At 47.1% G+C, this 71,926-nt stretch overlaps 1 protein-coding gene and 1 pseudogene across 1 annotated transcript; one reads left to right on the forward strand and one right to left on the reverse strand.

Annotated features, from left to right (window-relative positions):
* The first annotated feature begins 7,404 nt into the window (after window positions 1-7,404).
* On the forward strand, window positions 7,405-50,861 carry LOC137625722 (gastrula zinc finger protein XlCGF57.1-like; annotated as a pseudogene).
* A 5,517-nt stretch (window positions 50,862-56,378) lies between these two features.
* On the reverse strand, window positions 56,379-57,518 carry LOC137625522 (uncharacterized). The gene has a single exon (XM_068356432.1). It carries the CDS (start codon window positions 57,516-57,518, stop codon window positions 56,379-56,381), a length of 1,140 nt encoding a protein of 379 aa, XP_068212533.1.
* Window positions 57,519-71,926: the final 14,408 nt, after the last annotated feature.

Genomic DNA, 71,926 nt, shown 5'->3' on the forward strand with positions numbered 1-71,926 from the left:
AGTAGGGGAAGGAAGAGAAGTCGATGGATTGATGAACTAAGAAAATTTGCGGGTGTGAATTGGCACAGAAAGACTATAGACAGATCCAAGTGGAAGTACATGTCTGAGGCCTTTGTTCTACAGTAGACTAGTAACGGTTGATGATATATATATATATATATATATATATATATATATATATATATATATATATATATATATATATATATATATATATATATATATATATATATAATATTATTTCGAGTTACTTCCCCCACCCCCGTGTCTCTTAATCAGGACTACAATGGTTGAGTGATTTCACACTAATATAAAGTTTATGGGTGGGGGAATTTTTAAGACAAAAATATTTGGAATCCTAAAGTTTTCATTTATAATTTTTTTTATTTTTTATAAATTTTGGTATATCCAAATATTATCGTCTTAAGATTGGAGCCTCTATGTCTACCGGCTGAGTCATCAGCAGCCATTGCTTGGCCCTTACTAGGCCTAGTTTGAGTGGAGAGGGGTTTTGGGCGCTGGTCATAAGTTAATTCTAATAACCAGGCAGTTAATTCTAATAGCCAGGCCTTCTCCATCATAAGACTCAATACTACGCAGTACTCTAGAAGTTTTATTCCAGCTGTTACCAAGTTGTGGAATGATCTTCCTAATCGGGTAGTTGAATCAGTAGAACTTCAAAAGTTCAAAGTTGGAGCAAATGCTTTTTTGTTGACCAGGCGGACACGAGTCTTTTTATAGTTTATATATGACATATTTGTTTTTGACGTTGTTAATAGTTTATATATGAACATATCTCTTTTGACATTACTTTTTTTAGAATGATTTATTGTTAATTTGTTCTCTTCAGTTATTTACTTCCTTATTTCCTTTCTTCACTGGGCTATTTTTCCCTATGGGTGCCCCTGGGCTTATAGCATCTTGCTTTTCCAATTAGGGTTGTAGCTTGGATAGTAATGATAATAATAATAATAATATTGGGGCTTGGCCCGTGAGTTATTCCAGCCTGATTACTATGCAGTTAGTCTTAGTCTCAAAAAGAAAAAAATGTAAGTTCTACTTATCCGTCTATACCGCTCATGAATGGCAGAGGCAAGGGACAGTGACACTGCCTTAGACTTAGAGGGACCCTATCAAATAATAGTTTAATTATATTTAATTTACTGCAACTGGTTATAAGTTATGGTAAGCAGCTCTTCTTTGGGAAAAACATTCTAAAATCAAACCATGGTTTTCTAGTCTTGGGTAGTGCCATAGCCTCCGTACAATGCCCTTCCACTGTCTTGGATTAGATTTCTCTTACTGGAGGGTACATTCAGGCACACTATGATATGTTCCCTTATTTCTTTTCCTTACTGGGCTAGTTTCCCTGTTGGAGCCCTTGGCCTTATAGCATCCTGCATTTCCAACTAGGGTTGTGGCTGAGCTAATAACAACAACAACAACAACAAGAGACTTTAGCTATGGTAAACAGCTCTTCTTGGAGAAGGACACTAAAATCAAACCATTGTTCTCTAATCTCGGGTAGTGCCATAGCCTCTGTACCATGGTCTTCCAATGTCTTGGGTTAGAGTTCTCTTACTGGAGGGTACATTCATGCACACTATGATATCTGGAATTCCTGCAATATTTTGAAAGGATCAAGTAAGGAAACTAGAATATTAGCAGTTCAATTATTGTTACCAGTGAATTTCTTATTATTATTATTATTATTGTTGTTGTTGTTGTTGTTGTTGTTGTTGTTGTTACTAGGTAAGATACAACCCTAGTTGGAAAAGAAGGAAAGTTATGTCATGGGATGTCTTAACTACCAGGGATTCAAGAATTCAAGTCTTCTGCTGTCTTGGGGTAGACTTCTCTTGCTTGAGGGTACACCCAGCCACACTATTCTATCTTATTTTTTTTCCTCTTGTCTTTGTGGAGTTTTTATAATTCATTTATAAAAGATCTATTTCAGTGTTGTTACTGCTCTTAAAATACTTAATCTTAATTGTTCATTACCTATGTAGTTTATTTACTTCCTTATTTCATTTCCGTTACTATTTACAAACCTCAGTTTTGGTCATTACTGCTTTCCATTCTTCCATATTTCTTTTAATTTCATCTGCTACTTTAATTTTATTTCGTTCTCGAGTTCTTGTTGTTTATACTTTTTTTACTCCAATTTTTGTCATAGTTTTTGTATATTTCTATAAGATTTTTTTTCCAGCATTCCCCATACGGTTCCCTTATTTGGTCTTCCACTGTCTCCTTAACTAATCGTTTTATCATCTGATATGATATTATGAGAAAGCATCACCTTTTAATACTCTATTTTCAACTCGCCATATTCCTGTTTTCAGCTATTAGCTCCTAATAAGGTGTGGTAGCAACCTGTTCAAACATCCCTTTCTTAATCTCGTACTGTACATTGTATACCCTCTGGCTCTTTCATTTCTTTTTCTTTTTATGTTATTATACCCCATTTCTCGATATTTGTGAAAATCATAGGTACCACCACTGTTTCATAATTCTTTATTTTCGCAAGCAATGCCAAATCTCCAACTCTGTTAATGTCTCCTACTCTCTGACTTCTTGTACCATGTATTCTATTTTTGCTTTCCTTTTACTAATGCTAAGACTATGGTTTCCCTTTTCTGAGTACCATTATCCTAAGTATTTATATTCCTTAACTGTTTCTATCCTTCCATTTCTAACTACTACATTAACCTTTCTAACTTCTTTTGTTTTATCTTATTATTAACAACGCTGACTTCTGTGGATTGGTGCTAAAAGTAAATTTCTTCAGTTATTCTAACTCTGACAGTTATTATTATTATTATTATTATTATTATTATTATTATTATTATTATTATTATTTGCTAAGCTACAACCCGAGTTGGAAAAGCAGGATGCTATAATCCCAAAGGCTCCAACAGGGAAAATAGCAAATTGAGGAAAGGAAACAAGGAAAAGTAGAATATTTTTAGAACAGTAACAACATTAAAATAAATATCTCTTATATAAACTATAAACACTTTAAGAAAACAAAAGGAAGAGAAATGAGATAGAATACTGTGCCCAAGTGTACCCTCAAGCAAGAGAACTCTAACCCAAGTCAGTGGAAGACCATGGTACAGAGGCTATGGCACTACCCAAGACTAGAGAACAGTGGTTTGATTTAGGAGTGTCCTTCTCATAGAAGAGTGCTAGAGAGTCTCTTCTACCATTGCCAAGAGGAAAGTAGCCATTGAACAATTACAGTGCAGTAGTTAACCCCTTGAGCGAGGAAGAATTGTTTGGTAATGTCAGAGTTGTCAGGTGAATGAGGACAGAGGAGAATATATAAAGAAGTGGCTAGACTATTCGGTATATACGTAGGCAAAGGGAAAATGAGCCGTAACCAAAGAGAAGGATCCAATGTAGTACTGTCTGGCCAGTCAAAGGACTCAATAACTCTCTAGCGGTAGTATCTCAACCGGTGGCTGGTGCCCTGGGTAATCTACTGCCTACAAGCAATCCGGGACACACTTAAATCTCTCAATTCTCAGCCTATAATCCATACATCTATTTTTAAATTTATACATATATAATATATACACAATTGAAGATCAGCATATAAAAATGTAAAGACGTATCGAAAAACATCAAGTATTTTAATGGGATATGAAGGGAAAAAAAATAGAAAAATTAATATTTAATGCAAATTATAATATAGAAACTAAAGCAAACGAGACTAACTTCGAAAAAGAGTAATCAATATTTATGAAACAAATCAGCATTTTCATATGCAAATCATGAAGATATGTGACAATAGGAAATTCATAAGCACAGAAATAAAACATGAACTTTTAATTGTATTTCTCAGCTAACTTAGCCTTTTGCAGAAGGTCCTTATTTCCTATTATCTATGTAAAATTCTTTGCAATGACAATTTATATTCCATTTACACTGCAAAATATCTTCTATAGTTGACACATCCAACGTATTCCTCTCGTCTGTCCATTGAGCAGTCATCATAGATAAGACACACTCCACATTTGCATTATGAGCAGGAATACTAAATACATATTCACACAAAATTAATATCTCAGAATACTATGGTAAGCAGCTCTTCTAGGAGAAGGACAATCCAAAATCAAACCATTGTTCTCTAGTTTTGGGTAGTGCCATAGCCTCTAAACCATGGTCTTCCACTGTCTTGGTTAGAGTTCTCTTGCTTGAGGGTACAGTTGGGCACACTATTCTATCTCATTTATCTTTCCCTTGTTTTTTAAGTTTTTATAGTTTATATATGAAATATTTACTTTAATGTTGTTACTGTTCTTAATTTTCTTTCCTTGTTTCCTTTCCTCACTTGGCTAGTTTTCCTGTTGGGGCCTCTGGGCTTGGAGCATCCTGCTATTCCAACTAAGGTAATAGCTCAGCAAGTAATAATAATAATAATAATAATAATAATAATAATAATAATAATAATAATAATAATAATAATAATAATAATACTGTTCTTTGAAGTCTAACTGCTGAAGGATAGAAAACCATCTTTCATGATGCATCTTGGTCATCCAATCACCCCGTTTGTTCTGCATTTATTGATAAAAGAGGTTTCTAATAGTTGACCACTGGCAGAAAAGCACGTTATCGTCAATTCATACGCCTTTGTCTTTTAACACTAGACAAGAAGATTGTAGCTGTTTCCATACTGGAAGTACATCTAATAACATCCATGAAAAGACATCAAAACTTTCTAAATCAAACCATTGTTCTCTAGTCTTGGGTAGTGTCATAGCCTCGATGCACCATGGTTTTCCACTTTCTTGGGTTAGAGATCTCTTGCTTTAGGGTACACTCGGGCACACTATTCTATCTTGTTTCTCTTCCTCTTTTTTTGTTAGTTTTTGTCCTCTGGTTATTTTTAATTTTTTATAGTTTATACATGAAAGACTTATTTCAATGTTGTTATTGTTCTTAAACTTCTTATAGTTTTTCTTTATTTTCTTTCCTGATTGGGCTATTTTCCTTGTTGGAGTTCTTGGGCTTATAGCATCTTGTTTTTCCAACTAGGATTGTAGCTTAGCAAGTAATAATAATAATAATAATAATAATAATAATAATAATAATAATAATAATAATAATATCAATAATAATAATAATAATAATAATAATAATAATGAAACGCATTTCTCAAGATAGTCATGGCAAGTGACAGTAATTATCCAAGCACTTCAATAATACTCTTTTCTCTTTTTTCCATCTTCATAATCCTACTGCTAAAAGCAGAGAGAGAGAGAGAGAGAGAGAGAGAGAGAGAGAGAGAGAGAGAGAGAGAGAGAGAGAGAGAGAGAGAGAGAGAGAGAGAGAGAGAGAGAGAGAGCTGATGCTTATTGAAGACCAACATATTCGCAGGATTCTTTCAACGTCTCATTTCGGACCGTGTAAATACTAACGTATGAAAACAGTTTAACAACGATTACTTCAACATCTATAGATAGGACACTAGCATACCCAGAATTAGGACAGTTAATGGAACAAGACATAAGATTAGGGTACGTTGCAATATCCTAGCAGAGCTCTGGTAGCATTTACAAGCAGGGCAACGCACATGAAAGAAGAATTTAAAAAGTCCAAACTGACCACCATAGGTTGCCAAAACTGATGATAGCAAGGTGTTATCCTAACTGATTTCAAGGTAAAATGGAATAAAAGTAAAGATTGAGAATTTCATTATTTATTTGGGTATGGTACAGGTAAAATAAGCTTAATTATAATAATTGGAATAAGCTAAGAAGCTTTGCACCAATCTATAAGGCGATAAAGTGCCCGCAAACTATTTTGCGGAGTAAGCAATTATGAACCAAGAACCAGCTGCAGCATGAGCATCGTTGTGCAGAATATAGGCTGGGTATCCTACACCCTCAATCGATTCATTCATGCTTTCTTTGAATGTTGATACGACGTTATTTGTACTTTTACGCAAACGCCCACCAAAATCAGTATTAGTGTTATCTCCACCAAAAAGCTACACATTTCTTCATATCCAGTCACTCTCTGTGCTGTTTCCGAGGTCTCATTTGGAAGGAATTTTACTCGCAATAATTTTATCAACAAACCATTCTTCCGTGAACAAATATTGCACAATCAACGGAAACATTTCTCAACATAGTGGTTACATTCATCTGCTATGCCATAAAAAGAAGAATTATTTATATTGTAAGGACAGTGAGACAAGCGTCACCAAGATCAACTGATACTTTATTCAAATGTGCATAGGAGTATATTACAAGGTGCGGACGGAAAGGTAGGATGGCGCTGGCGCCAAATCAAAATGAATTGCCCGCCAAAATATATGTGTTTTCTTACACTTACAAATATACGAATTATGAGTTAACAGAAACATGTAATGAAATGATACATATGTCAAAATGTAGCTCTGATAGAACGGAATACATATACATGGGAAACCACGGTGTGGCGAAAGGAGAATTCAAATAAATGAGCAGTTTGTTGATTTTCTAGACGACGAAGGGAGCGGTGTCCTTACAATATCTTTAACAACTTCGGCAATGGTATGTGAAGCCACAACGTTTTTAATTATTGCAGAAAATTTTCTCATAGCAACTGAAAATTTGCTTGTAATCATAGAATAAGGGCATACTATTGGTAGTAGTACATTTGTACAACCGTTTAAACAGAATGACTGATGATGGCAAAATGTATGAAAGGCCATGGCCACTTCTGCTTTTGTTACCTCCTTTTCATCTGTTTTTCTTGATCATGAAGTTTGAAGAGGAGGATTTTTTCTTTTTGAGATTTTCTGAATCAATGTGTCACGTGATATCATTCATCCCACCATGTTCAATAACTGAAATTGCAATAGCATAAACCACAGGCTGCTTCAAAGCAATTAATTCCTTGTTTGATAAAAATGCACTCGCTGGAATATTCACCACGAAATATACATTTTCGTTTTGACATCTTAGGCTGGATGCAATTAGTTTTAAAGATGAAAAAATAAGCCGTAGTAAACAGTATTTGCACTCTGGTATTGGAGGGTTACAAAGGCGTTACCAACTCAAGGGTCAGCACTAACCTGGCGCCAACTAATTTAAAAAGTTGCAAACGCCATTGGCTGCTTTATGTAAACATAGTAAACTTTTAATAACATGTTTTTGTTATTCAATTTATATTTTTATCATCGTATTTTCAACAAAGAATCGCGATTTTACATTATATCATGAGATAAGAATTTTAATCAATTTTATTTTCTATTTATTTTCATATTTTCTATGATGAACTAAATGCGGATTATGCGGGCGGCGGGCCCACAACTTCCACAAGAGAAAGAGTCCCGTGGGTGTCTTGTCCAGAACACGGGTCAATTTGGACAAAAGGATAAAATTCGGGACATGTCCCGCAAAACCCGGACGTCTGGCAACCCTATTCATGACTCATGATTATTTACCTCCTATGACTCATGAATGTCTCATGAAAATGAACTTTCAGAATATTGTACCGCTTTGCAAGAAGAAGAACGCCATGTTGGTAAACAAACACAACTATTCAAGGTGAACACCTTAAGAAGGTAGTAAGAACATTTTTATTCAGTGCATAAAATATAGAAATGATGAAAGTAATTTTATACCAGGTGTGGAGAGAAATAGAAAAACACAAAGCCAAAATATAGAATTAAACAGCAGCGGCACCCTTGCAAAGGCTAGTAGTGAATGAATGAAGTTTGTACAACTGTACGTCAGTCGCCTTTGCTAGTAAGTATTTGCTATTAGACAATGAAAGACCACAATGGCTTTCACATATTCTGAAGGCTATTTAGCCGGAAAGTTTTGTTTGGTTTCATCGTAGTGTATTACAGGGCAATGTAACCTAGGAAAACAACTACTTTTACTTATAGAAAAAATTACGCTCTCTTCGAAAATGACACTCGTTCCCGTCGCAAATTAATAGTTTCAGAAATATATATACATCTATATCCTCCAATAATGGGGGACCCCCAGTGGGAACTCGGGGTTTTGGGTGGGGAAAACATACTAGGGAATCGATATATAAACGTAAAACAAGCCTTTTCTTCTCTATACATTACCTTCTTGAAATTATAATAACCGGAGGAAAATACAAAACAATATATCTGGATAAACTTTGGAGGCTTCACTACAAAGATTGTGTCATGAAAAAATACAGTAACCAGTGCTGCCAACGTCCGATGTAGATCAAATGTTATTTTGTGACCTGTCATACTACTAGGCTAGGTTAGGTGGGTTTGTTAGATTCTGTGCCCTTTTTGTACTTTTTATATATTGAGTAAAACTTATATGGAGAAATTATTTAAAATACATATGGAAATATCTATCATTACTATCTTTAGTAATGTCAGCGTGCCGTTGATAACTCTGTGTACCATACGTCAACGTTGGTAACACTGTGTATTATTGGTAACGTTGCTAATGTTATCGTTCGTTCGTAAGAGAAGTGACACCGTGCAACTTAAAGTTATCCGAATTGGTTGATCTGTTTGTTTCCGATTGAAATGAACATCAAATTCGGTTAATTCACGTTATTTACTATAAGAAAACAATAATATATCGTTTCCCCAGTATGTTTTCCCCACCCAAAACCCCGAGTTCCCACTGGGGGTCCCCCATTATCGTAGGATATAGATGTATATATATTTCTGAAACTATTCATTTGCGACGGAAACGAGTGTCATTTTTGAAGAGAGCGTAATTTTTTCTATAAGAAACAGTAGTTTTTTTCCTAGGTTACATTGCCCTGTAATTCACTACAAAAATACCGTTTGTTTTAGGGTAGTATAGCTTATGACAGGACATGGCTAAGGATAGACCAGGTTAGTATAGCTGAGGGTAAGCCAGGGTATTGTAGCCTAAGATAGGCCACAGTATTGTAACCTAGGATAGGCCAGAGTAGTGTACCCCAGGATAGACCACCGTATTTTATCCTAGGATAGGCCAGAATAGGGTAGTCTAGGATAAGCCAGAATAGTGTATCCTAGGATAGGTCAGAGTAGTTTATCCTAGGATAGGTCAGAGTAGTGTACCCTAGGATAGGTCAGTGAAGTATAAGCTAGGGTAGTATAATCTGGGATAGTCCAGGGAGGTATTATTATTATTAACCTATGTTAGGAAAGAAGGTAAGATAAAAGAATAGTACAATAATTGTTATGTAGAAAATTGTACTGGTAAATGTTGTATTCTATGGTGTCTTGACCGTTTTCTGTGACGATAACTGGGTAAATAAATCCATAGTTCATGAGTTATGGTGGGTTGACTAATATAACTCGAAAACTGGTGTCTGCCAGTTATTGTTATAAAAAATATTTGTTCCGTAACTGGAATACAAACCACGCTATTTAAAGTGGGTAATTAATTTCGCGTAGCTGAAAGGACGAGCCATAAAATTTTAACGAGGGATTATTACCCCACCGCTAGTTAAGGGGGGTTAGGGAGGGTAGCTAGCTACCCTCCCCCCTCACACACCTGTGTTGTAGCTCCACTTTTACTTTGGCTCGGGTGGTGATCGGACGTGTCCGCCTTCACCCTCGCCTCTTTGACAGCCATTAATCATTGCTTTTCCTTTCTTTTTCTCAGAGTGTTGTGAAGTTGGCCTCTACAATGCGGAAGTGCCCTGGGGTACCTGACCGCCCTTGTGGGACATTCATGTCTTCCATCGAGACAGATCCTCACACCTTATGCCCTTATTGTAGGGGTCAGCGGTGTGAAAGTGATAATGTTTGTATGGAATGTAGGGAGTGGCCTACCTTCCTGTGGGAGAGGTTTTCTCGGCGCCGGAAGAAAAAGTCCAGACGGGATATTTCTCCTTCAAAGGTTTCTTTGAAGAAGGTAAATCCTAAGGACTCTTCTTCCGTAGCCCAAACCTCCTCCAAAGCTCCCACTCGGTCGGCCTCTCGTGTTGTTGACCGATCTCGGGGTTTGGGAGAGGGAGTTGCCTCCCATAGCGAGGCAGCTCCTCCTCCTCCCCCAGGGGAGGATTTAATTATTTCTCCTGTTAATGATGATCTTTTGCAGCTTTGGGCTTCCTTGGGGCTTCAGGGTTCGCCCTCCAAGGAAGCCCTGTTTGACATGATCAGGTTGGGAGCAGCTGTCAAACAGTCACCGGCAGTAGCAAAGGTTGACCCTCTGTCTATTGTCAAGGCTGTTGTGGCAGACGCTTCCAAGGAGAGTGTTCAAACCCCTGCTCCTGTAGTAGCTGAAGGCTTAGCTCCCCCCTCCGAACATCCTTCGAGGGAGGATCTAAGTCCAACGGTCTCTCCTGCGGGTGATTCTTCCCCCTGGGGGAGTTCACTGACTGAGACTCCTCTTCGGAGGACTGCCGATGGTTTGCCTGCTGCTCCCAGAGGACGCATCCGACATAAGGCTCACCTTCCTCTTCGTCGCCGAGGTCTTCCTACTCCTCACAAGGGTGTTAGGAGGCGCCTCTTCGGATCTTCATCATCGCAGTCCCCTGCAGAGGAACCTCGTCCTTCAGCTACCGTTCCTGCTACTTCCTTGGACCTGGACCTCTCTGCAGATCATTCGCGATCTCCTACGCCTGCCAGACCAGCTGACCTGCCTTCACCTTTCCTGGCTGCTGACTCGCTGTGGGCCCCCCCACATCCCGTTTTCAAACGGGCACCGGTCCCTTCAGGGCAAAAGGGGCTTTCACACATTGTGTGTAAGTCCCTTAAGCGCCAGGTTTCCCCTGTGCGCCAACGTTCGCCTGCGCGCAAGCGCTCACCGGTTGCTGTCTCATCTCGCCAGCGTCCTCCTGCACGCCCACGATCTCCTGTTCGCCCTGCAGTTCCAGAGACTACGCGCCCGCGATCTCCTGCTCGCCAACGGACCTCTGCGCGCCCTCGGCCTGATACACGCCATGGACGCCCTCAGTCTCCTGCTCGTCAGCGATCTCCTGCGCACCAGCGCTCTCCTGCTCGCCAGCGCTCTCCTGCTCGTCAGCGCTCTCCTGCTCGTTAACGCTTGCCTGCTCGTCATCGCTCGCCTGCTCGCCCTCGATCTTCCGATCAGGGCTCCAAGGAGAAACCTTCTTCCTCTCCTGCTCGCCAGCGCTCTCCTCCACGATCGCCGACTCGCCACCAGACCTCGCCTGCTCGCCATCCCTTGCCTACGCGCCATCGCTCGCAGTCTCCATTGCCCGCCCACTGCCAGAACTTCGGTTCCTGACGAACGCCCTTATGCGCGCCCACGCGCTAAGTATATTCCACCTGCACGTACGCGCCCTATGGCTTCGCCCTTACGGGCCCTTCATCATCCTGTGGCTGCACTCCATCCGAGGTCTCCGGAACGCGTACCAACGCGCCCCGTCACCTATGCGCCCACGTGCCCTGACACCTACGCGCCCACGCGCCCTGACACCTATGCGCCCTGTCGCCTACGCGCCCACGAGCTCCTTCTCCTGCGCGCCATCATTCGCCCACGCGCCTGCGCGCCATCGCTCGCCTGCGCGCTATCGCTCGCCTGCGCGCCATCGCTCGCCTGCGCGCCATCGCTCGCCTGCGCGCCATCGCTCGCCTGCGCGCCATCGCTCGCGTGCGCGCCATCGCTCGCCTGCGCGCCATCGCTCGCCTGCGCGCCATCGCTCGCCTGCGCGCCATCGCTCCCCCGCGCGCCATCGCTCCCCCGCGCGCCATCGCTCCCCCGCGCACCCACGATTTCCCTCGTCCACGCGCGCGAGTAATCGCCCCCCGAGCTAGGCAATGGCCTATCTACCCAGTGCAATGCCCATCACGTGCCCACACAGGATCCGGCAGTACGCGTCGGGTCATCTTCATCGCGTCCGTCTCCCCCCCCCCCCCCCCCCCCGTAAGCGCATGATAGCGCGCCCAACAGAGGGAGGGAAATCTTCGGACAGGTTCAGGATCTCTTCTACAGCTTCTTCTTTTCAGGCAGACCCAGTTGTAGTTTCTACTCCTAGGGATCTAACGATCCCCTTCCCTCCAGAGGGTGTCTCTGACAGCGCTGCTGTCAGTCGGCTGCCCTGGTTTGGGCCCTTGATCAGAGCGGTTGCGCAGGCTTTCAAGCCCGCCTTCTCTGAACTAGGCCTCAAATCAGCGGCTATCTCGGCCCCCCTGAAGAGGAGGAGAGGAGTGGACGACGTGGTTACTTCTCCAAGGGCGAAACTGGTTCCTCGGTAGCCGTCGAAGAAGGCTCCTTCCCCTCCCTAAACTTTCTCTCCATCCCCCGTGGACGAGGGTTTTCCGTCCTCAGGGGATTCTCGTGAGGTGAGGCGTTCTCCCATCGCACCAATTGGAGAAACCCCACCTCGCGCAGAGAAGTCTCCTCGGGTGGAGGCAGAGAAGAGCCCCCCACCATCTTTGTTGGAATCCTGCATCCCTCCCAGGAGGGAGTCGAAGGACTCCAAGACTGTCCCAAAATCTTCGTCGAGGATCAGACCAGAACCAGCTAAGCCCGCGGAGAACGTCCACGAGTCCCCTCAAGAAGAGCCTTTGGGGACTGGAGACCTTGCTGCTAGTCCATCAGGAGGAGAGCCGCAGGAGTCGGAGCATGCCTTTTGGCAAGTTTTGGCTCTGATGAGGAACCTTAACAGATTTTCGGATCCGCAGATTCCTCCTCGAGAGGGCAAGGACATGGTTCTGGACTGAGTCTTTGGTACTCAAAAGCCCCCTAAAACCAGCGCGGCTTTGCCCTGGTCCCAGGGGGTCAAGAGTGCCAGAGATAAGGTCGAGAGCCAGCTCTCCGAGCTAGCCTCCTCCAGCTGTTCCAGCGCCGGAAACAAACTCCTCCCACCTCCTCGTGTCCATCAAAGGAGGTACTTTGAAATCATCGAGGAGTCCTGTTTAGCTATTCCCTCCACCACTCGGTGGAAGAGCTCTCCAGGGGAGTCCCTCTCGAGAGACTCTCCAACCGGCCAGTGTCGTTCTCGGCCTCGGAGACTCTCTGCCAGGAGAAGGTAGCGAAGTGTGCCATGCAGGCCACTTCGTGGCTGGATATCTGGCTAGGATCTCTTGGCATCCTGATACGATCCTAAGACTTGTCTAAGGAGAGTACCAGGAAGGCCTTGGAGACCTTCCTTCGTTCAGGCACTCGTACCATCGTGTTTTTGGCCTACCAAGTCTCGAACTTGCAGGCTAACACTATCCTGAAACGCCGTGATACGGTGTCTGAAAGATTCAACTCGAAGGTCCCCAACACCGAGGTCAGTAAGCTCAGACATTCCTCCCTTTTGGGGAGTAGCCTGTTTGAGCCGAAAGATGTAGAGCAGGTGGCTGAGAGGTGGAGGAAGTCCAGCCAGGACTCCCTCCTACAGAGGGCTTTAACATCAAAGCCCTATAAGCCTCCAGCACCCCAACAACCTCGCCCTGCAAAGACGACAAAACCGGCAATAGCAGCAAAGGCAGCGGTGTCCAAACAGCCCTTTCCCGTCAAGGACAGGAGAGGCAAGAAGTCTTCCAGGGGAGGCAAGAATCCTAGGGGGAGTGGCCGAGGCCGCAAACGCTAGGATTGGCAGTCCCCCCGCACGTCCACCAGTGGGGGGATGCCTTCAAAGTTGCGCGTACAGGTGGCAGCAACTCGGGGCCGATTCCTGGACGATCTCCGTGATCAGCCAAGGATATCGCGTCCCGTTCATTACATTTCTTCCTGCCCTGACAGCGAATCCAGTGTCGTTCAGCTCTCTTGCCATGGGATCGGCAAGAGGACAAGCCCTTTGGGCAGAAGTCAAGACCATGTTGAAGAAGGACGCTCTCCAAGAGGTCGTCGACGGGTCCCCAGGCTTCTACAGTCGACTCTTTCTTGTAAAGAAGGCGTCTGGAGGCTGGAGACCAGTCATCGACCTCTCAGCTCTGAACAGGTTTGTCAAGCAGACCCCGTTCAGCATGGAGACGGCAGACACGGTCAGACTCGCAGTGAGACCGCGAGACTCCATGTGCACACTGAATCTGAAGGACGCGTACTTCCAGATCCCAATCCATCCGTCTTCAAGGAAGTACTTAAGATTCAGCCTAGACAACAAGATCTACCAGTTCAAGGTGCTGTGCTTCGGTCTCTCCAGAGCACCTCAGGTTTTCACCTGAGTGTTCACCATCATCTCTTCTTGGGCACACAAGATCGGCATCCGTCTCCTCCGTTATCTGGACGACTGGCTGATCTTAGCAGATTCGGAGTCAACCCTTCTTCGACACCGAGACAAACTTCTGGGAATTTGCCAAGATCTAGGGATCATGGTAAATCTCGAGAAGTCTTCTCTGCTTCCTTCCCAAAGACTGGTATATCTAGGCATGATATTGGACACCAATCTCCACAGAGCGTTCCCATCAGACGACAGGATAGCAAGGCTGAGGAAGGTCGCAAGTCCTTTCCTCAGACGAGACGAACTCCCAGCCCAATTGTGGTTACGTCTCCTCGGCCATCTCTCATCCTTGGTCTGTCTAGTTCCCAACGGTCGCCTCAGAATGAGATCTCTGCAATGGCGACTCAAGTCCCGGTGGAGTCAAGGACACGATTCCCCGGACGTCTTGATCCCTATGGGTCTCACGGAACAGTCGGACCTTCAGTGGTGGGTGGCAGACGAGAACCTACGAAAGGGAGTGGATCTTCTCGTCCTCCCCCCGGATTTGATGCTGTTTTCGGACGCCTCAAAGAAAGGGGGGGTGGCCCACGTTCTGAACCACAGGACCTCAGGCCTGTGGTCAGAATCAGAAAAGTGCCTCCATATAAATCTGCTAGAAATGAAGGCCGTTTTTCTGGCCCTTCAAAAGTTCCAACAGCACCTGGCGGGTCACTCTGTGGTGGTGATGAGCGACAACACCACAGTAGTGGCTTACATCAACAAGCAGGGAGGTACCTTTTCAGAACAGCTATCCCATCTTGCAGTATAGATACTGAGTTGGACCGAAGTCCACTCGATTCCACTTTTGGCTTGCTTCATTCCGGGCAAAAGGAATGTGCTCGCCGACAGTCTGAGCAGAGCGTCTCAGATAGTGAGTACCGAGTGGTCTTTGGATCGTCAAGTAGCCAACAAAGTCCTGACTTTGTGGGGTTCCCCGATTGTGGATCTGTTCGCGACAGCGTTGAATTTCAAACTGCCGCTGTACTGTTCCCCAGTCCCGGACCCCAAGGCTCTCTGGCAAGATGCTTTCCAACAACGGTTGGACAACATCGATGTATACGCCTTTCCCCGTTCTGTCTGATGAGGAGTGTACTCAACAAGACCAGACTATCGGTCAACCTCTCAATGACTCTCATAGCTCTGCTGTGGCATCACGCGGAATGGTTCCCGGACCTTCTGCAACTCCTTACGGAGCCTCCGAGAGAACTCCCTCCACGACACGAGCTACTCAAACAACCACACGCCAACATCTTTCACAAAGTCGTAGCTTCACTGTGGCTTCACGCCTGGAGACTATCCAGCATCTCCTCGCAGAGAGAGGATTTTCGCAACAAGTTGCGGAAAGGATGTCTGGACAATTGCGAAAGTCATCCGCAGGAATCTACCAGGCGAAGTGGAGAGTTTTCTGTGGTTGGTGTCGTGGAAGGGGTATCTCTCCACTCGATGTCACTATTCCAGCAATAGCGGAGTTCTTCGTGTATTTGCGGGAAGAAATGCGCCTTTCAGTCTCGGCAGTGAAAGGCTATCGCTCAGCCTTAAGTCTAGCCTTCAGGCTCAAAGGAGTGGACATTTCTTCTTCACTAGAACTTTCCTTACTCATACGTAGTTATGAACTTACCTGCCTTCAGTCGGAAGTGAGACCACCTCCATGGAACGTGGTTCGAGTCCTCAGGTCTCTTAAGAGACCTCCCTACGCACCATTATGCCAGGCTTCAGATCGCCACCTGACTTGGAAGACGGTGTTCCTACTAGCTTTGGCGTCAGCCAAGCGAGTTAGCGAACTTCATGGTCTCTCGTATGATATCGCCCATTCAAGGGGATGAGGGGAGGTAACGTTCAGCTTCGTCCCCGAGTTTATTGCTAAGACTCAGAATCCCGGAGTGCCGGACCCTCGGTTCAACTTCTTCCGGATTTTGAGTCTTCGCTCCGTAACAGATGACCCAGACCATCTCCTTCTGTGCCCAGTAAGGAGTCTGAGGCTATACCTGAAGAGAACAGCTGCAGTTCGTCCCCAAGTGCGGGCTTTGTTTGTCAGCACTGGGAGAACGAAGAGGAGGGTTACCAAGAACACCATCTCAGCATGGATTCGCAAGGCCATCCATCTGTCCCTGAATCCTGACCCTCCTCCGTCACGTCGCCATAGAGCTCATGATGTCAGGGGAGTAGCTACCTCCCTGGCCTTCAAGAAAAACTTCTCAGTGACGCAGGTTCTGCAAGCAGGGGTGTGGAAGCGTCGAAACGACGTGACCCACAGGAGGCTCGATACGTTCTCTATCGGCCCTGTGGTAGCTGCACAACAGCTGGTTTAAACCTCAGGCTCCTTAATGGACAAGTAGCAGAGGGTTGAGGGCATTGTTACCCGGTTTTAGTCTGCATGAATGAAAAGGTATGCCTGGCCCTTATTATTTTCTTCATCCTCCCCTCTCTTGGGGAAAGCAGCATCCTGGGTTCTCTGCACAGCTGACCTCAAACCTCTGCAGGTAAACCATGTTCCCTTGTGTTCCTAGTATTAAGTTAATACTGCCGCGTCCCCATACCCTGACGAGGTGGTATTGGGAGAGTCCTAGCCTTGAGTTTCCATCTAAAGAACTTCAGATCAACTTCCTAGGACGAGTCACACATATTCCTTCACACACATCTTACGTAGGCCGCAGCCCTTGCATAGCAAGGTGCGAGCGAGGTGCAGGGACTCTTTATTGTTGAGTGCTGACACACTCAGATAATGAGTCCCCGGGCAAAGCTAAAAGCCAGTATGGCTGGGACTTGTTCCACCCTTCCTAAGGGTTAAGTCACCCACTTTAAGTAGCGTGGTTTGTATTCCAGTTACGGAACAAATGACAAATTCGTAGATAATTTGTATTTTTCCTAACTATACAAACCTTAGCTATTTAATCAAACTTGCCCGCCAGCCCTGTCCCCCTTGAAGTCCTACTCTAAGCAAAAGTGGAGCTACAACACAGGTGTGTGAGGGGGAAGGGTAGCTAGCTACCCTCCCTACCCCCCGCTAATTAGCGGTGGGGTAATAATACCTCGTTAAAATTTTATGGCTCGTCCTTTCAGCTACGCGAAAGTAATTACCCACTTTAAATAGCTAAGGTTTGTATAGTTAGGAAAAATACAAATTATCTACGAATTTGTCATTTAAAACACCCTAAATTACACTATGTACGAGTATTATTTTCTGCTTTACAATAAATGTAATATTCTATATCGGTAATGTCAAAATGACAAGAAAAAATAAGAAGAGTTACCCAATTATTTTAATATAGTTGCCAAACCGCAATAATTTTTTTGAAACAACAATCGTGTGCTTCATTTAAACAGGTTGAAATTTGACGCCACTGAATTTCAGCAATAAATATAGACCTTACATTGATTTCAGCATCTGAATACTAATATACTGAATGAATTATTCTTCATAATGAACAAATATTTTTCCTTCTTGTAGGTTTTGAAAAATGTTTTTTCGTACGCGAGCATACAAACCATCGTCTTTTAGTTAGGGAGTTTACTTCAGCGCAAGCTGGAATCGGTCATTGAAAATGGATAACGAGCACTTATCTAACTCTGCCCCCCCCCCCCTCAAAGTTGGTTCTCTATTAAATTTTGCTTTGACTACACTGATATTCACATGCTTATTGATTGTTTTTTTTTAGCATGGTTGTTGATGTGGGAATAGAAATAGGAAATTTGTGTCAGCAGGAGGAAGGGCGGGCGATGCAACCGTTTCATGGCAAAGACGGACGTAGATCCGTATTCCCTGAGCTTCGTGTCGGGGCATATCTATATGCAGGCATCGCTTGTGCTGAGTATCGATGTGGCCTCCAGTGCAGTGGTAGGTGTATGCTCTGAAGGGAAAGAAGAACACTAGGCCTTGGCCTGGGTTTGACTGGGCAGCGCCCAAGAAGACAACGACGAAGGTTGCTGCCGCTGCTTCCTCCGAAGGGAGTGTGTCATCTGCTATCGCCCATGTAATGGTCCCTGACGAGTATGTCGCAGGGGTCAGGGGAGCGTGGATAGACATCGGCATCTTTTTCAATTTTTGCTGGTGTGCTGGGGACTGTCAGTGTTTGTTGCTCACCTTTGACTTAAGGAAGGACTTAGCCTGGACTTCCTTAGGTCTTTCAGATTGACCCTCTATGACTGGTATGAGGGAGTTGGTTGCCAAGGCTTCCTCTCCCTCAGTATATCCTGTGAAGGTTGTTGTTCCTGTGGTGCCAGGGGTGGAAGAGGTGGTGGTGCCATCAGTGTCAGGGAACCTGGGTACTCTGGCTTGATTACCTTCAGGTCATTGAACAAAGTACCAGGGTTAGCGGAGATAAAGAAAGGCAAAGATAAGAGTAAGTCTAGAATTACGTCAAAAGGTGTGATGCCAATCCCTGACCCAATCCTCCTTACCCCTCCCCTTGTGTCCTCCCTCATTGTCAGAGAGTGTGCCTTCCCCTTCCCCAGTGTTGTGGCTCCTGCCATAGCAAACGGTGTGGTTCTTCCCTTGGGGGAGCATCACCATCGACGGTTGCTCCAATCTCGACCGCTCTGCTTGCAGAGCCAGGAGTGAGGGTTAGGAAGAGAAAGAAATGCGCACACTATTCCTCTTCCTCCATCTCAAATTCTGACTCATTCTCTCACCAGAGGAAGAGTTGGAAGGGGTCAAAGAATCTCAGAAAGGCCAGTTGTAGTCGTGGGGATTAGGGGTACCCAGTGATACCACCACCTCTTTTGGGAAAGGTCGACGGTACCTGGGTACCCATTATAGAGTAGCGCCAGCTACTCTGGTAGCTAGACCTGGCCAGGTAACCTTGGCTAATCCATCTACTCTGGTGATCAGTCAGAACAGATAGGTGTGTGGCTCTGTTTCTGGGATGATGGAGCTGTTGCAGCCTCCATTACCTTTCCTTGCTGGTCGTTAGATGGCAGCTCCCCCTCTTGCATTGAATTGCTCATGATAGAGAGGGTGGCACCATTCGATGCCGTACTAGAGGGCTTGCGCTCCCTAGTAGGCAGAGAATGTGGGGCGAAGGGCTCTTTATCTTGTGTCCATGATCATGAGACCTTTCCCCCGTTCTATCATTCGGCTGGTAATTAACATGGTGTTAATTATGTCTGGAAATCAGGATGACCCTGGTGGCTCCCAGATGGCCACACACCAAGTAGTATCCCGATCTGCTTGCTCTTCTGGTCTAGGTCCTGAGAGAATTAGCTCCCTAGCCCACTCTTCTTAGTCATTCTGTGAGGCAGAGGTACCACCAGTCCATGGAGCCGTTTTCCCTTCACGGATGGTGAAGCGTAAGACTTTTCCTGAGGCACTGCACATGGAATGTCTGGATACCTCTGGAAGTCCTCAACAGGTGTCTGCCAGGCTAAGTAGGGCATCTACAATTGGTGTTGTAGAAGGGGTATTTCTCCAATCATAGTAGAGCATCTCTAGCACAGATCGTAGATTTCCTAGTCTTCCTTCGCCAGGAGAAGCACCTCTTAGTTGCGGCCGTCAAAAGATACCCCTCAGCCATGAGTATGGTCTTTCGGCTGAAGGGCTAGACCTCACTGCCTCCTGGGATCTCTTATTTTTATGAGGAGCTTCAAACAGTCTTGCCCATTTCAGGACCTCAGGCCCCCAGAATGGGATGTGATCTTAGTTTTCAGGGCTCTTACATGCATCTTGTTCAGTCCTTTAGACAGATCGTCAGACAAGAATTTGACACTCAAGACTGTGCTCTTTCTAGCCTTAGCAAGGTCTCTCTTATTTAGTCACCCATTCATGGATGGAAGGATGTCTCTTTTAGTTTTGTGCTGTAGTTTGTGGCCAAGACATAAAATCAGGCAATGCTTAACCCCAGGTTCGAGTCCTTCTTCATCCCCTCCCACTTGGAGAAGTCGGGTAGTGATGAAGACAAGATGCTCTTGTGTTGTGTTAGGTTGCTGCAGTGCTAGCTAAAGAGGACCCAACATCGTGTGTCTGAGTGTAGGATACTTTCCATTAGCACTGGTAGATCCAAGGAAGAGGTGTCAAGGAACACAATCTCTTTTTGGCTTTGTGAGATGATCAGAAGGGTCGAAGACTTGGATGATGAGGGTACCGAAGATCTAGCCAGAATTAGAGCTCTCAAAGTCGTGTATTGCCCTTTCTCTCGTATTCAAGAAGAACCTGTTAGTGGGCCAAGTTTTGCCCTTCCCCACACCTTTTGTTTAACTGCTCGTTAAAGTATTCAACAGCTATCTAGCTTTCGCACTGAAACATATTCCCTACATAAAGGTCTCGGGTTTGTATAGCTAGGAAAAATACAAATCACTTCGAAAAATATTGATTGTTACTAACCAAAACATTCTATTTACATTTATTTTCAGTTAAAGTGTGGTATAAGATGTTTTATTATGAATAGCATCATTAGACATTAATGCTATACAGCATTCTAATGCTTGCTTATTTACTGAACGTTGGCAGTCAGTCGCCTCCACCTCTCCTTGTTTATAGCCATTTGTATCACTTGATTTGGAATAATATTATCCTCCAAGCCCACCACAATATTTTTCATGTACTGTACTTTGTCCTCTGTCCTCCCAATGAGATATAGGTGCTCTATTTTCTCTCTTCTAATGATGTGCCCAACAAAACTCAATTGTCTTTTTCTTATTTCCTTTACCATTGCTCTGTGCACTCCAAGTCTTGCCATTACCTCCTTATTTGTTACTCTGTCCCTCCAAGATATTCTGAGCATCCTCCTGTAGAACCACCACATCTCTGCTGCATTCAGCTTGTTCCTAAGCTATCTTGTTATTGTCCAGCTCTCTGATCCATACATAAGGGTAGACCTTACATATGTTCCTAAAGCTCTAACTCTTGTTTGCACACCAATTTTATTGTTTATTTTTTTCACGTTTTTAAAGGCCTTTTTGGCTATCAGGATTCTCCTCTATTTCTCGTTTTGCTTTACCATATTGTGTCGCTATACTACTCAGGTAAACAAAATTGTTTGATTGCTTTATTCTTTCATTGTTTATTGTTATATAGCATATTGGGGGTTCAGAGTTCTTTGGTGCCACTACCACTTCAGTTTTTCTTATATTTATTATTAGTCACTCTCTCTGTTCACTGTATCCAGAAGTCGTCGTAATTTTTCAACAGTGTCAGCAATGATCACTGTGACGTCTGCATAACAAATGTTATTTATATTGACTCCTCCGATGTTAATTCTTTCCACACCTATTATGTTTCTCAAGTTAATTTCCCCATATATCTCAAATAGATCTGGGGACAAAACACATCATTGGCACACTCCTCACTCTATTTCTATCCACAATGTCAAATTATTATCAATGTTGACTGTTGCCAGTTGACTCCAGTAGAAGCTGGTAATGAGTCTGATGATCATGCCATCTAGGTTTAAACTTTGTTTGTTCCGTAACCGAAATACAAACCACGCTATTTACATTGGGTTTACTGTACCTTTTAGCGCAGCTGAAATGACGAGCCAATAGTTTTAACGAGGGTTAATTACCCCCGCACTAGTTAGCGGGGGGTAGGGGAAGGGTAGCTTGCTACCCCTCCCCCCCCCCACACACCGGTGACTTGCTTCTCTTCACTTTTGGCTCGGCGATGAAAAGACGTGTCTGTCCATCGTCCTCGTTGACAGCCTTTAATCTTTTTTCTGCTTTTTCTTTACTACAGCTTGTGTGTTTGTTTGAAGTTGACTACCGATTATTATTATCTTTACTATGCGTACGTGCCCTGGTGTTGCCGGCCGCCCTTGTGGGACCTTTGTGTCGGCCTTGGATACGGATCCTCACACCCTTTGCCCTCAGTGTCGGGGCCGACGGTGTGACCAGGAAAACGTGTAGTGAGTGTAGGGAGTGGTCTGCCTCCCAGTGGGAGAGGTTTGGCCGCCGGCGTAAGAAGAAGTCCAAGAGAGACCGTTCTCCTTCGGGGGTTGCCTTGAAGGAGGAAGGTTCTCGGGACTCTTCTTTCGCCGCCCAAACCTCCTCCGAAGCTCCCCCTCGTCCGGCTCCTAAGGAGAGTCGGCCGAGTGGTAGCGCAGGCCCTAGTTCTAGTTTCCGACCTTGAGTGGGGGGAGAGGGCGTCGCCTCCCATAACGGGGCGGTTCCCCCTCCTCCTCTGGGGGAGGTTATTGATAATTCATTGTCTAATGATGATCTCTTACAGATTTGGGCTTCCCTGGGGCTTAAGGGCTTGCCCTCCAGGGTCGCCTTGATTGACCTTGTCTCGTTGGGGGCCGCCGTTAAGCAGTCGCCGGCGGTAGCAGAGGTGGACCCTCTGTCTATCGTCGACGTCGTGGTGGCAGAGGCCTCCGACGGGGCGGGGCAATCCTCTGCAGGTGCAGTTGAGGATGATGGTGCTGAGGGCTCTCCTCCCCCTTCCGTACATCCTTCGAAGGGGGAAGTGAGTCCTACGGGCTCTTCTGCTGTTCAGCTTCCCTCTAAGGGAAGTGCCTTGACTGAGACTCCCCTTCGGAGGACTGATGGTCCTGATGATCTTCCCCGTGGCCGCCTTCGCCGTAAGGCTCACCGTCCGCTGCGTCGCAAGGGCCTCCCTTCCCTTTATAAGGGGGTTAAGAGGCGCCTTTTTGGATCTTCTTCCTCCGAAGGGGACTCTCCTCGTCGTACTCAGCCTACAGCTCCTGCTCCTTTGGACCTCTCTGCAGACCGTTCTCCAACTCCTGCTAGAACTTCACCTTCTGGGGAACTCGTCACAAGACGAGCAACGGTCCCTTCGGGGCAAAGGGATTCTTCCCTTTCACGTGCAGTGTTAGCGCCCAGGCGCTCTCCTGCTCGTCAGCGCTCTCCTACTCGTCAGCGCTCTCCTGATCGTCAGCGCTCTCCTGCTCGTCAGTGCTCTCCTGCTCGTCAGCGCTCACCTGTTTGCCGGCGCTCTCCTGATGTTCGCCCTCCTCGTCAGCGCTCTCCTGAGGACATCCTACATCCTGTGGTTCCTGAAGAGCGCTTAGCGCGCCAGCATTCTTCTGCTCGCCCTTCTGCAGTGTTAGCGCACAGGCGCTCTCCTGCTCGTCAGCGCTCTTCTGAGCGTCAGCGCTCTTTTGAGGATCATCGCCCTCCTGCTCGCCAGCGCTCTCCTGTGGTCTCTGACCATCCTGCAGTCCCTGTTGGACACCTTGCGCGCCATCAGTCTCCTGAGCTCTCTCGCGATCCTCATCCTGTGTCTACGCAACATCGTCCGCGTTCTCCAGCGCATGTTTCAAAAGCACATGTTCGCCCACGCGCCTACGATCTTCCTGTTCCTGTTCGCGAACACGCCGCGCCACCTATTCCTTCACAGGATCTCACGCGTCGCCCCCCTGCTCGCCAGCGTTCACAGATGATTCTAGTATCGCCTGTTCGTCAGCGTTCTCCTACGCGTCAACGACCACCTGTTTATTGGCGATCTCCGGACCGCCCGCGTGATTTACAACCTGCGCGCACGCGTTCTCCAATGCTTCGTCGACCAAAGGTTCTGGAAGGACATGGTTCGCCTTCTACTAGCTCGCCATCGCGCGATCATTCACCTGCGCGTCATGCGCGCTATCGCTCGCCAACGCGTCGCCATGTGACAACGCGCCATCGCTCACCTGCGCGTCAGCGTTCGCCAGCTCACCACCGATCGCCTGCTGATCTACGCCGCCAGCGACCTTCCTCGCCCACGCGGCAACGCGTTCCCTCGCCAACGCTTTCGTTCGCCGACTCGGACACACACTCGTTCACCTGTACACCCTCGCGCCCACTCACCTGCGCGCCCGCGCGATCATCCGCCTGCGCACCCGCGCGACCGTTCGCCCTCGCGCGACCATAGTTCGCGGCGAATTTCGCAGCCAGTGGTAGCAGCAGGAACGCATGTTCCTAGACAGCGCTCGGGATCGCCTCCATCCAAACGCAGGACTGTAGTGCAGGACAAGGAAGACACTACGGAGAGGTTAGTGCATCATTCTTCCCCCCCTTCTTTTCAGGCAGGTACTGTGGTGTCCACTCCAAAGGATCGCCCGATCCCTTTCCCTCCAGCGAGGATTTCGGACTCTGTGTCCGTGGAGCAACAGACTTGGTTTGGTCCTCTGATGCGGGCGTTAGTGAGGGTTATGAAACCAGCACTCGCCGATCAGGGCAACAAACCAATGGCTGCCTCTCCTACGCTGAAGAGAAAGAGAGGAGTGGACTTCGTGGTGACTTCCCCCAGGGCGAAGTTGGTTCCCAAGAGGTCTGTCGCGAAGCCCCCTTCTCCTGCTCGAGTGCTTTCTCCTTCTCCTGTGGACGAGGCTTTTCCTTCCTCGGGTGAGTCAAGTGAAGCGGTAGTCTTTCCCTCGGCACCAAGGGGGGAGACTTCGCTTCATGGAGGAGAGTCGTCTCATGAGGAAGGGGCTCCTCGAACCTCTTTGTTGGGATCCTGTATCCCTCCCAGGAGGGAATCCAAGGACTCCAAGACCGTCCCAAAATCATCTTCGAGGATTCACCAGGAACCCGCGGCTCCCCGGGGGAACGTCCACGCTTCACCCCAGGAAGAGATTCCCGGGACAGGAGACTTAGCTGCCAGCCCGCAAGGAGGAGATCAGTAGGAATCCGAACATGCCTTCTGGCAGGTCCTGAGCCTGATAAGGCAACTTAACGGGCTTATGGACCCCGTGATCGCCCCCCGTGAAGGCAAAGACACTATCTTAGATGAAGTGTTTGACGTTCGGAAGGCCCCTAAGTCCAGTGCGGCTCTGCCCTGGTCTCGGGGTCTGAAGAGTGCCAGAGCTAGGGCCAACGCTCAGCTCGCGATTCTTGCCTCCTCCAGTCGTTCCTCTGCCAGGAACAAGCTCATCCCTCCTCCTCGTCTTCAGTAGAGGAGGTATTTCGAGATCTTGGGTAAGTCCAGCCTTGCTCTTCCTCTCCATCACTCCGTGGAGGAGCTGGCGAAGGGAGTTCCCCTTGAGAAGCTCTCTGCCCGGCAGGTGTCGTTCTCGGCGGCAGAGATCCTTAGCCATGAAAAGGTCGCTAAGTGTGCCATGCAGGCCACTTCGTGGCTGGACTTTTGGCTAGGAACTCTGGGCATCCTATTGCGCTCGGAGGATTTGTCCAAGGAGACCAATAGGAAGGCCCTGGAGACCTTCTTACTCTCGGGCACCCGCTCCATCGAGTTTTTGGCGCACCAGGTTACCACCCTGTGGGCCAACTCGGTGTTGAAGCGGCGCGATGCTGTGGCCGAGAGATTCCATCCGTGGATGTGTGTAGGCTCCGACATGCTTCCCTTCTGGGGGAGAACCTGTTTGAGCCTCAGGACATGGAGCGAACGGCTGAGAGGTGGAGGAAATCCAGCACGGACTCCCTCCTTCATAGGGCCCTTACAGCTCGGCCCTATAAGCCTCCAGCTCTGCCGCAACAGCAGCAGCAGCCTCGTAAGGCTCTGAAGCAGGCACCGGCAGTTAAGAAGGTGGTGTCTAAGCCCCAGCCCTTTCCAGCCAAGGTCAAGAGGGGCGGTAAGTCCTCCAGGGGAGGCAAGACTCCTAGGGGTGGCAGTCCCCCTGTGTGTCCACCTGTGGGGGGATGCCTTCAGCGTTGCGTCCGCAGGTGGCAGCAACACGGGGCCGATGCTTGGACGGTCTCAGTGATCGGCCAAGGCTATCGCGTCCCGTTCACAATATCTCAACCTCCCCTGACAGCGAATCCAGTGTCGTTGAGCTCCTATGCCACGGGATCGGCAAAGGGGCTGGCCCTTCGAGCCGAAGTCGAGACCATGCTCGAGAAGGGTGCTCTCCAGGAGGTTGTCGACGGCTCCCCAGGCTTCTTCAGTCGACTCTTTCTTGTAAAGAAGGCGTCTGGAGGCTGGAGACCTGTCATCGACCTCTCAGCTCTGAACGGGTTTGTCAAGCAAACCCGGTTCAGCATGGAGACAGCAGACACGGTCAGACTTGCGGTGAGACCACAAGACTTCATGTGCACACTGGATCTAAAGGACGCGTACTTCCAGATCCCAATCCATCCGTCTTCCAGGAAGTACCTGAGATTCTGCCTAGACGACAAGATCTACCAGTTCAAGGTGCTGTGTTTCGGTCTCTCCACAGCTCCTCAGGTGTTCACCAGAGTGTTCACCCTGATTTCATCTTGGGCGCACAGGAAAGGCATTCGTCTCCTTCGTTATCTGGACGATTGGCTGATCCTAGCAGACTCGGAGTCGACCCATCTTCGGCACCGAGACAGGCTTCTGGATCTTTGCCAGGATCTGGGGATAGTGGTAAACCTTGAGAAGTCCTCTCTGCAGCCGTCCCAACGACTGGTTTATCTAGGCATGCTAATAGACACCAATCTCCACAAAGCCTTTCCATCAGACGACCGGATAGCAAGGCTGAGGAGGGTGGCGGAACCCTTCCTCAGGCGAGAAGAGCTCCCCGCCCAGTCGTGGTTGCGTCTCTTAGGTCACCTATCCTCCCTGACTCGTCTGGTTCCAAACAGCCGCCTCAGGATGAGATCCCTTCAATGGCGGCTCAAGTCCCGTTGGAATCAAGGAAGGGAGTGAGTCTTCTCGTCCTCCCCCCAGAATTGACTCTGTTTTCGGACGCGTCAAAAGAAGGGTGGGGGGCGCACGTTCTGAACCAGAGGGCCTCAGGCCTTTGGTCAGAATCAGAAAAGTGCCTACACATCAACCTGCTAGAATTGAAGGCCGTCTTTCTGGCTCTTCAGCAGTTCCAACGGTCCCTGGCGGGTCACTCCGTGGTGGTGATGAGCGACAACGCCATGGTAGTGGCTTATATCAACAAGCAGGGAGGCACTTTTTCGCAGCAGCTATCCCATCTTGCAGTAGAGACTCTGAGGTGGACCGAAATCCACTCGATAACACTATCGGCTCGCTTCATTCCTGGCAAGAGGAATGTGCTCGCCGACAGTCTGAGCAGGGCCTCGCAGATAGTGAGTACCGAGTGGTCTTTGGATCCTCAGATAGCCAACAAAGTCCTGACTTTGTGGGGTTCCCCGACTGTGGACTTGTTCGCGACAGCATTGAACTTCAAGCTGCCCCTGTACTGCTCCCCAGTCCTGGACCCCAAGGCACTCTGGCAAGATGCTTTCCAGCAACGGTGGGACAACATCGATGTGTACGCCTTCCCACTGTTCTGTCTGATGAGAAGGTTGCTCAACAGGACCAGACTATCGGTCAACTGTTCGATGACTCTGGTAGCTCCGCTATGGCATCACGCGGAATGGTTCCCGGACCTTTTGCAGCTCCTGACGGAGCTTCCGAGGGAACTTCCTCCACGACACGAGCTTCTCAGACAACCCCACTCCGGCGTCCCTCACAAGGCCGTAGCCTCGCTTCGGCTTCACGCCTGGAGACTATCCAGCGTCTCCTCGCGGAGAGAGGCTTTTTGCAACAGGTTGCGGAGAGAATGTCTCGGCACCTGCGAAGGTCCTCTGAGGGAGTCTACCAAGCAAAGTGGAGAGTTTTTTGTGGTTGGTGTCGTGGGAGGGGTATCTCTCCACTCGATGCCACTATTCCAGCAATAGCGGACTTCCTCATTTATCTGCGGGAAGAAATGCGCCTTTTTGTCTCGGCAGTGAAAGGCTATCGCTCAGCCTTAAGCTTGGCCTTCAGGCTGAAGGGCGTGGATATTTCTTCATCGCTAGAACTCTCTTTACTCATACGTAGCTATGAGCTTACCTACCCCCAGTCGGAAGTGAGACCTCCTCCTTGGAACGTGGTTCGAGTCCTCAGGTCTCTTAAGAGACCTCCCTTCGAACCATTACGCCAGGCCTCCGATCGCCACCTGTCTTGGAAGACGGCTTTCCTGCTCGCTTTGGCTTCGGCCAAGCGGGTTAGTGAACTTCATGGTCTCTCGTACGACATCGCCCATTCAAGGGGATGGGGGGAGGTAACGTTCAGGTTCGTCCCTGAGTTTGTTGCCAAGACTCAGAATCTAGAGTGCCGGATCCTCGCTTTGACTCTTTCAGGATCGCGAGTCTCCATTCTGTAACAAGCGACCCAGACCAGCTGCTACTATGTCCAGTGAGGTGTCTGAGGCACTACTTGAAGAGAACGGCTGCAGTCCGTCCTCAAGTGCGAGCTTTGTTTGTGAGCACAGGCAGGACTAAGAGGAGGGTCACCAGGAACACCATCTCAGCTTGGATTCGAAGGGTTATCCACCATGCCTTGAATCCGGACCCTCCTCCGTCACATCGCCCTTGGGCCCACGATGTCAGGGGTATTGCTACATCCCTGGCCTTCAAGAGAAACTTCTCTGTGACGCAGGTACTTCAAGCTGGGGTCTGGAAGCGTCAGACGACCTTCACAGCCCACTACCTGCAAGACGTGACCCACAGGAGCCTCGATACGTTTTCTATCGGCCCTGTGGTGGCTGGACAACAGCTGGTCTAACCTCAGGCTCCTTTTTGGACAAGTAGCAGTAGGTTGAGGGCGTTGTTACCCGGTCTTAGTCTGCGTGAATGAAAGAGTATGTCTGACCCTTACTTCTTTCTTCATTCTCCCCTCTCTTGAGGAAGCAGCATCCTGGTCCTCGCATAGCTGACCTCGGCCTCTGCAGGTAACCCATGCTTCTTTGTGCTCCTTGTATTAAGCTTAATACTGTTGCGTCTCCCATACCCTGACGAGGTGGTATTGGGAACGTCCTATCCTAGAATTCCTATCTGAAGGTCTAAAGGTCAACTTCATAGGACGGGTCACACTCTCCTCCACACACTGCTTATGTAGGCCACTCGTTCCTAGCGATGCTAGGAACTTGTGAGGTACAGGGGCTCCTTTTCTCTAGTGCTGCTCACTGAGGGATTGAGCCCCCTGGCAAGCCGAAGTCAGTAAGGCTGGGGACTTTCCACCCTTCCTAAGGGGTAAGTCACCCAATGTAAATAGCGTGGTTTGTATTTCGGTTACGGAACAAATGACAAATTCGAAGATAATTTGTATTTTTTCTAACCATACAAACCTTAGCTATTTACACATATGTGCCCGCCATCCCTGACCCCCAAGTCAAGTCCTACCTCTAAGTGAAGTGAAGCAAGTCACCGGTGTGTGTGGGGGGGAGGGGTAGCAAGCTACCCTTCCCCTACCCCCCGCTAACTAGCGCGGGGGTAATTAACCCTCGTTAAAACTAATGGCTCGTCATTTCAGCTGCGCTAAAAGGTAAACCCAATCTAAATAGCTAAGGTTTGTATGGTTAGGAAAAATACAAATTATCTTCGAATTTGTCATATTATTTCTATTAGGTCTGTATGCCTCACTTTATTAAATGCTTTCTCATAATCAATAAAGCACATATGCGCATCTTTTTGCATTTCAGTGGATCTCTCTGTTATCATCCTTATGATAAAAATAGCATTTCTGGTACCTTTCCCCTTAACAAAACCGTACTGTTCTTCAGCAATTTCTGATTTTAACTTTTTTTTTGTTTTGTTTAAAATTACTTTCAGCATAATTTTTGTAGTTTGACTCATTAAGCTGATGGTCCTAATTAAATTACATTCTACTGCACCAGGGTTCTAAGGTATTGCTATGAAAATAGATTTATACATCTCTTGGAATGTATCCTGTGTTATAAATACACTTAGATAACTCTACAATCTTTATTATTCCAAAATCCCCACTTGCTAATATTGTATCATTTCAAATGTCACATTGTCATTCCCTGGGCTTTTTCCCTTTCTGGAAGTTCTAGTTATTTCCTCATCTAGTAAGTCTAATGCTAACATGGTAATATAGTTACAATTTCATTATTTCTAGGTAGAGGTTGATGTTGGGTGTGCATCTGCAAGCCAGTACGCACAACGTCACATTAAAGACGTGCGGTGAACTATCCTTCTCTCGTCTATCATCCTTCCAGGTCCAACACGGGACAATAAGCATATTGTCTAAGATAACGGTTATGACTTCAGTATAGGATGAGAGTAAGACTCTCTGACCTTGTATCTTCATCTCTTTCCCGTTCCTTGTGATGCAGCAGTTGGACCGTTATGACCCTGGAACGGACTTTGATGCAGGTAAAACACCATAATAAGTTACTATTCTCTTAATTTTATGATAGAAGTAGAGTACTTATTCCTCCATCCTCCTGACAATTGCAAAGATGGATAATAACTTGAACCCATCATTTATTCCTACGCGGATACAAACTTCCGAGCCATTTATCGGGGCTTTACTCCTATGTCGATTTTCTACAACCAGAAAGAAAGAAAAGGTAGTAGGTTGGCCAGAGCACCAGCCACCCGCTGAGATTCTAACGTTAGAGAGTTATTGGGCCATTTAACTGACCAGACATTACTGTATTACATTGGATCCTTCTCTCTGGTTATGGCTCATTTTCTCTTTGTCAACACATACACCAAATAGTCTGGCCTGTTCTTTACATATTCTCCTCTGTCCTCATACACCTGACAACACTGAATTGTTCCGTAACTGGAATACAAACCTACGCAATTTATAGGGGTATTATTTTCGGCAAAGCTGAAAGGACGAGCCATTAAATTCTAGCTAGGGTTAACTACCCATCCCGCTAGTTACTGGGGGTTAGGGGGTAGATAGCTACCTCCCTCACTCACACACCTGTGACTGTACTTCACTTTACTTTTGAATCGGAAGGAGAACGGTTGTTGCCTCTCTTCCTCCTCGCCTATTTTTGGACTGCCATTAATCTTTGTCTTTTTAACTTATGTTTTCTTCTGTATACAGTACTGTATATATAAAAACGTTCTTAATGTTTTTATATATATATTGTAAGCTTTCTTTACGGTGAATGTTGCTGTTTATGTGACAGTGTTTGTATGGCAAGTTATCCAGGACAGAGAACCTTCCCATTCTACATTTCTCCCTTGTATATCGGTCATTCCGTTGGTGGATGGCCTTCTGTGTAACTCGGCCACCGCCGCAGGGGAATCTTCTTCGTTTGGATACTCCTCTTTTCGGCTGTTATCGTCATCTTCCCCTCTACGTGTTCTTAGAAGGAATCTGCTGGGGGAAGGGAGTGCGGCACTTTCGGAGCTTGACTTCGGTCTTGTTCTTTCTCAAGGTCAACGCCGCTGACTTTACGTGGCCGGCCGGCAGAATACTCTGGGGATACACCTATCCCGTTTGCGTGTTAGATTGCGCTTCCAAATGGTTTTTCTTCATCAACTGAAATTATAACTGTTTTTAATTTAACTTTGTTCCAACACGGAGTACGAACTACTTTCTTAGGAGTATCTGGGATCTCCTCCCAACCGACCAGAATTTTGTGTAGTTTACCCTACTCCCGTTTTCTATGCGGGGTAACCTCTGGCGGAGTGATACGCGCCATGAGGCGACCCGGGGTCAGAGAGCATGCTTGCTCAGGTCTCGATCTCCAGTAAGTTTTCTGGTCGCGTCGCGATAACATCTCGACGCGCTCTCCTTACCCAGTGCGACCCTTTGTGTCTCACGTGGTCCCCACGTGGTCCCATTGTGTTCATTCCATACCCTTTCCTACCCTTTCACTCTGTGTTCCTGTGTCTCGCGGTGCCTTACTAGTGCGTTATGGAGCATCCCCGTCGTTGCCCTGGGCCTATGGCCGGTAAATCGTGTGGCACTTTCTTTTCTAAGCCTGAAGTCGACCCGCACTCCTTGTGTTCGTCGTGTAGGGGCAGCGTATGTTCTCCTACGGCCACGTGTCCGGAGTGCGAGTCCTGGAACGAGGTGTAGTGGGTGGGCTACGGCACCAAGAAGAAGAAAGCGTCCAAGAGGTTACCTAGGAAGCCGAGCGTCTCCTCGCCGCTTGCTTCTCCCGATGCCTCGTCGGATAGAGCTTCTCAGCCGCCTTCCCCTACCCAGAGTAGGGGACGAGGTAAGTCAGTTGCGGGGAAGAGGCCCATTGCTCTTCCCCAAGAATCTGAGTTAACTGCTAGTGGGGATGTTTTGTCGGTCCAGGCAAGTGGGGGGCCTGAGGGAGGGACGGGAGTGTGTTCGGAGGGCGGAGTCCTGGTGCCAGCGGGGCCCGTCTCTTCCGACGATCCTATGTGGGGAAAGGCTGCTGCAGCCTCTTCCCCCGCTTCATGGGCCTGTATTTCAGGTTCGTCTGCAGCCGGGGGAGACGCCGAGAAGGAGGACTCACCGTCATCGATCCCCTCGCGTGGGCGCCGCCGAGGACGCCCTTCAGGTCGCCCATGATACTGGAGGAAGAGTTCGAGGCATGGTTCCCCAGCAAGAAGTTGCCTCGCTCTCCCCCAGGGCCTTCAGCAATGCTCCCTCCCATCTTCCTGGAGCCTTCGTCACCTACGGACCGACATGAGGAACCACCAGCGACGCAGGACGACTCGGACCCTTCGGTGCGGTCCTACAGATCTTCGGGCTCCTCTTTCGAGTCATACTCTTTCTCCTCGGGGGATGGAGCTCCGAGGGACCAGAAGAGGAGACGAGAGAGGTCCCGTTTCCGATCCCGTGCCAGATCTCGCCACGCCAGGAGGCACGCTAGATCCCCCAGAAGGAAGCACAGAAGAAGCCGTTCCCCTAGAGAGGAATGGGTGCGTGTCGCCATCCCACGCAGCCACCTCCTGGGAGCTTTAGCAGTTCCGGGTACCTCTGGCTGGCTCCCAAGGGCTCGTTCTCCCACCCCGAAGTACGTCCCCTACAGCAGGTTTGAGCGTCGGATGGAATCCTCACTTCAGGCTCTGGTAGACAGGCATAAGTCCGCGAAGGTTCCGACTCCATCCGCCCAGCGGAGAGAGTTGCCCCTTCTGCCTGGCAGCCGTGTCCCAGCCTCCAAGACTTCGACAAGCCGGCCGGAACGTGAAAGACAACCAGCAGCCACGAGGAAGCCCGCAGCAGCTTGGTCCTCCGTGAGGAGAGACAAGTCCAGGATGGAGGCCTCCGTCCCAGCGGCGATGCCCGTCCTCCATCCAGAACCGCCGAATTCGTACCACGACAAAAGGATGCCTCCACCCCAAGCGGGGCCCCCCTGTCGTAGGTGCGCCTTCTCAGGCAGAGGAGCATCCGACGTAAGGCCTAGGGGATGGCGCGGAAGGCTCGGTGGACAAGGCCTCCGCGTACAGAAAATTACTAGCCCTCATCAGATGCCACCAGAGGCTAGACGAACCGAAGCCCGTGACGGATGAAGACTGGCTCTCGGGCCTCAGCAGGTTGGTGGATACCCCCGTGCAGCAGAGGCCCTCACTGGCTCTTCCCCTGGCTAGAGACGTTAGGCTGGGCATGGAGCATATCAACAGGATAGTGGCCAACCATGCGGACGGCCCCAAGAGTCAGAGCGCCTCCAAACTCCTCCAGGGTCTCAAGACCCAGAAGCGGTTTTACCTCCCTGAAGGGCGCCGTGCGGGTCCCTGTACGGTAGAACCTGCAATCACCATCTTAAGTCAGGGGGCCTCAGAAGAGAGAGCATCCGCCGCCCCAGTTTGCTTCTCCCCGTCGGAGACCTCCATGATGTAGGATTTGGCCCTGGACTTAGTTCACGTCTCGTTGTGGCTAGATTGGTGGGCCTGCACCCTGGTGGGCTTTCAGGCCTCGCACGACCTCTCGGTTCCGGAGAACCAGACCTTGCTGAAGGAACTGATTAGCTCAGGGGGTAAGGCCCTCAAGTTCCTGTCCTACCAGTCCCTCTCGCAGGTGGCCAACTGGGTACTTCGAAAGAGGGATACTGTACAGTTCTCAGCAAACTAATGAGGAGGCTTCCAGACAGGGAAGTGAGAGCCCTGGGGAACTTACCCCTGTGGGGTGAGTCAGTGTTCCCTCTGAAGGCGGTGGAAGAGACGGTGGAGAGGGTCAGGAAACTGAAGGATGCGGGAGAGCCCAGACCCCCTCTAACAAGAAGGCCTGCCCATAGGAGACCATCTTTAGATGTCTCTCACCCTTCCCGTGCCTCACCTAGCCAACCCAGAAGGGACGCCACGGCAACGACCTGGCTCCAGTCTTCGCAGCCCCCCGTAGAGGAGCTTCGACTCCACAGTCAGCCTTCAGACTGTCCTACTCGGGCTCCAGGAGAGGGCGTTCAGGCCGTGCCTCTCGAAGGAGGTAGGAGGGGAGGCCCCCTACTCCTGCCGACGCCTCAGGTTGGGGGATGCCTCAAACAATCTTGGCAAGCATGGCGGGACCACGGAGCGGATCCGTGGACCCTAGCAGTACTAAAGGAGGGGTACAGGTTGCCCTTCTTAGCAGACCCCCCACCTCTGATCCCAGATCAACAGGCGGAGTGGTTGGCATCCAAGGACCCCTTGAGAGTAGCAGCATTGCAGGAAGAAGTCTCGGCAATGCTGGCGAAAGGGGTAGTAGAACCAGTCAAGAACCTGGGTCCAGGGTTTTACAGCAGGCTCTTCCTGGTGGAGAAAACGACAGGGGGCTGGAGACTGGTCATAGACCTCTCAGCCCTCAACAAATTCGTGTGCAAGACCGACTTCAAGATGGACACTCCAAAGTCGGTCCTAGCGGCCTTGAGGGAGGAGGACTTCATGATGTCCATAGACCTCAAAGACGCCTACTTCCAGGTCCCTGTCCATCCCTCCAGCAGGAAGTACCTGAGGGTAAAATGGGGTACCCAAATGCTGCAGTTCAGGACCCTCTGATTCGGACTGTCGACAGCCCCTCAGGTCTTCACGAGGGTCTTCGCAACAGTTTCAGCCTGGGCACACGAACAGGGCATCCGCCTGATTCGGTACCTAGACGACTGGTTGTTGCTTTCAGCCTCAGAGGAAGTACTGAGGGAGCAAGGCGCGAAGCTCCTGCAGTTCTGCAACGTTTTGGGTATCATCATCAACCTGGAGAAGTCCCAACTGATACCCTCCACCAGGATGACCTACCTAGGGATGGTCCTAGACTCCCGGTTGGCGAGAGCCTTCCCCTCCGCGGAGAGACTGGACAACCTAGAACAGATACTCCAGCCCTTCCTGTCGGGCCAGCCCAGGAGAGCCAAGGACTGGCAAAGACTGATAGGCCACCTCATGTCGTTGGAGAAGCTAGTCCCCCAGGGGAGGCTCAAACTCAGGGGAGTGCAGTGGAACCTGAAGGAGCTCTGGAACCAGGGGGACTCCCCGCACAAGATAGTCCCGGTGTCCCCGGAGACGAAGGAAGTCCTGGAGTGGTGGCACGTCAGAACGAACACCCTTAAGGGAATGCCCTTCGCAGCCGACCCTCCGGAGATGCTCCTGTTCATGGACGCATCCAAGGAGGGTTGGGGTGCCCATCCTCTCGACAAAACAGCAAAAGGAAAATGGGAAGTCGAGATGAACCTGCACATAAACGTGCTAGAGGTGATGGCCGTACAAAGGGCATGCCTAGAGTTCGTCCATCTACTCCGGGGAAACACTGTGGCTCTGATGTGCGACAACGCCACGGTGGTGGCCTACGTGAAAAAGCAAGGAGGCCTGAAGTCGAAGGAACTGTGCAGCCTCACAATGGAGTTCCTAGAATAGGCCGAAGTGGAGCAAATCAAAATTTCAGCCAGGTTCATTCCGGGGAAGAGGAACGTCCTGGCCGACGGCCTCAGCAGGATGGGTCAAGTGGTAGGGTCCGAGTGGTCCCTACACCCAGAAGTGGCCAAGACCCTCATCCTAAAGTGGGGCTCGCCGGTGATGGACCTCTTCGCCACGAGACTGAACGCACAGCTCCCCGTGTTTTGTTCCCCTGTGCCAGACCCAGCAGCAGCGTTCGAGGACGCCTTCCACTGCCCTTGGGACAACCTCGACGTTTACGCCTTCCCTCCCTTCGGGATGCTCAGACAGGTCCTTAACAGGGTGAGACGGGCGGACATCCTGTGGATGACTTTGGTAGCGCCCTGGTGCCCGGAGAGAGAGTGGTTCGCGGATCTAAAGGAACTGGCACGCCTTCCACCTTGGCCACTTCTGGACAGACCAGACCTTCTCCGGCAGCCTCAGTTCCAAAGGTTCCACGAAAACTCTCGGTCCCTCCGCCTTCACGCGTGGAGGTTATCGAGCCTCTCCTGAGAAAGGAAGGATATTCGTCGAGGACGGCATTGAGGATGTCAGGGTACCTGAGACATTCGTCAGTCGCGGTGTACCAGGCGAAGTGGGCTACCTTTACTAAGTGGTGCTCCTCGAAGAACATCAGGCCGTTAGGGGCCTCCATTCACGAGATAGCAGACTTCCTGGTCTATCTCAGGGATGAAGTGGGCACTTCCATCCCAGCCATTAAAGGAGTCCGGGCGGCGCTGGGCCAAGTCTTCCTCATGAAGGGCATCGACCTAGGTGCCTCCAGACATATCTCGATGCTCATCAAGAGCTTCGAGCAGTCGTGTTCCCCCCAGGGCGCTAGAGTGCCCCAGTGGGATGTGGCTAGGGTACTGAAGATGCTTTCAGAACCTCCCTTCGAGCCCCTCAAAGACATCTTAGACAAGGAGCTCACCCTCAAGACAGTCTTTCTGTTAGCTCTGGCATCAGCAAAAAGAGTAGGTGAGATTCATGGTCTGTCTTACAAGATCTCACACTCGAAGGGCTGGCGAGAAGCTACCTTCAGATTCTTACCCTCCTTCGTAGCCAAGACTCAGAATCCAGCTGTTTGGGACCCCAAGTTTGAAGGGTCCTCAGTGCCAGCCATCCCGCATTCGGACAACCCGAGGGACTTGCTTCTGTGTCCAGTCATGGCAGTACGGAAGTACCTAGAGAGGACGGCCAAACTTCGCCCCGAAACCAGGAGTCTGTTCGTCTCCTCGGGACTGGTGAAGAAGCCGGTCTCCAAAAATACGATCTCCTGGCTACGACAGGTGATCATGAGAGCCTACAGTAGTGCAGGGGTCCCTCTTCCAGGAAGGCCTAGACCTCACGACATTAGAGGACTGAGTACTTCGTTGGCCTTTGAAAGAAACGTGGCAGTGGGCCAAATCCTGAGGGCAGGTACATGGTCTAGACAGTCTACCTTTATGGCTCACTACTTAAAGGATTGTTCGAGGAGATCCTTGGATGGGTTCTCTCTCGGTCCCGTCATTTCCGCGCACCAAAAGATTTAAAGGTGTAGCCCCGGGGAAGCCGCGGGCGGTAAGTCCAAGAGACACAGGTTCCTTCCTTACCCCTTTTTTCCTCTATCACCATCCCCTACATGACCCTTAAATCCTTTAACTGCCATGGGATACGCTGTCAGTGGAAGAATACGTCTCCAAGGATTTTTGCAGAGGTGAGTTACTTAGACACTAGAGAGTTTTTTGCGTAGTTTTCCCTATTTTCTCGTGTTTCCTTTGGGGTCAGCAAAACCTAGCCTCCTATTTAGGTTCCTTTTCTCTCCTCATCACGGTCTCTAGGTCCGGAAGGCCAATCCCACCTCCTAATGTATAAGTCCCCTAAGAAAGTAGTTCGAGGTAAGTACTCCTTGTTGGAACAAATCACAAATTTTAAGTAATTTGTATTTTTCCTAACAGTACTTACCTCGAACTACTTTCGGGTTATGGCCCGCCCATCCTGCCCCGAGTGCCTTACAGGACTTCGTAGAAACCTATCTGTCAAAAACTTACTGGAGATCGAGACCTGAGCAAGCATGCTCTCTGACCCCGGGTCGCCTCATGGCGCGTATCACTCCGCCAGAGGTTACCCTTCATAGAAAACGGGAGTAGGGTAAACTACACAAAATTCTGGTTGGTTGGGAGGAGATCCCAGATACTCCTAAGAAAGTAGTTCAAGGTAAGTACTGTTAGGAAAAATACAAATTACTTAAAATTTGGGATTTTCAGCTTCGTCTCCCCCCCTTCCCACCGGAGGGTTAAGTGGTTCTCCCAAGTATTTAATTTTCTCAGCTGAATTGATTAATTGTACTGTTCAGTAATTCTGGTTTTGTTACAGTTTTTTCACTGTCGCTCTCCTTCTCCCATCAATGTCGGCTGAGGAAGCGAGTGGGCAGCCCTTAACTTGTGTCTGTTCTCTCGGTGGACACCTTTCCCGTCCGCGGACTAGGTGCTCCTCCTGAGGGAGTTTTTGTTACATATTTTGTTTTTATTTTTTCCTCAGTTAGCGTTGCCGTACTTCTTCGTTCGGTTAGGATAGCCGACGTAGAAGAGCAGTACAGTTCGGTCCTGTGGAATCTGCTGTCACTGCGCCGTTACTTTTCTGTTCAGCTCCTGATCAACAAACCAACCTCGCGGAACTAGCTCCTGTTACATTTTCTCACGTAGCCCTCGATCCAGACCTTCAACTTGATCAAGGCTTGTTGATAGGAAGCAAAGAGTGCTACCCGGAGGTCCGCCTCCAGGGGTTGGACTACTTTCCCTTTCAAGGGAGAGTTATCCTCCCTAGGTGTTGGGTTGTCCTCTCTTTCGAGGAAGAATTTTCTTTCATCTTCTACATTATCGCACTGGTCTCTGATTGCTGTTGCTGTTTCTTCGTCAAAGACTACACTCCTCTCCATGCTGAGTCAACGCTTCTATTAGGGGTGGAGCAAAGTTCGAGGCAAGTCACTCCTGCGAGTCGGAGGCCTTCTGTTGCTTATCAGCTTCCTGATCCTCTTGCCCCTTCTAGGGTTCATCACCGTGGTCATTGACTCCACTGTACTCCTTGGCTGCTTCGCCTTAGAGGCGCTCCTTCGCCGTTGGCGAAAAGACGCCTCTTCAGCTCTTAAGCCTCGTCACTGCAGAGGAGCCTTCTTGTCCTGATTGTACTGATTCGTGACCTTCGCCTGTTTCTTCGGTCTCGCCTGCTCATCAATGAACCCAGGTTCGTGTTGCCTAAACAAGGTCTCGTTCATGAGCCTCTCCCTGGGGATGTTTGCCCTACCAAAGGGTACATCCGTCTCCAGATCATTGTTCCGCTGTTCGCCGACCAGTTGCTCCTCGATTACCACTGGCAGCCTGGCGAAGTCTCAGTTCAACTAGTAATCTCACAACCATGGCCCTGAGGTTCAAGAATTAAATGCCATGTTTGGTAATGATGACACCATACAAACCTGTTATCCTGGATCATAATTAAAGGTAAAAGTTGGAAAAAGACAAATGAACAGGATTCATTACTAAACTACATGAAGTGAATGAAGGTCAATATACAGTATGAATGAAGGTCAATATACAGTAAGAATGAATATGTTTTCATTCCCAGTCTTAACAGTGTGGACCCCTCTATCCTAGACCATAATGGAAGAAATTTAGTGGGAGAGAAAACTTATGCCAATTGTGCTAAGCCCTCCTCCTAGGTAACTGAATCTCTTCAATCTTGGACCCTTCTCTGATGCCAGTGGAACTTATCAGGAGTGATGTTGATGCTTTATAAGTATTTGTTCCCACTGATACAAACCCTCATCCTGTAATAGTACCATTTTAATTTTCTTGTATATTAAGAGTACATTTTTAGCCTTGCTGGAAATGTTAAAATTTACATGAAGTGTCTGTGGTTACGGGCTAGCAGTAGCAAAGCCCCGACCTCCCAAAAAGCAACTGAGTAGCAACTTTGTTTTTAGCTGACAGAGATTACAGATGTATTCCCAGGGTCTTCATCTGGCTATTTTACTTTTCTTTTAGACAATGGTTATGGTGAGATCGTAATGTGCAGTGGTTTGTTATGGAAGGAAAAGGCTTAGGTGTTTGCTTCTGGATTTGTGCAATTTGCTGATATTATACTTCCTTCCTGTAGGACATATTCACTATTTGCTGTCTCTTCACTTGGTTTGGTGACGAACATATCAACAATACTGAGGAAAAGAATTTTCCGTAGATAATTGTCAGAGGAAATGCTTTCTAAAGGTGTCAAGTGAGGGGAAGGGCATTGCCCTTCTTCTCATAAGGGATTTTTTTTTTCCCAGGAGGATCATTGCAGTCCAGATATCCCTTAAGGGCAAACTTCAAGTTTTCCCTAATCCCCACCCGCCTTTGCTGTGAAGTGCAGCCAATTGATAAAAGGGTCATTACATCCATTCTACCATGGAAGAGAAAGAGTGCTATATGAGAACCTTGTGCTTCTTGGTAATCTACGCACTGCCAGTGAGGTTTGAAGGGAGCTGCCCTCATTGCTCTTCCCGAGTCTAAGCTCCTTTTCTTGCCTCTTGAGTCTAAGCATAGAGACAATGATAAGGAGGCTAATTGATAAGAGAAGTATTGCATCCCTCCTACCATTGGAGAAAGGGCTGTACCAGAACCTTGAGGGGCTTCTCAGTACTTTACGCATTGCCAGTCGGGTTTGAAGGGTGCCACTCTTCTTTAGTCTAGGCTGCTACTTCAAGGATTAGAACAGTGAAATTATTAAGTCCAGGAGGCCAGTCAATAAGGATTAAAACAGAGACATCATCACGTGTAGTAGGCCAATCAATAGTTATGCAATTGTATCCCTCCTATGGGTTCCCTTCCATAGTGCTCAAGCAGAACCTTGAGATTACCAGTACAGTACTCTACGCACTCATTCGGGCTTGCCACTTCCTGATGCTGTTCCTTCAAGGAATATGTTAATGGACCTGTGGGTCACATCTTGCAGGTAGTTGAGGGTGAAAGTCATCTGCCATTTCCAAACATCGGCATGAAGAACTTGCATCACAGAGAAGTTCCTTCTAAAGAGGTTGTGAGGTTTCACCCGTACTCCTGAGGAAGGTATGTCAGTATTCGAGAAAAAACTCTAACCAGAACAAGACTGTGTTCTTTGAGATATTTTTCAGTTTGTGTTTTTCAAGATCTTTTTCCAATATTCCTGTCCTTATGAAGAGATGTTGCAGCTGAGACCTAACTGATCTAGTCCACTCGAGATATAGCACCTTCGTGCTTTCACAGTAACAGCTGATTGCCAAAAGTGAGTGTCTACAGTAGCTGATTGCCAAAAGTGAGTGTCTACAGTAGCTAATTGCCAAAAGAGAGTGTCTAGCTGATTGCCAAAAGTGAGTGTCTAGCTGACTATCAAAAGTGAGTGTGTTGCTGTTTGCCTAAAGTTAGTGTCTAGCTGATTGCCAAAATTGAGTGTCTAGCTGATTGCCAAAAGTGTCTAGCTGATTTGCAAAAGTGAGTGTCTAGCTGATTGCCAAAAGTGAGTGTCTAGCTGATTGTCAAAAGCAAGTGTCTAGCTGATTGCCAAAAGTGAGTGTCTAGCTGATTGTCAAAAGTGAGTGTCTATCTGATTGCTAAAGTGAGTGTCTAGCTGACTGCCAAAAGTGTGTGTCTATCTGAGTGCCAAAAGTGTGTGTCTATCTGAGTGCCAAAAGTGAGTGTCTATCTGACTGCTAAAAGAGAGTGTCTAACAGACTGACAGATGGGTGGTGCTTCCCTGCCACATCTTGGTAGTTAATTACCTTATTAGATTTTAACGGTAGTTCAAGTCTTCACTGAAATCATACTCCTATGAAAAGACTCGGGTTTGTTTTATTAGGAAGATTATAACTTTGAAATTTGTGATTTTTCTTTTAATCTCTTGTTCGTTATTTTTGTCATTTTCCTTTTATATATTTCTCTTTACTTTTTTTCCGAGTGGGGTTTGTTTGTCCTGTTTGGCCTTTTGGGCTTGTAACATTCTTATTTTTCCAACTTGGATTGCACCTCGGTTTGTAATAATGAGTACTGAAAAGTAGTTCTGTTGCCCCACCTGAGGTCTGCCATGTGCAAAATACTGGTAGAGTTGTTTGCTTCAATTTTGTTATTAGTATAATATTATTACACTTTTTTCATAACTAGAGAGATCAGTAACATGCATCATGGTTTTTATATTTTTTCTTTGTGTGTTTCTTTGTATTGGGGATGTAAGTACAGTACTGAATCTTCTTAATTGATTTTCCCTGTCAAGTCCTGAGACTAAGGGCAAAAGTGTCTTGACTCAAGTTTGTGTTTGAGTGGATCTTTATCACCACTTCTTCTTACCTTGCTAGCTTGTTCATGATTTAATGGCCATTCCAGTTTGTGTGGGGCAAGACTCCTTATTAAAAGGACATGTTTGTAATTGCTAAGAAGAATGCAAATGATTTCCTAGAATTTACGGTTTTCAGTGGTAATGATTATTTGATGTCTTCTTATCTATTTTATATGTAATTTGGAGGTTGGCTGTACTGTAATGGTTTCTTTTATAATCTGCTCATCCACTATGTAGGTCATCGTTATTTGGTCTTGGTAGCTGCGGGTCACATTGATTTTCTTGTTGTACTCTGGATTTTAGTAACTACATTCTATTATCTTCTTGATGGCTTTTAAACGTGTCATTGAAAAAGAGAGAGAGAGAGAGAGAGAGAGAGAGAGAGAGAGAGAGAGAGAGAGAGAGAGAGAGAGAGAGAGAGAGAGAGAGAGAGAGAGAGAGAGCGCGCCTGGCAGCCATGTGTACCTGCCCTTTGATCCGAGGGCCACTCCTGCAGAACATTCATGTCCGCTGAGGATACCGATCCTCACCGATTTTGTCTGGCTTGTAGGGGGACAACGGTGTGATGTGGATAACAAGTGTAATGAGTGTTGGGAGTGGTCTGCCTCCCAGTGGGAAAGGTTTGGGCGACTGCGGAAGAAGAAGTCTAAAAGGGATTCTTCTCCTTCGAAGGTTTCTTCAAAACAGAAGAAATCCAAAGCTTTTTTCGCCGCCCCCACCTTCCTCCAAAGCTTCTTCTCAAGTGGTTTCCTCCAGAGAACCGCCGAGTCGTAGCGCAGGCCCTTTAACTCCTGTGCATCCTTGGTTCTTGAGAGATGGTATTGCATCCCTAAGCAAAGCGGCCTCGCCTCTTTCCCTCCGGAAAGTCCTTTTCTCTTTCTCTTATTTTACAGGTGTGGCCGCCCCTGGGATTATCCGGTCCACCTTCCAAGGTGTTGCTGCAGCTTCTTCAGGGAAGTGCGGAGTGGCAGCGCTCGTCTTCTTCTGAGATTGATCCTTTGGTTCTTGTGGACTGTGTGGTGTATGAGGAATTGTGTACTTCCCTGGCAGACAGGGTCAGACAAGCGGTAAGACCACAGGACTTCATGGGCACACTGGACCTAAAGGACACATACTGTACTTCCAGATCCCAATCCATCCGTCTTCAAGGAAGTATCTGAGATGCAGTCTGGACAACAGGAAATACCAGTTCAAGGGGCTGTGCTTCGGTCTTTCTACAGCACTCCAGGTCTTCACGAGAGTGTTTGCCCCTGTGTAATCTTTGGCTCACAGACTCGGCATCCGTCTCCTACATTATGTGGACGATTGGCTGATTCTAGCCGACTCGGTGGCAACCCTACTTCATTATTATTATTACAGTATTATTATCATTATTATTGTTATTATTATTATTATTATTATTATTATTATTATTATTATTATTATTATTATTATTACAAACTAGGCTATAACCCTAGTTGGAAAAGTAAGATGTTATAAGCCCAAGGACTCCAACAGGGAAAAATAGCCCAGTTATGAAGGGAAAAAAGGAAATCAATAAACTACAAGGGAAGAATAAACAATGAAAATAAAATATTTCAAGAACAGTAACAACATTGAATTAGATCCTTCACATATAAACTATAAAAAAACTGCAAGAAACAAGAGGAAGAGAAACAAGACAGAACAGCGTGCCTGAGTGTACTCCCAAGCAAGAGAACTCTAATCCAAAACCAGAAAACAAACGTTTGATTTTGGAGTGTCCTTCTCCTAGAAGAGCTGCTTACCATAGCTAAAGAGTCTTCTATCCTTACCAAGAGGAAAGTAGCCACTGAACAATTACAGTACAGAAGTTAACTCCTGGAGCGAAGAAGAATTGTTTGGTAATCTTAGAATTGTCAGGTGTATGAGAACAGAGGAGAATATGGAAAGAAAAGGCCAGACTATTCGGTGTAAGTGTTGGCAAAGACAAAATGAGTCGTAACCAGAGAGAGAAGTCAAGGGACCCAATAAATCTCTAGCTTTTGTGGCTTTGCCAAGATCTGGGAATCATGGTAAACCTCAAGAAGTCATCCCTGCTTCCCTCTCAATGACTGGTACAGTAGACCCCCGGGGTATGGCGTCCCCAGCTTACGTTTTTTTCACATTACGGTGTGGAATACGATGTTTTTTTGTCCCCTCGTTATGACATTTTACCCACCTTACGGCATCGAATTCCAAAATTCAAACTTGGCGTTTTTTACGTGTACGACTGTGCGCGTTACTCGCCTACCACAACGCTCATACGTCACTGCATACTTCACTAAGAAGCTGGTCTGCTATTGGTCGGCGTCACTAAGATGCCGATACGCTTTTGGCCGAAATCCCTCCTACAATGCCTGAGAGAGGTGCTGCCTCTCTCTCTCTCTTTGTTAATCGCGCGCTCAGTTCAGAATCTTGTTTGCGTTTCATAAAGACTTGATCTCGTGTGAGTGCTTGTGATATCGTATTTTTTGTGCATTTTAGTGCTTAATTCCAACTTTGATTCGTTAGCCTTGGGTCCTAAGATTGCTAGTGATGTTAAAGGGAAAAGTAAGAAAATGATTACTATGGAAACGAAGCTGAAGATAATAAAGAAATACGAAGAAGGCATGCGCATGGGGCTTGTTGTCGATAAGGCTGACGTTGATAACCTTATCGAGGAGCACAGGGAGGAGCTTACGACTGAAGACTTGGAGGCAATGCAGTTGACCATCATTCAAGAAGAGCACAGCTCTAGTGATGACGAGGACGGGGGGGAGACTGAAGAAACGACATCGGCAGAAATAAGGGAAGCTATCGGTTGGTATGAAAACCTGATGAGATTCATTGAAAAAAAAAGACCCAGAAAAACTTCACACAGGTCGTCTTCTGGAGAGTGTTAATGACAAGTGTGAGTCATTTTAGAAATATTTTGAGGAGGCATCAGAAACAGGCTTCTTTGGATAGATATTTCTCCAAAAGAGAAGTGTCAGAAAGCAAAGATGATACGTATAAGTGATTCTATTAAAAAAAGCTAAAAGAGAGTAATTTTTTAAGTTCTAAAAAAAAATAATCAAAAACATTTCAAAAGACAAAAATAATAAAAAAAACAATTTTTAATTTTAAGTGTTTAATAGTAAGAATAAATTTATTATTAAGTGTACATAACATAATTAGCATTGATACGTTTTTATATCTTCCATCTCCCCCCTCTGCCTCCACCCACTACCAGCTCAAGTCACGTCACTCCAAAGGTAAATAAGATTTCATTTTTCCTTTACAGTACAGTATATAATTTTTATCTGTAATGTTATTTAATTATATACTGTACAGTACATGCATATTATATATAAGTATACTGTAGTACAGTGCTTAATATACTATTTTACTAATTTTTAATATGTATATAAAATTTTGATGTTTTTACCTGGAGTTTTGCACGCATTAGCTATTCTATTGCCCGCCATACGACATTTTCACCATACGATACCAACTCCGGAACGGATTAATGTCGTATGGCGGGGGGTCTACTGTATATGTAGGAATGATTATAGAAACCAACCTGCACAAAGCCTTCCCATCAAATGACAGGGTAGTATGGCTTAGGAAGGTTGCAAGGTCATTCCCTAGACGAGAATAACTCCCAGCCCAGAGGTGGCTATGTCTCCTCGGGCATCTATCATTTCTGGCCCGTCTAGTTCCCAACGGCCACCTCAGGATACGATCCCTCCAATGGCGGCTAAAGTAAAACTGGAATCAGGCCTTCGATTCCCCGGGTATTCTTATCCCCATGGGACCAGAGGAACGGGTGGACCTTGAATGGTGGGTGGCAGACGAGAATTTGGTAAAGGCCATCGACCTTGTCATCCTTTCCCTGTACTTAATACTCTTCTTGAATGCATCAAAAGAAGGGTGGGGGGCCCACATGCTGCACCACACGACCTTAGACCTTTGGTCAGAGTTTTAAAAGTACCAGCACATAAATCTCTTAGAGATAAAGGCAGCCCTCCTGGCCCTTCAACAGTTCCATCAGTTCCTGGTGGGCCACTCTGGTGGTGATGAGCGACAACACCACAGTTGTGGCTTACGTCAACAATAGAATTACTGAGATGGGCGGAAGTCAACTCGGTGACCCTATCAGCTCGCTTCATTCCCTGCAAAAGGAATGTGCTCACAGACAACCCGAAGAGAGCGACTCAGATAGTGGGCTCCGAGTAGTCTTTGGATCTTCTAGTAGCCAACAAAGACTTGACTTTGTGGGTTCCCTGATAGTGGATCTGTTCGCAACGTCTGTGAATTTCAGGCTTATGTTGTACTGCCCCCCATTCCTGAACCCCAAAGCTTTCTGGCAAGATGCATTCCAAAAACAGTAGGACAATATCAATGTTTACGCCTTTTCCTTGTTCTGTCTGATGAGAAGAGTATTCAATAAGGCCAGAACATTGGTCACACTCTCAGTGACCCTCATAGCTCCGCTATGGCATCGTGCAGAATGGTTCCTGCGAAGATCGTCAGCATCAGTTTACCAGGCTAAGTGGAATGTCTTCTGTGGTTGGTGTTGTGGAAGGGGTATCCCTCTACTCGATGCCACTATTCCAGCAGTAGTGGAGTTCTTTGTGTATCTGTGAGAGGAAATGCTCCTCTTGGTTTCTGCAGTAAAAGGCTATCACTCAGCCTTGAGTTTTGCCTTTAAACTGAAAGGGTAGACTTTCCTCCTGCTGGAACTTTCCCTCCTCATACGAAGTTACGAACTTACCTGACCTCAATTAGAAGTGAGACTTCCTCCATGGAACGGGGTTCGAGCTCTTCACTCCCTGAACAGTCCTCCCTACGAACCATTATGCTAGGCAACAGACTGCCACCTCATGTTGAAGACGATGTTCCTACTCGCTTTGGCATCGGATAAGTGAGTCAGCGAACTTCACAGTCTCTTGTGTGACATCGCCAATTCAAGGAGATGGGGAGAGATAAGCTTCAGCTTCATCCTTGAGTTTGTTGCTAAGACTCAAAATCTGGGGGTAGCGGATCCTAGGTTTGATTTCTTGCGGAAAACGAGTCTCCATTCTTTAACCGACGACCCAGATCATCTGTTACTATGTCCAGTAAGGAGTTTGAGGCACTACCTCAAAAGAATAACAGCAGCTCGTCTCCGGGTGCCATCACGTTTCATCAGCATGGGGAGGGTCAAAAGGAGGATTGCGAGTAACACCATATCTGCATAGATTCGTAAGGCCATCGACATTGCACTAAATCCAGATTCTCCTCCAACACGTCGACCCAGAGCACATGACCTTCAAACGTAACTACTCTATGACACAGGTCCTACAAGATGACCTTCACTTCCCACTACCTGCAAGACGTAACCCACAAGAGACTTGATGCGTTTTCTATCGGTCCTGTGGTGGCTGCACACCAACTGGTTTAATACCTCAATCTCCTCAATGGACAAGTAGCAGAAGTTTGAGGGCATTGGTTACCCGGTGTTAGTCTGAGCGAATAAAAAGGAATGACTGGTTCTTTTCTTTTCTTGATCCTCCCCTCTCTTGGGGAAATCAGCATCCAGGGTCCTGTGCACTGACCTCAACCACTGCAGGTAAACCATTGTTCCCTTGTGTAACCTAGTACTGTATTGTGTCAATACTGTTGCGTCCCCATACCCTGGCGAGGTGGTGTTGGGTATGTCTTGGTGACCTCGGACAATTCCTGTGACTGAAGAATTCTTACCTTGACAGTCACATTGCTAGTACAGTATCTCAACACACAGCTTGTGTAGGCCACAGACCATGCATAGCAAGGTTTAGCGAGGTGTTAGGGTTTCCACTTTTTGTGCTAACACACACAAAGGGGAATCCCTGGGTAAAAGCCTAAAAGCCAGGTTGGCAGGAATGTCTGCCCTTCTAATGGGTGAGTCAACCCCTATAAATAGAGTAGGTTTGTATTCCAGTTACGGAACAAATGACAAATTTGGAAGTAATTTTTATTTTTCCTAATTATTATTATTATTACTTGCTAAGCTAAAACCCTATTGGAAAAGCAGGTTGCTATATGCTGAGGGGCCCCAACAGGGAAAATAGTCCAGTGTGGCAAGGAAACAAGGAAAAGTGGAATATTTTAAGAACAGTAACAACACTAAAATAAACATTTCATATATAAACTAAAAACTGTAACGAAATAAGATAGAATAGTGTGCCTGAGTGTACCCTCAAGCAAGAGAACTCTAACTCAAGATAGTGGAAGACCATGGTACTGTGGCTATGGCACTACCCAAGACTAGAAAACAATGGTTTGATTTTGGAGTGTCCTCCTAGAGGAGCTGTTTACCATAATGATACAAACCTGTAGATATTTAAAAAGATTTGCCTGCCAACCCAGTCCCTCTTGAAGTCCACCTCCAAGCAAAGTGAAGTACAGTCACAGGTGTGTGAGTGAGAGGGGTAACTACTACTCCCCACCCCACTAATTAGCAGTATGGGTGGCTAATCCTCGCTAAATGCTAATGGCTCGACCTTTCGGCGAATAATACCCCTATAAATAGCTGCAGGTTTGTATCATTAGGAATAATACAAATTACTTCCAAATTTGTCATATTTAGCATTGCTTGCATCTGTTGAGATCTAATTATTTTTTCCCAGGAGTTGGTCTTTAGATGTGGAAGGGCTTTCAAACTCTTTGGAAATATCTGATTTTGTTCAGAGCATTTTTTTGTCTTTTACATTTTCTCTTGTTTTCATTTCAGGTGATTTCAACATGAGAAGTTCATCAGATTTCTGCCATCAAAATATACTGGGATTTTGAATGTTGTCAGGGACATTTTTAGGTTAATAATGGTAACAATTAACAAAATTATATTAACTTCAGAATTTTGTTCTAAAGGAAATTGTTTGAAATTGCAGTTTAACAATAGCATTGTCCAAGTCTGAAGACACATTTTAGTTTTTCATAGCATTGTGTTCTTAGATTTTAATATGGGTCAGTCCTATTTTTGTTAGATTTATTCACTTAGTGGTCTGTCTAAACAATATGTATTGCTTGCACCATATGGGTGACTGGTTAATGAAAGATAGACAGTTAACTTATAAGAGAAACTCAGATTGTTTAATAAAGCAAGAAAACAAGTGCATAGTCTGCTGCTTAACACAGTTGCGATAAGTTTTCTGTACAGTAATTTTAAGCTCAAAGGTATAAAAAAGAAATCAAATGTAGATTCGTCATTGTGATTTGAACATCTTGTATCTTAAAATGGAAAGTGAAGACCAAGACAAAGTATTGTTATCTTCAATCAGACATGAAAAGGAGAGTTTAGAAGACCATCCACCAGGAATCACCGTTAATGCCTCTTCATTCCTAGAACCTTGTGTAAAAGTCAATACTGAACCAGAATTCATTGACCCAAATGCGATTGATACAAAATATCCATGCGCATCTTCTATCAAGGTTGAGGAAGATCTAGAAGATCCGTTAAGTTGCGATAAACATTGTGAAGGGGTAAATGTAGGGAAAGAATATGGAGAGCTGAGTACAGCTGTCATGAATGAGCCTGAGATACCTTTAGTGCCATGTGGAGAAATGATAGATAAAATTCAGGGCAGTGAGAGTGACAAGGAAGAAGTGGACATATTTCCAGGAGACATTATACCTGCTACCAGCAATGGCAGACGCGATTGTAGAGTTCTTCGGGATCCAACAGGAATGGGAAATAAAATCTTCATGTGCTCCAAATGCCGGCGGACTTATACACGCTTCAGCCACTTTGAAATCCACATAAGGACCCACATGGGGGAGAAACCATTCACCTGCGCTGAGTGTCAAAGCAGTTTTTTCACTCCGAGACATCTACGGCGACACATGAAGACTCACACTAGAGAAAAGCCAACGCGAGAAAAAACCTTTCAGTTGCCCCGAATGTAAAAGCTCCTTTTCTCGGCCCTCCGCCCTGAAAATCCATATGAGGAGCCATACGGGTGAAAAACCGTTTGCCTGCAAGCAATGTGTAAGTGCTTTCTCAAGTTTTTCTCAACTCCAAACTCACATCAGAACCCACACTGGGGAGAAACCATTCACTTGCTTTGAATGTGACCGCTATTTTACACGGCTGGGTAGTCTTAGAATGCATGTGAAGATGCACACTGGAGAAAAGCCCTTTGCTTGTTCGGAATGTTCGAGAACTTTCTGTCGCCAGAACGTTCTGAAGATCCACATGCGAACTCACACTGGCGAAAAACCTTTCTCATGCACAATATGCCAAAGTGCATTTTCTCAATCAAGCAACCTCAAAGAGCACATGAAGAAACACACGGGGAAAAGACCGTTCAGCTGCACCGGGTGTCAGAACACGTATCCTCGGTCGATCGATCTAAAGGTACACATGAGTACCCACACAGGGGAAAAGCCTTTCTCTTGTAAAGTATGTAGAATGACTTTCACCAGTTCTCACCATCTCACAAAGCACAAGAAAACTCACAGCGGAAAAGCAAGCGGTTACTATTCGTTACACCTGCAATTTATGCCAGGGTAGTTTTACTAGTAAGGCCATCTCAAATCTCATATGAGATCTCACTTGGGAGTACGACCGTTTGTTTGTACCATTTGTGAGAGTAGCTTTACACGATCTGATAGCCTACAGAGGCATATCAGAATTCACACTGGGGAAAAGCCATTCACATGCGACGTGTGCCAGAATAGTTTTACGCAATTGTGTAGCCTCCAGAAACACATGAGAGTCCATACAGGCGAGCAGCCGTTTTCCTGCCCTGAATGTCAGCGTAAATTTTCTCAATCACACAGTTTGAGGACGCATATGAAAACCCACAAATGAGAGGTACCCCTTTGCTACTGTACGTACATTAATGTTAGAAAATTATTTTATATTTGGTGTCTGAGTAGTTATATATTTGCTGAATATTGTTAAGAATATCTAGATGATGAATAGATATTGCATAGGCATTGAGCAAGATTTCAGCAAGTGTAGGCAGTGTGTTTAACTGGATTGAAATTGAGGAAAATTGTGATTTGTGTAGGCAAGGCCAGTATAAAACCTCAGCATAAAATATACTATTGAAAGTGTTGAAATTCTGTGCTACTTCCAAGCAACAAAACTGGGGAAAGGTTGCTCTCTCTCTCTCTCTCTCTCTCTCTCTCTCTCTCTCTCTTCTCTCTCTCTCTCTCTCTCTCTTTTGCATTGCATTATGTCTGCTCTCCTGTTATGAGGTATACGCAATTATCTTTTGGTGCTATATTAGCTGATAATTTTTCATTTATATGTTACTTTGTCAAACTCATTTATTTTCTATCCTTTGCTCTCCAATCATCTCACAGCATTCAAAGTTGTGTTCAACATAACATTGGAATTAATCTCTTCAGTGCCATCAGTACATATAGTTGAAGATCAATCTGAGTTTGAGCTTCTCTCCTATGCTGTTACCAAGTTCTATCTGGACTTCTTAAACATTTTGCTCATTGGTTGTCTCTGACTGTGGTACTTCTCTCATTTAAATTGGACAAGATGCAACAAGAAAAGTTTGATATCAGTTTTTTTTTCACATTTGGTTTAAGGAATATATGTCTTCAAAATCATATATTTGACCTGTATCTAATGTTGTTTATTCTTTTGTGGATACAAACTTCAGAGTCATTTATATGGGGTTACTACTAATCATGTTTTCTATGACCGGCCAATCAAAATTTTGGTTGATTGTGTCATGCTTCGTGTTGGGTAAATGCTGCGCGTGTGCAAGGAGCAAGCGAGAGGTTGCTCACTGCATCTCCCTGACAACACTGCTGGGTGGGAAGGGAAGAAGTTGTTATCTCACTTCCTCTCTACGATCGACCCTTTCTCATTCATCTTGTTTACCCTTTTAGTGTTTAGCTCTCTCGACTTGTGTTTTTTCTTAATTCATGGTCATTTGAATGACCATTCATTAACTGTGAGTTACGAGTGAGTGCTTATGTCCAATAAATCTCAGTATTTATGTTATTTTACCCAGGACGGGATAGCGACTTTTGAGACGGCCTTATGAACCAGGCAGACATAGACACACACCCTCTGTGTCCCTCTTGCCCTAGACAAGAGATCTTTAAGAGAATCTCCATGTAAATACTATAGGGAATGAACTGTTTCCCAATGGAAGAGATATTTTTCTCGTGGGAGGAAACTTAATGAGATTTCTACATTACTGAGTGTCCCCCTGACGGGAGTTAGACAAAATCTCATTCTATGCGGTGAGAACCTTCCTTCAGTTTTTTCCATATTATTCAGATTATACGGATAAGATATTCACCTTTAGAAGTGTTTCCAATCAGAACAGTGAGAGCATCTCCTCATTCCCAGAGGGACCTTAGAGTTGAGCCTGTCTTTTCTCCCTGTAATGAGGCAGCCTTATTGAAAAGTTCTGATTACCAGTCTCCAGCTCATAATAATGACAAAGGCCTGCCTCATACACGTAGGGGTCCTCGATAAAAACTCCTCTAACGAGCGCCAGGAGTGAGTCGAGAGATTTGTCATCTCTCTAGTGATGGTGGTTGGACCGCTTCGGCTGCACCCTCTCCCCACACAAGAGTTAACATTGCCTTCATGTTCAAGCAGGCCTCTCTTTCCAAGCCTAATAACGTTGTGAAGTCAAGTGTAACTATTCCTGCCCTACCAAGAATTTCTTCGAAGAAGGCATTACAGTTAGGCTGAAGGTTCATATTAACAAATTCGAATGTACCGCTGTATCTAAACAGGATGACGTCGCTGTGTGCACCGCTTTATCTCGGCGCGTAATGAAGTACCTTACCGCGTGTTAATAATTTTCTTCATGCGCAAGACAAGCTTACAACTCGTCCCAGGGTATTCCCCTCAAGGACAGATCATATGCTAGTTTTATGTATGAGAATTTTTTTCCAACGCATGAAGGTTCAGACATCCTCCGTAAAAAGTCCGGGTGGTGGCCTAAATTATGGCTAACACGGACATGATTAATGAGTATAGAATGATCATCTGCTCAAGGAATTCCCCTTCACGTATCTTGAAAGTTGAAGATAGGAAAGAATCCTGTTTACCCTACGCCTGCAATGGAACTCCAGTCTGCCTTACAAGTCAACCTGACTTAGAGGCGTAGATGAGGCCCACGGCGTAGATGAAGCAGAAGCTTTACAGTTAAGTTGTTTGCTGAGAAGTCGAAAGTTACCCTCCTGTCTTTTTCTGTCCATCGGTTTTACAGGACTTTGTCACTTCCTTCCCAGGCTGGAAAACATATGAATCACTTAAGGGTAAGGACCTAAGAGCAGTAAATTGCCTCTACCCCTGTCAGGAAGCCTGAAAAGGTTTGCAAAGAAGCTTAGTCCAAATATTCCCCCGGGGAGTCTAGACATCGAGTAGAACCAGTCATGACTACCTATGAGTACTAATCAGGTATGACCAGAAGAGCTATGCCCTCCATACCTCCTAACAAAGCTTGGTTTTAAAAGATTTTCCTGCCAGAAATCATTTAACCCTACCAGATTGCTTGTTAGCACCATTTTCAGCCAGTACTTTGCTAATGGCTAACGTCCTCCTCCCTCACTTCTGGAGTATAAGACCAGGAGAAACAAGGGAGAAATATTGACCTCTCAACTTATTACGAATATAGAATGATCAACGGGTCTGGAATGATGAGCACAAAGAGACCTCAGGACCGAATAAAGAGGATCACTCTTAGACCAGTCACAAAGAGCTTGCTTGATATGTCACATAGAATCCTAGTAACATCTTCCCCCTGGAAAGAGCTAATTAATAAATGAGGGCCGTCCAGGTCAAAGAGAGAGTATAGAGAGTGTTCCAAGACCTTGTCACCATGGCTAAGGGTTTCATGACAATTTTGAAAACAGTTCCTATAGCTTTCATGCAGATTCAGATCTAGATATAGATCTAGAAACAGGCTGTGGTCTGAGATACTAGAATTCCCTGCCCGAAAGAACTATCGACAGCCTCGTTACCAAGGCTTCTGGTAGACGGAACAGTCTCATAGGAGGGGTTTATCATTATCTCCTAAGATTATCCTCGCAATATCAGTCAGAAGTGCTAAAGTCAAGGATCTAACTACTTTGTTTATTTTTCAGCAAAGTAACAAGCCTACTTGCATGGTCTCCTTCCCCTTAAAACCCAATGCAGAAAAAGCTAGATTTCCTGGGGTGATCATATTCTCCCATTAGAATGAGAACCAGATCTTGGGAATTTTATTTGGACTTTTTCATGAGCTTGTCTCTCAAGAAGTTTAGGGACGAACAGAGTGCTCTGACATTCCTGCCCAGTGATACTAAGGATATTCTCCTGTGGATGCCCTCATTCTTTCTGAACATGGATGCCCTGTTGGCTAAGTCCTAACATGAAATTTACTATCTTCAGGGGAAGAGTCGCCAGGGAGTGTTGTGAGGAGATGCTGTGAGCAACCTCCTGCTTGCTCCTTGCACATGCACTGCGTTTACCCAGCACGAAGTATGCAGTCAACCAAAGTTTTGAGTGGCCAGTCATAGATTGATTGATTTAAAGTTTTCAGGCATCCTGACATCTAAGGTCATTGACGCCGGAAAATATAATTAGTAGTAAACCCATATAAATGACTCAGGTTTGTATAGCTAGGAAAAATACAAATTATATAAAACTTGTAGTATTTTTGTCATTTTTCATATCTGTACATTAAAATCACAAATTTTAAGTAATTTGTATTTTTCCTAACAGTACTTACCTCAAACTACTTTCTCAGGAGTATCTGGGATCTCCTCCCATCCGACCAGAATTTTGTGTAGTTTACCCTATTCCCATTCTCTATGCGGGGTAATCTCTGGCGGAGTGATACGCGCCCAGAGATGACCCGCGGTCAGAGAGCATGCTTTCTCAGGTCTCGCTCCTCAGTAAGTTTTGGTGGAAAGATGTCCTCCTCTCTCTATTAAGTCCTGTAAGTCACTCGGGGAAGGATGGGTGGGCCATAACCCGAAAGTAGTTCGAGGTAAGTACTGTTAGGAAAAATACAAATTACTTAAAATTTGTTCCAACACGGAGTACTTACCTCGAACTACTTTCTTAGGAGACTTATACCTTAGGAGGTGGGAGTGTACTGCAGGGCTCAGAGACCGGGATGATGGAAGCAAAAAGGGGGAAACCTAGATAGGGGGCTAGGTTCCGCTGACCCACCGAAAGAAAACACTCGAAATAGGGAAAACTACTCAAAAAACTAACTTAGTGTCTAAGTGGCTTACCTCTGTAAAAAACGCCTTGGAGGCGTATCTCTTCAGTGACGATGTATCTCATGGTAGTTAAAGGCCTTCCGAGTCCCTTTAGGTAAGGTAATTAGGTAACAGGGTGGGGTGGGGAGTAAGGAAAAGGAACCTGTGTCTCTTGGACTTACTGCCCGTGGGTTCCCTGGGGCTATACCTTTAAATCTTCTGAAGCGCTGTGAAGGTTGACTGATTGGTCCAAGTACCAGCCCTCAGGATTTGGCCGACGGCCATTTTCTTCTTAAAGGCCAGAGAGGTACTCAGGCCTCTGATGTCATGGGGCCTGGGTTTACCTGGAATAGGAATTCCTACACTACTGTAGGCTCTCCTGATCACTTGCCGTAACCAGAAGGAGATCGTGTTCTTGGATACCGGTTTCTTCACCAATCCTGAAGAAACGAACAGATTCTTGACTTCGGGCCTCAGCCTGGCCGTCCTCTCCAAGTACTTCCGTACTGCTCTGACAGGGCACAGCCGCAAGTCCTTGGGGTTGTCTGAACGTGGGATTGCCGGCACCGAGAATCCTTCAAACTTGGGGTCCCAGACTGCTGGGTTCTGGGTCTTGGCCACGAAGGATGGAAAGAACTTGAAGGTAGCTTCACTCCAGCCCTTCGAGTGTGACACCTTGTATGAAAGTCCATGAAGTTCCCCTACTCGTTTTGCCGAAGCTAGTGCCAACAGAAAAACTGTCTTGAGTGTGAGTTCTTTGTCTAGTATGTCCTTTAGGGGTTTGAAGGGAGGCTCTGACAGCATCTTCAGGACCCTAGCCACGTCCCATTGGGGCACTCGAACTGCTTGCGGAGAGCATGATTGCTCAAAGCTCTTGATGAGCATCGAGATGTGTCTGGAGGAACCTAGGTCGATGCCCTTCAGGAGGAAGACTTGACCTAGGGCTGCTCTAACTCCTTTAATGGCTGGGATGGACATGATTTCCTCCTCCCTGAGATAGACTAAGAAGTCGGCTATTTCCGGGACCGAGGCTCTCAACGGCTTGATATTCTTAGCGGCGCACCACTTCGTGAAGGTAGCCCATTTTGCCTGGTACACAGCGGCCGAAGATCGTCTCAGGTAACCTGACATCCTCATTGCCGTCTTCGCCGAATAGCCTTCCTTCCTCAGGAGACGCTCGATAACCTCCATGAGTGAAGGCAGAGAGACCGAGGGTTCTCGTGGAACCTTTGAAAGTGTGGTTGCCGGAGCAGGTCTGACCTATCCGGAAGGGGCCAAGGTGGAAGGCGTGCCAGTTCCTTTAGGTCTGCGAACCACTCTCTCTCCGGCCACCAGGGCGCTACCAAAGTCATCCACAGGTTGCTCGCTCTCCTTACCCTGTTGACCCTGTTGAGAACTTGTCTGAGCATTCTGAAGGGAGGGAAGGCGTACACGTCGAGGTTGTCTCAGGGATGCTGGAAGGCGTCCTCGAACGCTGCTCCCGGGTCTGGCACAGGAGAACAAAACACGGGGAGCTGTGCGTTTAGTATCGTGGCGAAGAGGTCTATTACCGGCGAATCCCACTTCTGGATCAGAGCCTTGGCCACTTCTGGGTGGAGGGACCACTTGGACCCCACAACCTGACCCACTCTGCTGAGGCCGTCGGCTAGGACGTTCCTTTTCCCTGGAATGAACCTGGCCGAGATCTTGATCTGCTCCCTCTCGGCCCATTCCAGAAATTCCAACGTGAGGCTGCACAACTCCTTTGATTTTAGTCCTCCTTGCTTCTTTATGTATGCTACTACGGTGGCGTTGTCGCACATCAACGCCACGGTGTTTCCCCGGAGCTTCTGGATGAACTCCAGACACGCCCTCTGTACTGCCATCATTTCCAGTACATTGATGTGCAGGTTTTTCTCCTCGGGTCCCCACCTTCCTCTCGCTGTACTGTCGAGGAGGTGAGCACCCCAACCCTCCTTTGAGGCGTCCGTGAAGAAGAGCATCTCCGGAGGGTCGGCCACGAAAGGCATCCCCTTGAGGGTGTTCGAAGTGTCAATCCACCACCCAAGGACCTCCTTCGTTTCCGTGGTCACCGGAACTACTTTGTGAGGGGAGTCTCTCTGGTTCCAGGCTTCTTTCTGGTTCCACTGAACTCCCCTGAGCTTGAGTCTCCCCTGAGGGACTAGCTTCTCCAATGACACGAGGTGACCTATCAGTCTCTGCCAGTCCTTGGCCCTCCTGGGCTGACCCGACAGAAAGGGCCATAGGATCTGGTTCAGGTTGTCTAGTCTCTCCGCGGAAGGGAATGCTTTCGCCAACCGGGAGTCCAGTACCATCCTGAGGTAGGTCATCCTGGTGAAGGGTATCAATTCGAATTTCTCCAGGTTGATGGTGATACCCAAGAGGTTGCAGAACTGCAGGAGCTTCGTGCCCTCAGTACTAACCTTGAGTCTGAAAGCAACAACCAGTCGTCCAGGTACCGAATCAGGCGGATGCCCTGTTCGTGTGCCCAGGCTGAGACTGTCGCGAAGATCCTCGTGAAGACCTGAGGGGCTGTGGATAGACCGAAGCAGAGGGTCTTGAAATGCAACGGTTGGGTACCCCATTTCACCCTTAGATACTTCCTGCTGGAGGGGTGGGCAGGGATCTGGAAGTATGCGTCCTTGGGGTCTATCGACATCATGAAGTCTCCTTCCCTCAAGGCCGCTAGGACCGACTTCGGAGTGTCCATCTTGAAGTTGGTTTTGCACACGAACTTGTTGAGGGCTGAGAGGTCTATGACTGGTCTCCATCCCCCTGTCGCTTTCTCCACCAGGAAGAGTCTGCTGTAGAACCCTGGGCCTGGGTTCTTGAGTGGCTCCATTGCCCCTTTCGCTAGAATAGCAGAGACTTCTTCTTGCAGGGCTGTCCTTCTCAGGGGGTCTTTCGGTGCCAACCATTCCGCCTGTAGATCTGGTATCAGAGGTGGGGGTTCCGCCAGGAAGGGCAACCTGTATCCTTCCTTCAGGACCATCACGGTCCATGGATCCGACCCGTGGTCCTGCCATGCTTGCCAAGAATTTTTGAGGCATCCCCCCACCTGAGGCTTCGGCAGGAGTAGGGGGCCTCCCTCCCTATCTCCTTCGGGAGTCACGGCCCGAACGCCCTCTTCTGGAGGCCGAGTAGGAGGGCCTAAATGTTGACTGCGTGGTTGCAGATCCCCTACGGGAGGGCTGAGAAGGCTGCTGCCAGGATGTGGTAGGAGCATCTCTCCTAGGCTGGTTAGGTGAGGCGCGAGGAGGAAGAGGGACGTCCGAAGGAGGTCTCCTATGGTTGGATCTTCTTGCTGGAGGAGGTCTCGGTTCCCTCACATCCTTTAACTTTCTCACCCTCTCCATCACTTCTTCTACTTCCTTGAGGGGGAAGACAGTCTCGCCCCACAGTGGAAGACTCCTCAGGGACCTGGCTTCTCTGTCGGGGAGCCGCCTTACCAGTTTGCTGAGTACAGTGTCCCTTTTCCTCAGTATCCAGTTAGCAGTTTGCATAATTGACTGATAGGACAGGAACTTCAGGGCCTTACCTCCTGAGCTAATCAGCTCTTTCAGCAGGGCCTGATTTTCTGGAACCGGTAGGTCGTACGAGGATTGTAACGCTACCAGAGTGGTGGCCCACCAATCCAGTCAGGATGACGCATGCACCAGGTCCCTGGACAGTTCCTCCATCATGGCGGTCTCCGCTGGCGAGAAACAAACCGGGGCTGTAGTAGCCCTCTCTTCTGCTGCGCCTTGTCCCAAGATGGTGACTGCTGGTTCTACTGCGCAGGGTCCCGCGCGGTGGCCTTCCGGGAGGTAGAACCGCGACTGAGTCTTTAGGCCCTGGAGAAGCCTAGAGGCTCTCTGGTTCTTGGGGGCCTCCGCATGGTTAGCCACTACCTTGCTCACATATGCCAATCCCAGCTTCACGTCTCTAGCCACCGGGAGCGCTAGTGAGGGCTTCTGTTGAACGGGTGCATCCACCATCCTGTTGAGGCTCGAGAGCCAGAACTCGTCAGACGAGGGCTCCGGTTCATCCAGCCTACGGTGTCGCCGGATGAGGCCTATGACTCTACGGTAAGCGGAAACCTCCGCTGGAGAGCCTTCTTCACCCTCCTCTCTCTTGTCCGCGGGGAGTCCTAGTTCTCGTGACGACGGACCTCCGACGGGGGGAGCCGTACCAGGAGGTGGCATCCTCTTGGAGTGGTGCAATTCCCTTGCTACAGGCTGTAGGACGGGCATCGCCGCTGGGACGGAGGTCTCCGTCCTTGATTTCTCCCTTCTTCTGGAGGACCAAGGGTCCGCGGGATTGCCCGTCGAGGAAAAGAACCTCTCTCGTTCTGGACGTCTCCTTGGAGATCTTGAAGGAGGGATGCGGCTGCCAGACCGAAGGGGCGACTCTCCCTGCTGGAGTCGGAACCTTCACGGACCTATGCCTGTCCCTCGACGTCTGATGCGACGAGCTCCTCCGTCGATCAAATCTGCTCCTGTCGATGAATCCTACTGGTGATCGGGGTCTAGGGAGCCATCCCGAGGTGCCCGCGACGGCTGCCGCCCCCAGGAGTTGGCTACGTGGGATAGAAACCCACAACCATTCTTCCTCCGGTGAAAGACTTCTCCTGAACTTCCTCCTGGGGGACCTCGAACGTCTATCCACGTGACGGGGTCTTGAAGTCGAGCGCGAATGTGATCGTCTCCTGCGAGACCCATCCTGTCGCCTTCTATGGTCTCTCGGGGCTCCTTCATCTGACGAGTAAGAGTAGGCCTCAAACGAGGAAGCCGAGGATCTGTAGGGTCTCGGAGGGTCCGAAAGTAGACGTGTCGTTGTCGGTTCTGCATGGGGCCAGGGCGACGACGCAGGCTCCATAAAAACCACTGGGAACAACGCTGACGGTGTTGGGGGGGAGCTCCTCGTTGGGAAACCAGGCCTCAAACTCCTCTTCCATCCTGTGGGGTGATCTGAAGGGCGTCTTGGGAGGCACCCACACGAGGGCGTCTGATGGCGGCGAGTCGTCCTTCTCGGCGTCACCCTCGACTGCTGACGCACCTGAAAAGCCAGCCCAAGAGGCGGGAGAAGAAACTGCTGCCGTCTTTCCCCAACGCTGGGAACAACGCTGACGGTGTTGGGGGGGAGCTCCTCGTTGGGAAACCAGGCCTCAAACTCCTCTTCCATCCTGTGGGGTGATCTGAAGGGCGTCTTGGGAGGCACCCACACGAGGGCGTCTGATGGCGGCGAGTCGTCCTTCTCGGCGTCACCCTCGACTGCTGACGCACCTGAAAAGCCAGCCCAAGAGGCGGGAGAAGAAACTGCTGCCGTCTTTCCCCAAATAGGATCGTCCGAAGATACGGAGCCTGCTTTGTCCAGGGCTTCGTCCCTCGAAAACACACCCGCCCCTCCCTCAGGCCCCCCACTTGCCTGGACAGAAGACACAATACCACTGTCTGGTAATTCAGACTCCTGGGGAAGGGCCACCGGTCGCTTCCCCGCAACAGACTTACCTCGACCCCTACTCTGGGTAGGGGGAGAAGGTAGAGAAGCTCTATCCGACAGGACGCCGGGCGAAGCGAGAGGCGAAGAGACGTTGGGCTTCCTCGGAGACCATCGAGAGGCTTTCTTCTTTTTCGTGCCGTAACGCACCCACTGCACTTCATTCCAGGACTTGCATTCCGGACACGTGGCTATAGGGGAACACACACTCCCCCTACATGACGAACACAAGGAGTGCAGGTCAACTTCGGGTTTTGAGAGAAAAGCGCCACACGATTTGCCGGCCATAGGCCCAGGGCAACGACGGGGCTGCTCCATAACGCACTAGCAATATACCGCGAGACACAGGAACACAGAGGGAAAGGAAGGGAAGCACACAAGGGACCACGTGGGACACAAAGGGTCGCACTGGGTTAGAGAGAGAGCGTCGGTGTGTTAACGCCGACGCGACCAGAAACTTACTGAGGAGCGAGACCTGAGAAAGCATGATCTCTGGGCCAGAGATTACCCCGCATAGAGAACGGGAATAGGGTAAACTACACAAAATTCTGGTCGGATGGGAGGAGATCCCAGATACTCCTAAGAAAGTAGTTTGAGGTAAGTACTCCGTGTTGGAACAACTAATCTTTTGTAAGCATACACATAAAAATCTACTGTGAAAATAAATTTATTTTTTCTTCTCCACTTAAATATTTTTATGATTATGACCATCCCAAGCACTATGCTGTACAAGAATAATAAAAATATTTTCATAGTTTGGGCTCACTATAAAAGGTTGATCAAAGCAAGCTTTCAGTAACTTTCTTGATACATCGGAGAAATGATTAAATCAGAAAAATATGATAAACTTATAACAGAGTTTGTATTTTTCCTAACATACAAACCCGAATTCTCTATTATAGGAGATATTCTAGCGCGAGCTGGAAAATACGGCAGAAAAACCTTAACAAGGTTGTTAACGACCGGACAGGTAATTACCCACCTGACAGTGGTGGGGGACCGCCGGTCGGTAGCTGCTGTTTACCTTCAATCGGATTCTAGTTAGGACTATCCTAGGGGGGCGGTGATGGAGGGAAGATTTGTGTAAAGAATTTGGGTTTGTATGTTAGGAAAAATACAAACTCTGTTATAAGTTTGTCATTTGTTCCTACACTAAATATAAACCCTCATTCTTTACTATAGGAGACTTAGTCTTGAGGCCAGGGTGGCCAAGGAGTTCCCTATCTTTAGGGAAAATAGTCCTCAGACTAGACTCTTTTGAAGCAACAATCTTCCGTATCTTCTTTCTTTGTAGATCCCCAGAATCTAAGTACGACTGAAGGTTTGCAACTTCATGGAAACAAATGTTTCAGGATGAAGTGGGTCAGGAATATTCGACTAGGACCCCTTCAAACTTAGGATTACCCCGACCTTGCCAAGGGGAAACCTCGTGACCACGAGTATAACTTATACTCTGTGAGAGGAATCAGATAAGTATCATACCTTATTTCCATTGGCGAGTCCAGCTGAAACTGGATACAGGCTAGGATCCTCAGATGTGGGGGAGAAGGAGACAAAGAAGATCGATGGATGTCCTTCTTAAAACCTAATGTAACCCAGAATCCTCAACCAATGGTTACTGTCCCCTGAAAGGGCGTAAGGTAGTAACAGCATCTGTTGACCTGTCACAATAGGCCCTATAAACAGGGTGTCTAGAGCTTATGTGTCACGTTGCTCAAATAGTGAGCAGTGAATGTAGATTGGCGTTTCCAGACCCCAACACTTAAGACTTGGGAGACTGAGAAAATTCTTTTAAACGCCAGAGAGGCAGCCACTCCCCTAACTTGATGGGCTCTGGGTTGTGCTGCCTCTGGGTCTCCGTGAAAAGTCCTCGCAATAACTTTCTTAAGTCAGAAAGAGATGGTGTTGCGAGAGATTCTCTTCTTTACCCTGTTGGTACAAGGAAGAGATGACAGAGACGTGGTCTGAAAAAGTCTGGTGCGCCTCAGATATTTCTTTGACGCCCTGACTGGGCATAGTAACGACTGGACTGCATCCTGTGTTACCTATTGAGAGTGGAAATTCTCGAAATCTCCCATCGGTAGATGAAGGATTATGAGTCTAGCCACCAAGCCCGGAAAAGTTGCGAGACACTTGCCCCCCCCCTTAGAATGGGTGACGTAAGACAGACCGTGTAGCTCTCTGACCTTTTTAGCGGAGGACAGAGGTACGAGGAAGACGGTCTTAAGGTTCAGAGAGTAGTCTGAGGCCCTTAAGGGTACATAGGGCAGACCCTTCAGCGAACGTAAGACACGTCTCAAGGAGATGGTCTAATCTCAAGTGGGGGGCAAGATCACTCCAACACCGAAACAACCAAGGTGATGTCTACTGAGGCGGAGAGGTCAACCCCTTCTCCGTCTACAGATGAGGCTCAAGGCTGCGCGATAGCCCTAAATCGCCGAGACTGAGAGAAGCTTTCCTCACTGAGGTACAAAAGGAAGTCTGGGAACTTCTGATCCTTCCTTTTGAGGATCCAATTGCTTCACATTGTCGCTGTTGTAGCGGTTAAGAAGTCCATTGTCTTAGCTGCAGCAGTTAGGACTTCTTGTAGGGTCTGCCTAGAGTTTTGGTTTGACAAGTCCTCGTGGCTCGCAAGGTAGCCGACTGTATCAGACCACGTGTCAAGCCAGAAGGGACATTGAAGTCGCTTCCCTTGCCGAGGCTTCTGTCACTGAGAAGAGCCTGGAAGAGTTGATTGTCTCTTCGAGGATTAGTCTGCCGTGAGCCTCACCATGAGGGGATCTAAGATCAGAGGAGAAGGTTGACGTCTCTGAGCTCGGAGAACAGACCAGGTTTAAAGGTCGCTCAAGAAAGGCAGAGGCGAAGGACAGTGACATTGCACTAGCCGTTAGGACAATGTCCTAGAGACTGACCATATATGGTCAACGACCAAGCCTCCTCTCCATCCCAGCTAGGACCAGGGAAGGCTAGGCAGTGGCTGCTGAAAACTCAGCAGATAGATCTATAGGCTCCCCCCAACCTTAGCTTACAAGGATGGTAAGGTTGTAGGCACTGAAGGCTCTAACGAGTCTGGGCGGGATTCGAACCCCAGACTGTCAATACATAGCCTGTCTAAGGCTGGAGAGTCAAAGGGTCGAGGAGACAGATGCAGATCGCCGAGGCATGAGATATAACACACAGTTCTTAGAGTCCTTAAATAGGAGGCTTCCAAGTCCCTCGACGGCAGCACTCACGAGGAATCCTCAGGCTGCGATAATTCCTCGCATGTTATTACAGGAAAAAGTGGAGACGCGAGTAGCAGACAAACCTTATATCTTACCCCTCGTAACTTTCTTATCGAAAGGGGAAGAAAGGTAGAAGTCGGAGTGTCTGGAGGTAATGGCGAAGATCGCTTACGGTTGTCGGAAGGCTCTGTCATAAGAGTGAACTCTTAATGACGATGATCGCGTGCATAGAACTAATTGCGCGCGTGCACGGACACTGTGCTAATTGTTACGAGAGCCCGACTACTCCGCATAACTGAAACTCGAAGGTTCCAAGTCGTGTGAACTCGAAAGTCCAACGCGACAGAGGCCCGAAGGACTCCTAAGGTCATGAGAACTCGTAGGATAAACATGACGAAAGTTTAAAGGCTCCCGATCACGCCCGGCGAAAGGGTGATCGTCACAAGACCCCGAGGGGTCAACGTGAGGGGAACCAGTAGGATCAAAAAGACATCTCCTACCAGCACGAGGGGGGAGAACGTCAGGGATGAAAATAACTCCTCCGCAGGGTAGATTTGTTCTCCCGAAGGAGAATGTCGCTTAATACAAGGCTCTCGCTCCGCCCCTGGAGGAGAACCAAAAAGCGTAAGAGGGAGGAGCGTAGATCAGTAAACTCCTACAAATTTCTTCTCGTGATTGGTAGGAAGGTTCTCCCTAAGGAGATTGCCTAAAACAAGCTTTCTCCCTGCCCTATGGGGAAAAGCGTAGGCATATTAACTTTTCTCTCTCAACGAGGGAAAAGTCTTCCCGAAGGAAGGATTGCCAAAGGCAAGATTTCTCCCCTCTCTATGGGGAAAAGCGTAGGTTTATCAATTTCTCTCTCGCGAACGAGGGAGAAGTCCTCTGGAAGGAGGACATCGCCTAAGGCAAACTTTCTCCCAGATCAATGGGAAAAAAGCATAGGCGTAATAATCTCTCTCTCGCGGACGAGAGAGAAGTTCTCCCGAAGGAGGACGTCGCTTAAGACAAGTTTTCTCCTAGTTCTAGGGAAAAAACGTAGGCGTAAAAATCTCCCTCTCGTGAATGAGAAAGGAGTCCTCACGAAGGGGGACTTGGCCTAAGACAAGCTTTCCCCCAGTTCTATGGGAAAAAAGCGAAGGCGTAATAATCTCTCTCGCGAATGAGAGAGAAGTACTCCCGAAGGAGAACCTTGCCTAAGACAAGCTTTCCCCCAGTTCTATGGAAAAAAAGCGAAGGCGTAATATTCTCTCTCTTGCGAACGAGAGAGAAGTTCTCCCGAAGGAGATCATTGCCTAAGACAAGCTTTCCCCCATTTCTATGGGAAAAAAGCGAAGGCGTAATAATCTCTCTCTCACGAACGAGAGAGAAGATCTTCTGAAGGAGGGCATCGCCTAAGGCAAGTTTTCTCCCAGTTTATGGAAAAAACGTAGGCGTAAAAATCTCTCGTGAACAAGAGAGAAGTCCTCCCGATGAAGGACATCGCCTGAGCCAAGCATACTCCCAGGGAGAAGTTACCTCCGAAGGAGGCATAAGCCGTAGACTTGCTTTTCCCCAGCTCCTGGGGAGAAAGCACAGTCTTCGGGGACGAGATAGCAGAGGTAAAACTCATTGAGCTGTTCGCAACTCCTTGCGAAGGAGGGAAGGTTGCTGATTGTCTGAAGTGGGGAAGCTTTCCCTCAGAAGGGGGATGGATCTTTCACTCAGTCCAATTCCGAGGAAGGTTATCACTCCCTCGTAAGAGAAGGATCTCTAATCCCTGGAGGCGAACCTCCTGTCAGCAATCTAAGTTTCCCAATAAGTTGATCAAGTTGCAGGTTGACAACGAGTGTTACCTTGTAACATGGGCAGCTCATGAGCTGCCACTTGAAGCGCAGGATAACGAACAGAGCGGCTGAAGCCCTCGGCATTGCGTTCTACGTCGCTACTATCTGGGTGTTATCTTTTAGCCTCTCTAACACGTTTCCCTTTTCCCTTCTGCTCTCAACCGAAGAGAAGAAGGGGCGAACCCCTGCATCTTCTTTTGAGGTTTCCGAGAGACTCGAAATCCTTAACTCATTAGGGAGCAAAGGAATTAGGGAGGTTGTCCTGTCAGAAACACGGGAGCGAGGGATTGACCCCGCGAGTGTATGATCGGAGATTTGCGTGTGTAGCGCTAATTGTGTGCGAACACATGCGTGACTGGGGTCTGAAGACTCTGTCATAAGAGTAAAACTCCTGATTGTTATGGGCGTAGTGTTGGATGGGCGTACGCGAACACTCCGCATGACAAGAGTCCGAAGACTCTCTGACCTAAGAGTAACACTCTTGATGACTTGTGTCACGAGAACCCGAAGGTTCAGTGTGATCGTGCGTGCCCCTAGAGGTTGTGTTGCAAGAACCCGAAGGCTCAGCGTGAACGTGCGTGCCCCTAGAGTTTGTGTTGCGAGAACCCGAAGGGTTAGAGCAACGGGAAAACGGAAGTCTCCCTTGTCACGAGACACCGAAGTGTCAGCGAGACTAAATGCACGAGAGCCTGAGGTTTCAGCAACTAACTGTGAGAAAACGAAGGGATAGCGCACCGGGAAACCGAGGTTTCCTTGTCACGAGACTCCAAAGGGTCAGAGATCAAGAATTCAAAGGCGAGAACGATCTCTCTGAAGATAGAGAGTAAAGCAAAGAGAAGCGCGCTATCTGACTTTTTCTAGAGCAGACGGAGACCCTCAAACTAATATGCGAAGAAGAGAGTTCAAGGTTAGGACGTACTTTGCCCTTGGCCGCGCTCCTCGTTTCTTAGATGATCCCTCGCACAACGACGACAGCGAGGCAGAACGATGACGAGAGGGATCGTTCTTCTCAGGTTTGTGGCACGAGTGTATATAATCTCGAGGCAGGAAGTCTCGGGGAGAGACAGAAGGTGAGAAAGAGCGAGAATGATAACGTCTCTTCCTATTTCGCTTGTCTCTTCGGTGAGAATATCTAGGTGAAGGCGTAAACGGGCGTGCGGGAGAGTTATCTCGCAAGTCTGTGCCAGCCGTAGGGAGCGCGCACGCGAGCAGGAGAAAATTCCCCATAGTGGAATCATATTGGCGCACGGGCGTGCGCGCATATCCTTGCAGATGCGGGAGAAGGCTGGTGCGCCGGTAAGTGCTGGCGTGTTGCAAAGCGTTAGCGCGTTAGTAAGCACTGGCGTTGCGGGAAAAGGCAGCATGGCTGCCTTGTCAGAAGACCTTCTAACAGAAAGTTGACGCGCAGGTTTTACCTGTCGCGTAGGATGGTGTTGGGCGCGTATGCGCACGTGCAGGAGAATGTTGGCGCGCAGGAGCGCATAGGAGAGCACTGGTGCGCAGGAGAGTGCCATTGCGCAGAAGATTGGTGACGCGCAGGCGCGTGATAGAGTTATGCTCTTGTTGGAGCGTATGCGCATGTTGGCGCATACGCTCTTGATGCCCTATGTTAGGGTAAGAAGGAAGCGCTCTTAAGTGTGTGACGAGAGCGCTTAGTCTAGCGGTGAGACATCTCATGAAGAGACAGAAGGCGAGGAAGAGCAAGAACGATTATGTCTCCTCCTATGTCGCCTGTACTCCAGAGAGAACGACTGGGCAAAGGAGTGCGATCTCTCCTTTTCCTCTTCTATATCTCTCCCTCCTAGCCTCCGAAGAGGGGAGGACAATGAAGTGGAGGAGGAGGAGGAGAAGGTACTGTGAAGACCACTTCTACATACTGTACTTGGTAGGGGAACCCATCCTCCGCAAGGTAGCAGAACACCCATGACATCTGTAACGGGACATAGGGAGAGAGGATCCACATCCAGCGGTGACATAAAGGCGTCATGAACACTTCCTCAAAATAGAGGACATCATCTACAAAGAAAAAGAAAAAGTATTAATCAAAACTCAAAAAAAAAAGAAAGGCTAGTCTGACAGCAAATAAAGTAGGCGTAGTGGTGTCACCACTGCGACGGCTAGAATTCGATTGAAGGTAAACAGCAGCTACTGACCGGTGGCCGCCCCACCACTGTCAGGTGGGTAATTACCTGTCCGGTCGTTAACGACCTTGTTAAGGTTTTTCTGCCGTATTTTCTAGCTCGCGCTAGAATATCTCCTATAGTGAAGAATGAGGGTTTGTATTTAGTGTAGGAACAAATTAATGAAATGGAATACAAAACATTATACTGTATTGCAGCGGATCAAATCCAGGCATTATGTATGGCCTGAAAATACCTAAGGCAAATATACCCTTAAGACTAGTATTGTCATCTTTTAAAGCACACAATTACGAATTAGCAAAATTCATAATTCCTTTAATAAACAAATATGCTAGAAATTAGTACTGCTTGAAAAACTCCTATGAATTTCTTAATGACGTTAAAGATATCCCCATAAGTGAGGAAAACTATATCGTAAGTCTAGACATAACTTCCTTATATACAAATATATCTGTTCAGGAATCTATTAGTATAATTACGATCTCATATATAACGATAATGAAAACTTCAGAGGTCTGAATGAAAATGATTTTGAAAAGCTTTCAGATTTAACCGTTAATAGCACCTACTTTGTATTTAATGAAAATTATTATAAACAAAAGGAGGGTTTACCAATGGGCTCACCTTTATCTGTAACTGTAGCAAGTACCTTTCTTTGCTATCATGAAGAAAAATGGTTAAATAATTGCCCATCTGATTTTAAACCAATTTACTACAAAAGATATGTAGATGACACATTAGTAATACAGTATTAAAAAAACAAGGAAGATGCAGAAAATTTTATAGATTATATGAATATGCCACATCAGAAAAACAAATTTACCATAGAAAAAGAACAGGACGACTAAATGCAATTTTTAGATATTTTAATAAAAAATCAAATAATGGTATAAACACCAGTATCTACAGGAAACCTTCTCATGCAGGTCTCGGAGTTCACTTTTTCAGTTGATGCTATGATAATTTCAAGGCTAACGTATTTACCACAATGTTCTACCAAGCATTTAGGATGAGTAAATGGTTGAAAAGGAACAAGTGGGAACCTAGTATGTATGAGGAATTAGGTATAGAAGGTAAACAGTTGGTGTTAGTAGAATATATGAAAAGGAAGAATACGCGAGCTTTAAGTAAGGATGAAAGAAGGGGAAATTTTATAAGTAAAAATGAGAATAGAAATAAGTATGACAAGAGTGTAAATGTGCAAGTGTGTATGGAAGATAAATGTGTTAATACAGATGAATCATGGCTGAATATGAATGATACCTATAGTGTGTGTGGCTTTTCCTTAGATGATGTAAAAGAAAGGATGACGAATGCGAGAATGAGAGATAGGAGAATGATAAGTAGCATGAATGAATCTTTTGCTAAAGTTGAGAATGTTTTTGATGAAAAGGATGAACTGTTTACAGAAATGAGTGAGATTGTAGGGCCAGATGAGAACGAGGTAGATGGGATTGTATATGATATATTAGATGATAGGCATTCAGATAGGAATAGTGTTAATGTAGCGAATGATTGTGATAAGGAAGAAGTGAATGAGAGAGTGTATGAGGGCCCAGTTACTTGGAGTAGAGGTCCCGTTCCCGACTGCGACTGGGTAATGAAAAAAAAAATGTAAGTGTTGTGTGAGAAGGATTTGGCAAAGTAAGGGGGGAGGAATGTGGAGGATTAATTTCTGTTTCCCACAGAGAGAGAGAGAGAGAGAGAGAGAGAGAGAGAGAGAGAGAGAGAGAGAGAGAGAGAGAGAGAGAGAGTGTATTGATTGTTTGTTGTGAGAAAGACTGTTGGTATAAATGAGATTGTTTGTTTATGTTTTGGCTAGGTTAGGACAGTGGTGCATGTCTTGAGAAAATGCTTATTTTGATTTTGACTGCAGCTAGAGGCTGGTGTGAATGCTGGACTATTATTATTATTCTTTATTACCAGCGTGGAAGTGTTGATTGATTTTCTGAGCCGTAATTCCTCCTTGGTGAGACTTACTCCTTTGGAGAGAACTTAGTTTTGAATGTTGTTCAACCATTGATGATCTGGCCTGTATTACGATTATATTAAGACTGCTCTTTGGATTTAGATAAATGTTGATGACCCGGACTGGATGAACTTTCGATTGCTGTTATTGATGATGATGACGATGATGACATAAAGGACCCCAATCAGGGAGGTAGTTGCGGAAAATTGCCGCACAGTGTATTGCTAACCACAAAGCTGTGGTTGTGTGCAGTAAAAGACAGTTCTGCAGTGTGGACAGCTGTGTTGGTGTCATCAAAATATATCATATAAACACATATTTGAGTGTTGGTGTGTGGTTAATTTTAAGTTTTGTTAGTTTTAAGTTTGTTAGGGTTATTTTGGTTTATTTGAATGGTGTTAGGGTTATTTGAATGTTTTTAGTATTAAGTGGTTGTTTAGTTTCAAGAAATATATAGCTATTTCCTTATTTCCTTTCCTCACTGTGGTATTTTCCCTGTTGGAGCCCACAGGCTGAGCAAGTTCATACATCAATAAGGATAAATGACCCTCTTCTAATAACAACACTGATAGAGACAAAATTTAGTACAGTGGAAATGTACATCCATCAAAACTGCCCACTCAATTGATCCTCTTCTCATGGAGTGTAGAATTCTTTTATCTTCAGCTTCCATTTATACACAAAATTCATGTAGATTTTCCATGTTAATCCACGGAAGGATCACATTACTTGAAATCTCTTGAATCCTCAGATGGCTGCTCTAATTTGCACTCAATATTGCTAATACATGTATCTTCTGAATATGACAAATTCGGAGATAATTTGTATTTTTCCTAACCATACAAACCTTAGCTATTTACATTGGGTTTACCTTTCGGCGTAGCTGAAATGGCGAGCCATTAGAATTTAACGAGGGTGTATTACCCCCGCGATAGTTAGTGGGGGGGTAGGGGAGTGGTAGCTAGCTACCCCTCCCCCCCCTCACACACCGGTGAACTGCTTCACTTCACTTAGAGGTAGGACTTGCCTTGGGGGACAGGGCTGGCGGGCAAATATGTGTAAATAGCTAAGGTTTGTATGGTTAGGAAAAATACAAATTATCTCCGAATTTGTCATTTGTTCCGTAACCGAAATACAAACCACGCTATTTACATTGGGTGACTTACCCCTTAGGAAGGGTGGAAAGTCCCCAGCCATACTGGCTTTGGCTTTACCCGGGGACTCAGAATCCGAGTGAGTCGCACTCGAGAAAAGGAGTCCCTGCATCTCACAAGTTCCTTGCTCCGCAAGGAAACGTGTGGCCTACATAAGCTTGTGTGTGAAGGAAGAAGTGTGATCCGTCCTAGGCAGTTGACCTGGAGGTCCAGAAGGAACTCTGAGTTAGGACGTTCCCAACACCACCTCGTCAGGGTATGGGGGACGCGAAAGTATTGACTCAATACTCGGAACACAAGGAAGCATGGTTTACCTGTAGAGGTTTGAGGTCAGCTATGCAGAGACCAGGATGCTGCTTCCCCGTAGAGGGGATGATGAAGAAAGAAATAAGGGCCAGACATACTTCTTTCGTTCATGCAGACTAAAACCTGATAACAATGCCCTCAACCTTCTGCTACCTGTCCAAAAAGGAGCCTGAGGTTAGACCAGCTGTTGTGTAGCCACCACAGAGCGATAGAAACATATCGATACTCCTGTGGGTCACGTCCTGCAGGAAGCGGGCTGCGAAGGTCATTAGACGCTTCCTGACTCCAGCTTGTAGCACCTGCGTCACAGAGTAGTTCTACTCGAAGGCGAGGGACGTTGCGATGTATCCGACATCGTGCTGTAGGGCGACGTGACGGGGGAGGGTCTGGATTCAGGTCGAGATGAATGTCCTTGAGTCCGAGCTGAAGAGGTATACTGGTGACTCTTCCCTGTGTCCTTCCTGTGCTCCCAACCCGGCTGCACGTGAGGACAAACTGCAGCTGTTCTCAAAGATAACCCCTCGATTCCTTTACTGGCAAGAAGGAGAAGGTTTGGGTCATCTGATACAGAATGGCGACTCAAAATCTTGAAGGAGTTGGACCGAAGGGCCGGGACCCCAAAATTCTGAGTCTAGCAAACAACTCAGGAGCGAACCTGAATGTTGCCTTCCCCTATTCTCTAGAAAGGGCGGAGTTGTACGAGACCAAGAAGATTGCTTACACCCTGGCCGAGGCCAGAGTGAGCAGGAGCACCGTCCCCCAAGACGGAATACGATCAGAGGCCTGACGTAATGGTTCTTGAGAAGATCTCTTAAGGGACTAAAGAGTCCGAACCATGCTCCATGGAGGAGGTCTCACTCCGACTGGGGGGAGGGACGTTCGCAGCTTCGCATGAGCG

The sequence above is a fragment of the Palaemon carinicauda genome, chromosome 32, assembly GCF_036898095.1.
Source record: "Palaemon carinicauda isolate YSFRI2023 chromosome 32, ASM3689809v2, whole genome shotgun sequence".
In the NCBI taxonomy this organism is placed as follows: Eukaryota; Metazoa; Arthropoda; class Malacostraca; order Decapoda; family Palaemonidae; genus Palaemon; species Palaemon carinicauda.

Excerpts from the sequence above, each read along its gene's own strand:
- LOC137625522 (XM_068356432.1), bottom strand. The coding sequence starts at position 57,518 with ATGGGGTACCCAACCGTTGCATTTCAAGACCCTCTGCTTCGGTCTATC.